The sequence below is a fragment of the Solanum dulcamara genome, chromosome 10 (genome assembly GCF_947179165.1).
Source record: "Solanum dulcamara chromosome 10, daSolDulc1.2, whole genome shotgun sequence".
Lineage (NCBI taxonomy): Eukaryota > Viridiplantae > Streptophyta > Magnoliopsida > Solanales > Solanaceae > Solanum > Solanum dulcamara.
Window position 1 is genome coordinate 22,392,615 of NC_077246.1, and position 72,089 is coordinate 22,464,703.

General features: G+C 36.0%; 2 protein-coding genes across 6 annotated transcripts; one reads left to right on the forward strand and one right to left on the reverse strand.

The window, feature by feature from the left end:
* The first annotated feature begins 5,029 nt into the window (after window positions 1-5,029).
* LOC129871196 (phosphatidylinositol 4-phosphate 5-kinase 4-like) lies at window positions 5,030-7,810 on the forward strand. Of its 3 annotated transcripts, none has more exons than XM_055946078.1 (7): window positions 5,030-6,171; window positions 6,261-6,594; window positions 6,687-6,803; window positions 6,884-7,077; window positions 7,156-7,280; window positions 7,393-7,444; window positions 7,522-7,810. In XM_055946078.1, exons 1-7 carry the CDS (start codon window positions 5,030-5,032, stop codon window positions 7,808-7,810), a joined length of 2,253 nt encoding a protein of 750 aa, XP_055802053.1. The 3 variants fall into 3 exon arrangements, with proteins under 3 accessions (XP_055802053.1, XP_055802052.1, XP_055802054.1); XM_055946077.1 differs by having other exon boundaries at window positions 7,393-7,434; window positions 7,497-7,810; XM_055946079.1 differs by lacking the exon at window positions 7,393-7,444 and having other exon boundaries at window positions 7,156-7,293.
* A 2,103-nt stretch (window positions 7,811-9,913) lies between these two features.
* Window positions 9,914-47,204, reverse strand: LOC129870028 (general negative regulator of transcription subunit 3). Of its 3 annotated transcripts, none has more exons than XM_055944600.1 (17): window positions 46,892-47,204; window positions 46,684-46,815; window positions 44,469-44,606; window positions 42,532-42,582; window positions 37,613-37,702; window positions 37,382-37,528; window positions 37,034-37,144; window positions 32,183-32,251; window positions 25,854-26,022; window positions 25,285-25,757; window positions 24,524-24,694; window positions 23,145-23,253; window positions 20,456-20,601; window positions 16,161-16,439; window positions 15,950-16,084; window positions 15,686-15,864; window positions 9,914-10,242 (listed from the first exon to the last, which is right to left on the reverse strand). In XM_055944600.1, the coding sequence occupies exons 1-17, from the start codon at window positions 46,982-46,984 to the stop codon at window positions 10,176-10,178; spliced, it is 2,559 nt and encodes an 852-aa protein (XP_055800575.1). In that variant the 5' UTR covers window positions 46,985-47,204; the 3' UTR covers window positions 9,914-10,175. The 3 variants fall into 3 exon arrangements, with proteins under 3 accessions (XP_055800575.1, XP_055800574.1, XP_055800576.1); XM_055944599.1 differs by having other exon boundaries at window positions 16,161-16,445; XM_055944601.1 differs by lacking the exon at window positions 32,183-32,251 and having other exon boundaries at window positions 16,161-16,445.
* Window positions 47,205-72,089: the final 24,885 nt, after the last annotated feature.

Sequence of the window (72,089 nt, forward strand, 5' to 3'; positions counted from 1 at the left end):
GTCACCACCTTGCCGGATGTCATTTTCAGAAATACTCTCCCATATCCTTCAATCTTTGCAGTTGCAGAATTTCCCATATAGATCGTCGCATCAGGTGCTGCAGGGGAATAAGTAGAGAATGCTTCTCGGACTGCACACACATGCGAAGTAGCTCCTGAATCAAGCCACCATTCTTTGGGATTACCTACTAGGTTGCATTCTGATAGCATTGCACACAGATCATCAATAGCTTCTTTATTTTCCACCATATTGGCTTGTCCCTTTCTCTTGTCCTTTTTCGGAAGACGACAATCTGGAGCTTTGTGTCCAACTTTCCCACAATTATAACAATTGCCCTTGAACTTTTTCTTGTTCTGCTCCTGATTCTTTCCAAAAGGTTGCTTCCTTTTCTTATTCTTTGGAGCAGCATCTTCAACGATGTTCGCTCCCATAATTGCTGAATTTCCACGCAACTTCTTTTCTGCTGTTTTGTTATCTTCCTCAATCTTGAGACGAATCACAAGATCTTCCAACTTCATTTCCTTACGCTTGTGCTTTAGATAATTTTTGAAATCTCTCCACGAAGGAGACAACTTTTCTATCATCGCAGCCATTTGAAACGCTTCATTAACTACCATGCCTTCAGCAATAAGGTCATGAAAAATAAGTTGCAGTTCTTGAACCTGGGTTCCAACAGTCCTGCTATCTATCATTTTATAGTCTAGGAACTTAGCAACCACAAACTTTTTCAAGCATGCGTCTTCAGTCTTGTACTTCTTCTCAAGTGCATCCCACAATTCTTTAGAAGTTTTTATAGCACTGTAGACATTATACAAATCATCATCCAAAGCACTTAGGATATAACCCTTGCATAGAAAATCTGCCTGTGTCCATGCCTCAGTAATCATAAACTTTTCATTGGCCGGCATATCAGCAGCGGGCACAGGAGGGTCTTCATTAGTGAACTTCTGCATACCAAGAGTGGTAAGCCAAAAGAACACCCTTTGTTGCCATCCTTTGAAGTTGGCTCCAGAAAATTTTCCTGGTTTTTCTGCCGGTGGCACAGAAGTGCGGTTTGTTGCAGCAACAGTCGCAGAAGTATTAGCAGTATCACTTGTCATTTTTTTTCACTGTCAAAATAGACAAACTGTCTTAATATTTCAGAATATCAGACCTTTTACAAAAACAACGACGAAGTTTTTATACTCTTCAAATCGTTGTACAAGTATGAACTTTAATATTCCAATAAAGTTTTTATACTCTTCAAATCAGAATATTTATTTCATACGGAGTAGAAAACCACACAGGTTTTAGTCTCCAAAGACAGAATACAGTTTGGTTAGAAAACAATAATAATGTAATTTCCTTAAGATTGTTAATAAACTGTATTGGAAAATATTAAACAGTAACAGAAACTTCTGAAAATAATAAAAACAGAATCTGAAAATATTAATGCAGAAACAGAATCGAGCCCACTGAGTGCACAGTGTGTCCTTAAGGAAATTATTCCCCTCAAAGTACCCGAGGTTTTTGGAATCTTTCCTCCCAGGATAGAACGATTACTCACCAAAGTAGAGGTACTGCAAATCTTTGATGACAGCGAACCACTTGAAGGATGTATATCACACGATTTTAGGAAGTGCAGAAAGAAGAAGAAGAAGATGGTATGTTCAGAATTTCGTATGGAACATTCTGAAGATTTTACAGATATATATAGACTGTTGATACCTTTTCAGAAAAGGCACCTGTTGGGAAAAGGTTTGCCTGTTGAGAAGGTTTGCAACTTTTCGGACAAGGTTGCAACCATTCAAAAATCCGTTGGAAAAAACGGAGGGAAATCCGAATCCGAATCCGAATCCGTAGCCGTAGCCGTAGCCGTAGCCGTAGCCGTAGCCGTAGCCGTAGCCGTAGCCGTAGCCGTAGCCGAGCGAGCGACGACGACGACGGCGCGAGGGGAGACCCTCTTCTTGACCCTTTAGCAACATGAAGGAGTGCTTCTATTTTTAAATAGGAGACTTTTCATTTCCACCACCTATGTGGGACCAAAGCTTATTTAATAAAATAAGAGAGAACATATCATTTCCTCTCCACTTCTTTTTCCCTCAATTTCCCATTCAACCTATCAATTAAACCCAACACTTTATACATTAGGGACAAGGTGGATACTTAGATCTTCTATTTCTCCCTTTGTTGTTATATTGCTCTTTCTTCTTCTTACAATGTCTTTTATTTAATTGTCTTTTTGATTCGCCATCAGATTGAGCTTTAGACCTTTGAATAATCAATAGAGAAATTTCTCTTGAATTCTCTTCATCTCTAAAAGTGTTCCTTTTCTCCAAAGTTAGAAAAGCGTTGGATAGTTCATTCAATGTAACACGAGACATATTCAAGTATCTTTGTTAAGGAGATTTTTACTTCAAAATTTTCATGAAGTGTCACCATCACCTTCTCAACAATCCTATGCTCTTCTACTTTTTCTCCAACAAGCTGATCAGATTAATAATTTTCATGATTCTATCAATATAATTTTTCAGCTTTTCGGTCTCTTTCATTCTTAACATCTCAAATTCTTTTCTTAGATTCAATATTTGTATTTGCCTCAGCCTATCACTCTCTTTAATTCTTGCTTTAGCATATCCCAAACCTTTTTGGCAGATTCACAATAAATGACCCTTGTAAAAATTGACTTTAAGATGGCTACGTGAATGAAAAACAAGGCTTTTGGACTTTTTGCAATCTCTTCTTCGTGATTTCTGATCTGCTGAAGAGTTGGATTTGCTTTCATAGATTCTAGAGCGTTATCTTCCTCAACATATTTCCATAATCCAAGACTCTTTAAGTATATTTTCATATTCACTATCCAAACTTGATAGTTCTCGCCTTAAATAGAGGAGTGGGGTGAATGAGGAGAGATGATAGAAGCCATATGAAAAAAATTGGATCGAAAAAGACTTGGACTAGTTAAACTTGGTGGGGATCTTTATTGTGTTTCTCCCCTCACCCTTCCCTAAAAACTAATCCCTCAAATATCAATTATGCTTTGATATTAATTGAACGAGAGAAAGAGAAAACAAACATGAGAAAAGAAAGATAATCTGGAGAAAGTGAATCTAATCTTCTACCTATAACAAAAGTTTATTCTATATAGAGATACATAAAGTGGTGTAACATTTTTTAAATTCTGAAAATTGACTTCTTATAGAGATACATAAAGTGGTGTGACATTTCTTAAATTCTGAAAATTGACTTCTTACATTGTGCTTAAATAAAGTTCCACCGCACATTATAACTAGCTTCTAAATTCTAAAACTTTACAGTAAAATAATTCAAAAGTTACGACAAAATATCAAGACAGAAATGCTAGGTTGACAACACTTAGCATTACATACAAAGTCAGCACCCTTCATTTCCCTATTGAGTTCTTAATGATGGTAAAGAAAGTTGTGAACTTTTATGTTAATCCTTGATAATTCTTTTGGCTAAATAACTAAAATTAATGTAACTATGATTGTGTTCTTACCTTGGATGGATTGGTGAGGTCCTATGTCGTTTTTCTCCTTCAAAAGCTCCCTAAAACCTGTAGAAGCATATGGGTTTCTCTCTCCATGAAATTATTTTCATAGTCAATATAAATATAGGGCTAAGGACACCTTGTGTGTAGCCCAGACATCGTGTAGGACAAACTTGGAATTTTCGCAGACAGAACCACAACATGAAAATTATTTTGTATTATTCCATGCAATGTATGACTCATATTCTGGTCCTGAAACGTTTTATTTATTCATTTTGAGTATTTTAAGCTTTCTATAGCTCCAACTAAATCTCCGATCATATCGTACGTTTGTTAATATATTTTAAATACTTTATTGCCCTCAAATGAGTCTCAACTAGTTGCATCATATAATTAAAATTGAAAAGGTGCAGAATTGAATTATCATTTTATTCCTATATTAAATTAAATATCTAATTAATTAAATATTAAATAATATCATATATAGTATATATTATAATACTAAAGTGTGAAGGTGTTAAAACAAAAGTTGAATCAACTTTTAGATGCAATTAAATGAAAAAGACATTAAGAAAGATGGAAATGAAAAGATCTTGATTTCAAGACCCTTCATTTCTAAAAATTAAATTTTAAATGTTTTATCTTTTCATTTTCTCATATTGAATGAAGGAAAAAGTTGGTCTTGCAAACTATAAATTAAACCTCTTCAATTCATCTATGTATTACTATATTTAATTGTATTTATGTTAGTCATTTTTTTTCCTCTCTAAATTTTGGTGGCATCATAATCTCCAACCAAGACTTAACTATAGTTATATTTGATAAGTTCGATGATTCATTATACTTGTTTGGTAAAAATATTTTATTTCTTTACAACAAATTTTTATATTGCATAATATATATTAATTTCTGAACTTTTAAAATTTGTTGATTGTGTGAAAAATGTGATGATACATTATTATTTGGAATAAATGCACAACACACATACCCAAAACTTATTACAAAATACTATGGAGCTTACAAAACATGATATGTAATGAATCTCAAAAAAACATCCTTTTTAAGAGCACCCTACCCCAACTTCAATCCCACATATGTGCAGAAAAAGAAAAAAAATTCTAAATTTGAGAATAATGGAATATAATGTCACTAGATTTATTTGAAAAGAATCTTATATGTAAATATTGGCAAATTAGATAACCCCAAATACGCCTATCCTTACAAGTGTCACAACAAAGCCTTAGATGTAATAGAAGGTGAATAAGTCCACTCAAAAAAAATATACGGTATGTAGTAGTACTTAATCGTGATTAAAATATTTTCTAATCTTAGGATCTTAATAACACGTAAGAAGGGGGGAGAGAGAGAAAAAGAGAAAGAGAAAGCGAGCAAGCCGGAGCTGATAGAGAGAGAATGAAAGAAAGAGAAGATATTGATTTTGTATCTCATCATCTGCATGTCTTTGCATGGCTGATCTGTTTGATGCATTTCTTTATCCAGGACCAAATTTATCAAAATCTATCAGATTAAAATATTATCATGAAGGCTTGGGAGGCAACCGTGAGGAAAACACAAGCAGTAGCGAGGAAACGAGCCAATACAATATTTGGTACGTATGGTCCATCTCACGTTGAGGAAGAGATAATTGATCAAGTAGATGTAGAAGAGGAGAATGAAGGTCACGCGAATGGGGAGGTTTACCATTCGGAGAGGTTCCTCCCCAATGGAGATTACTATAGTGGCTATTGGGTTGATAGTTTCCCCCATGGACATGGCAAATATTGGTGGACTGATGGCTGCATGTATGTAGGTGATTGGTTTAGAGGGAAAAAGATGGGGAAAGGAACATTTAGTTGGCCCTCTGGTGCTATGTATGAGGGGAATTTCAAGAGTGGATACATGGATGGTGAAGGCACATTTATGGGGCCTAATGGTGACTCGTTTAAAGGTTCTTGGGTGATGAATTTGAAACATGGACATGGGGTCAAAGAATACTCCAATGGAGATGTTTATGATGGAGAGTGGAGTCGCGGATTACAACAAGGAAATGGAAAGTATGCATGGAAGAATGGGAATTGTTATGTTGGTGAATGGAAGAATGGTGGGATATGTGGAAAAGGAAAGATGAGTTGGAAAAATGGGAATGTGTATGAAGGGTTTTGGGAAGATGGAGTGCCAAAGGGAAATGGGACATTGAAATGGGAGGATGGCAGCTTTTATGTTGGAAATTGGAATAAAGATCAAAATGAACAAAATGGGACTTTTTATCCATCTGCATCATTGTTAGAAGGTGGAAATCTTGATTGGGATCCTCAACAGGTTTACAATAATGATTTGATGGAATGTAGCATTTGTCCAAATGAGAAGGTTTCAATAATGCCTTCTCAGAAAAAGCTGGCAGTTTGGAGGTCTGCCAAGGCGACAGAAAACAACATTAGGCCAAGGAGGATGTCAGTAGATGGGCGAATAGATGCAGCCCCTGTAGATAGGGAATTTGGTAGAATGCGCTTATCAGACTGTGCAGGAACACCTCCAAGAATTTCTTGTATAGATGATGCCATGGATGGATATATTAGAGGGAGCCCTATTAGACATCCCAAGGCAGAAAAAAGGCAAGGAGAGACTATATCCAAAGGGCATAAGAATTATGACCTTATGCTCAATTTGCAGTTGGGAATCAGGTATACTTTTTTTTTTTATTCAGAAATATTTGTTTGTGTTGGTCATCTCAAGATAATACTTGTTATATTTGCTTCTGATGCGAAATTAGGCATTCAGTAGGAAGGCCAGGACCAGTTCCATCCCTAGATCTCAAGCCTTCAGCATTTGATCCGAAAGAGAAGTACTGGACAAGATTCCCACCTGAAGGATCCAAAAGCACACCTCCCCATCCATCTTGTGAATTCAGATGGAAAGACTATTGCCCAAAAGTTTTCAGGGCTTTAAGGATGTTATTCAAAGTGGATGCAGCTGATTATATGTTGTCTATTTGTGGCAATGACGCCCTCCGCGAGCTATGTTCCCCAGGAAAAAGTGGAAGCTTCTTCTACTTGACAAATGATGATAGATACATGATTAAGACAATGAAGAAGGCAGAAGTCAAAGTGAGATTTAATTTCTCTCTATATATATGTATGCTTAGTACTGAAATTGCCCTGGCATTTTCTAACTTTTCTTGTCCATGGATGGTGCTTAGGTGCTTCTAAGGATGCTCCATGCCTATTTCAGTCATGTTCGCACTTTTGAGAACACCCTAGTGACCAAGTATTTTGGCTTGCATTGTGTTAAGCTAACCGGACCAGCACAGAAAAAGGTAATGTCATGACGCCCTACAAACATTAATGCTAAATGATTATCACTACAACAATATAATTTGTTATATATATATTGTAGGTACGATTTGTTATCATGGGGAATCTCTTCTGCACTGATTATACAATTCATAGACGATTCGACTTGAAAGGATCAACATTTGGCCGGATGACAGATAAGCCAGAATCAGAGATTGATGCAACCACTACTCTAAAAGACCTTGATCTCAACTTTATATTCAGGTTACCAAAGACATGGTTCCAAGAATTCCGAAGGTAAAATCCTTCTCCTTGATTTCCAATATGTAGTGCTAGTTTTTGGTGGAAGAATATTAACAAGTGTTCAAATTTTAGGCAAGTTGATAGGGATTGTGAGCTACTGGAACAAGAGAGAGTGATGGACTACAGCCTTTTAGTTGGTCTTCATTTTAGGGATGCAACAGGAGACCAAACTCCTCCTGGTTGTAGAACACCTACTGGTTGGTGCAAATTGTATCTTTATATAGTTCTTAGAATAGTATGAATAAGTCGTTTGGCAAAGTCAGATCTTTCAATCATTTTAACTGCCTACCCTGCTTGCAGATAATGAAGGATTGGAAGATAGATCAGTTCCTCGTCTTTCTCGGGCTCTTGATCCTTCTGGGTACACTTTTTATCTTCATACAAGTGTGTGTTTTTCTATCTATAAAACTAACATCAATGCATTCATGAAAATGGCAGGTTGGGTGGCGGAAGCTTGGGCTTAAACATGTCAGCACGGGTTGAAAGGACAGAGAGGAAAAATGACTTAGACTTTCAGTTAGTAGGAGAACCAACAGGGGAGTTCTATGATGTAATATTATTTTTTGGAATCATAGACATACTTCAAGACTATGACATTACCAAGAAGCTTGAACATGCATATAAATCTATCCAATGTGATCCCAATTCTATCTCAGCTGTCGATCCAAAGGCATACTCAAGGCGTTTTCGGGATTACATATTCAAAGTTTTTACAGAAGACACCTGATTCTATCAAAATGGCCAAGATGGGTCTTGTTTTGTTATTACATGGTGACAAGCTATATATATACCGATTTGAATGTTTGTTGCAGCTAAACACTAGTACACTTACACTTCGTTTCATTTTATTTTTTATCCTTATGATTTTTTAAGTCTTCTCCTCATAGATACAGATACCATTTGAGATGATAATTGTATAGAAACAGTTGTAAGAGAAATGTAACTGTGTGAGATATGTTATTTTAAGAGTGAATGGGGTTCCCTTTATATTGATACTATAGGTTGAAAGTGCGTGTGGTATAACATTATCTGCAAGTGTGGCGTTTAGCATTTCAATTACTAAAGTAACTAGTTTTTCATCAACATCTCGCCATCCTTTTACCATGCGTTCGAGTTTATACAGGATTAGATGTGTCAAATTAGCACATTGAGCTGACTTTTGGCGGTTAAAATAAACTGACGATTGAGCTAAAATGTAGTCATAAACCTACCCACCTATTCTTACTAATTTTTAATTACTCTTTATATAATTTTTAGTACGTAATTGTAGACATATAAATTTTATTGGATTTAATTCATGTTCATTTGGGTATATCAACCTGTCCATTGATAGTTGGGAGTAACTCCTTGTGTAATTATGCTTTAGCTTCTCCCAATATACGGAGAAGGGGAAGAAAATCAACCTTCTACCAGTGATATTACGGTTAGCGATAGCTTGGCTCATATTTTCTATTATTGATCAGCGGTTGTTCCACATTTTTATACATCATGTGTATATGTTTTTGCTCTCTAAGTGTCTTTTCTGGATAAGCATTTGGCTCTATAAGTTATTTATCCCGGAGAATGAAACACAAGATGAACGACGGAACGTTAAATCAACTCTATCCATAGTTTTTTCGACATTGGTCGTATTAAGAATTGGAACAACGCCTACAGACCATTTCTTTTTCTGCACTTTGGGAATAGCACATGAATAACAAACATTCCTAAAGTCTTAAAAATTGAACAGGGTGAACTATAATCCACTTTTTAATCCAAACCATTTTCAATCCAACCAAACCCGCCTATTTGACTCCCCTACCTAACCATTTCACACCCTATTCATGACTACAAATGTTTTAAAAGCGGATTTCCGACACTGTTGAAATTTCACTTGTAAGAATTTGAAATTCCAATACACTATGCTAGAGATTTTTGTGTTTACCTACAAGTTGACCAATTAAAACACGGCTAAACGTTGAATAACATTAAAATAATGGTTAAATATTCATTAGTGATCCGAAAATGAAGTTTAATTATCAAAAACAATATCAAGAATACTGTAAAGTACAAAAAATTCATTATTGCAACAAATGATGTAACGAGAGAATAAAGATTAGTTCCATCAAACCATATTAATTGTTGTATTACAAGCAACACGGAATCACATTTTAACCACATACTTTCTTAAAACAAATGATCACTATCTTAAAAAATCATCCTTGCAAATAGTCACAAATTTCACGTCCATAAGTTCTTCATTCTCCATTATTTTTCGACAAAAACCGTGCTTATGTAACACGACGAGTTTGTCCAAAACTTCATGCCCATGCATTTGCAAATTTCTATGGTTTTTAAACCACTGATAAAAAATGTAACTAACAATCAATATCCATCATTACTTTTCTATTGCTAAAGGTTCAAGTGACGACAAGATCATGCTTCTGCATGTTTCCCCTTTATCTTTTCCCCTCAGTAATTATCCACTTGTTGACAAAATACTCGTCCAAACTTCCACTTTCAACCATTCAACACTGATGTTTAAAAATGTTTATAGACTAATTACAGAACCTATAATTTGAACAATCATCTGCTCACGCGCAGAGTAAATGTGTATTAGACACATTGAGACTGACAGTGGCATAATGTTCATATGCAAAAACTTCCTATATTTGCAATAATCCAACTTTCAACTTTCTATTTTACCCCGGCACACTTTTATAGCTATGGAAATCTCATTGCATCGTCAAAACAAAAAGTTCCTAAAGTTTTACTTCTTAATCAAACGCCACCACATGAATTGAAAGGGATGGGGTGCATTTCTGAACCAAAATATGCAAACAAGAGAATGTCACGGGCTCTGTTGACAGAATGTTTATTTTTTCTCCAACGAAATTATAACAGCATGAAGAGAGGTATGTAGTCTGATACTAACTGAAATTTGGATCCTGACATCTCTACTGGTTTTTTAACTGAAGGCGTCTAAAGAATCAAACTAAACACACCTTGGAAATATATAAACTACAGTATAAAGCCAAGTAATTTAGACAGGCAAAAAGGTAAGAAAGAAAATAGGGCACATAGACAATAAATGTTATAGGTATAAACAAATTCTATACAATGAGCTCATCTTCAAGATAATTGTACTCAAATGTGAACTCCTGCTTGATCCGCTGGCACCTGAGCAAAAGTACAAAGATGATCACAAAGTCGTGAAATCAGTTGAAACCACATTCACGTATGCATTTACCATAAATAGAGGAGATACCAAATAAACCAAATCGCCCGGTCCCGTACACAGCATTCGAATACTACATATCTAAAAAGGGACACTAGCCAGGCAAGGTACACTTGAGCTGGGAGATGCATAGCATTTCTCTCCAGGAATATATGGACATTTTTGGGGGGAATAAAGATATTACCTTAGTCTCTCCTTATCCTTTTTCTCCTCAACAGATTAATGAAAAAGGGAAAAGGCATAAATTCCCTCCCGAAGTTGTACCGAAAAGTCAGTTACACACTTAAACTATCATGGCGGCCTATTACATATCTAAACTATCTAAAAGTGAATTTATTACCCCCCCCCCCCTTCAACTGACGTGGCAAAAAAATAAAAAATAAAAAGAAGAGCGCGTCAGAAAAGTAAAAAAAAAAATTAAAAAACAAAATCACCCCACCCTCACATCCTTTCTTCTTCACACCCACCTACCATCTTCTTCTTCACGCCCACCTCCATTTACTCCCCATTTTGAATCTTGATTTTTTTCTTTCAAAACCCATTAAAGTAAAAAAAAAAGATTAAAAAAACAAAACCACCCCACCCCACCCCACGTCCTTTCTTCACACCCACCTACCCTCTTCTTCTTCACACCCACCTCCATTTACTCCCCATTTTGAATCTTGATTTTTTTTCTTTCAAAACTCATTAAGAAGAAGAGGAATTCGTCTCCCTATTTTGGTGGAGAAGACGATTGGGGTTGGGGTTAGGGTTGGGAGGTGGGGTGTCGGATTAGTGGTTAACAATTAATTAGTATAAAATATAGTTAATAAAAGACAAGTTAATTAATAAAGAAAAGAAAAGAAAAAGAATATAAAAAATCGGATGGGTGGTTAATAATTAATTAGGAGTTAATTAGTCTAATTTATAGTTAATAAAAGAAAAGAAAAAAATATAAAAAATCGGATGGGTGGTTAATAATTAATTAGGGGTTAATTAGTATAAAATATAAATAATAAAAAAAAAGTTAATTAATAAAAAAAAGAAAAAATATAAAAAATCGGATGGATGGTTAATAATTAATTAGTATAAAATATAGTTAATAAAAGAAAAGTTAATTAATAAATAAATATATATATATATATAAAAGAAATTATAATTTCTGACATGTCAGCGCCACAGGGCAGCGAGTGTAATACACCACATACTATGAGAGTGGTGTTATACGTTTCAGGGGGGGTAATAAATTCACTTTTAGGTAGTTTAGGTATGTAATAGGTGGTCATGATAGTTTAATTGTGTAACTGACTTTTCCGCACAACTTCAAAGAGAAATTTATGTCTTAAGCAAAACATTATATTTATGTGTCCTTTCCCCCCCCCCTTCCATTCAACCGAAAAGATTTTAAAGTAGTTCGGCAATAGTAGTCATGCATAGAAAAAGACGGACAAATGTTATTTTAGGCACGGGGGAGAAAGTATCACTGTAATCAAGCCCAAATATCCAAGTCTGCCCATTAGCAACAAAGGGAGCCTTAAGCCGATCAATTTGATTGTCCGAACCAACTTTGACGGAATAAACCCAACGATAGCCAACAATATATTTACCTAAAGAAAGAGGAACAAGCTCCCAACAAGTAGCACTCGCATTTAAAGCATACATCTCATCAACATAGTTTGTCGCCTCGCATCCTAGATATGAGAAAGTGCTTCACTTGTACACTTAGGGGTTGTTTGGTTGGGAACAAGTTATCCCAGGATTAATTATCCTGGGATTAGCTATCATGGGATAAGTTATCCCACCATATATATGGGATAACTTATCCCATCACTATGGTTTAAATGGTGGGATAAGTTATCCCAAACTTGGCAACCAAACAAGACACCAAAATTTTATCTCAGGACTATTTATGTTTATCCCTCACATCAAACGACTGCTTAAGGATAGAAACATAGGATAGAGATGATACAAAGGCATAATAGGATGATTATAGATGGTGATAACTCAAAAGGTATAAAGGGGGTTAGTATTACGAGTAGATTGTATGTCTTTTCGAAGTGCAATCGGTTGACTAGGAGGAGACAAGTCCGCAATAGTTGCAGGGTCCAATGAGGACATGAATCATTTGGATTTGATATTGGACGTGGGAGACAACGATAAGCCAGGAGTGATGGCACTGTGGCAAGAGATGTGGGAGTAACTGTAGATTCCTCATAGTATAGGTAAGACCTTAGAGATATCAAGATAGCCAGAAGATGTAAAGTAAGGTTGACACTCAAAAATGTGAAATCGCTGCACAAGGTTCAGACAGATTAGGTGACTAGCAACGATACCCCTTTTAAACTCAAGAATAACAAAGAAAGACACATTTGAGAGAATGGGGGTTAATTTATCTTTCCCAAGAAGTTATGAACAAAACATGTGCTCCCAAGGACTCGAGGAGGCTGAGAGTATAGAGGTGACTGAGGAAACAATATTGATTAAGAAATACGATTTTGAATGGAAGATGACGGCATCCAAATAACTATATACCAAGACGTGAGAACTGCATCACGGAAGAAAAAAAACAGAACATGGGACTGAATGAGAAGAGTGTGAGCAGTCTCAATGTGGTGCCTATTATTCCTCTCTGCTACCCCCATTCACCCATTCTAGTGAATAATTCTGTGGTCAATCATAAATTATTGAACGGGGGAGGATAAGTATGAAAAGTACGAAAAGAAAAATCAAATTGATTTTGTATTTCAGCACATAAGCTCTTGAATATAGAAAACAACTCAAAACGATCCTAAGGTTAAACTAAGCTCTTGAATATAGAAAACAACTCAAAAAACAATCCTAAGGTTAAACTAACTCTACTAGGTCCCCAAATAATAGAATAAACAAATGAAAATTAGATTCTACACGACTCTCAGAACTTTGTAGAAAGGTAGTGCGAGTGTGTTTTCCATGTTGACACGACTCACAATCTAATGTTGACAGACTAGACAAACTAGGCATCATCTTTTGTAGCTAAAATAAACTTGGATGTCCTAAAATTGTGAAATAAGTTCGGAGGATCTGTAACTGCACATGAAGCGGAATTTAGAAGAGGTAATATAGTAGAGGCCTTGTGATTCAAGTCTTATGCTCGTCATCTGTCCTCTACTACGATCCTACATAACAAAAGAATCATCAAGAAATATTATGGCACAAATTTAGGACATGAGTCAAATGACTAACAGACGCAAGATTAAAAGGACAATCAGGGACATAAAATATAGAGTTTAGAGTGACATATGATAGGGGATTAGCTTGTCCAACTTCTTTTGTGTTTGTTTGAATCCATTGGCTAGAGTAACAGAGGGAAGAGACTGAAAAAACAATATTTGACGAAATTGATATATCGCCAGAAATATGATTAAAAACATCCCAGTCCACAACCCACGGTCCAAGGGTATTAGACTATAGAAGACAAGCCAAAGAATCACCAGAAACAGAAGTATCAGGCTGAGCAAGGAAACTTGTAGAGACGTTTTCTTACTTGCTTGATACAAAGGAACACATTATATTCCCTTTCGCACAAATATACCAGTTGATTACCTTTAGTGTTAGTCTGAGCAACATGACCGTTCTTGGGTGGTCGATCATGTAGAGAATACCATACTTCACGAGCGTGTCCAAACCTATTACAATAACTACACTTGGCCGAGATCTTCCAATGACCTCCTATCGACTCTCTATAGATTGGGATATTCGATTTTCTGATCCTTTCGTTAAGGATTCTGAAGATATTGTAAGATTTGAATTTTCAACTCCCATATTTTTGGAGGCAAAACTATCAAACCCATAAAACATAATCACAAACTACAATGGAGAAGATCTGAAATTTGTCTTGAAAGTTGCCTGAAATCTGACTAAATGGTCTGAATCTGACAACAAAACAAAAGAATCGAGAAATAAGATCAGATCAATAAATCTGGTTGTTGAAACTATTAGAAATTGGCTGGGCTTAGGCCGGAATCACCACACAAGTACAAAGAACCAAAAGGCAGAGACTGAAGTTGCTGGAAAACTCGCCGAAAAAGGTGATAGGAAATTGTAAAAAACTATGGATGGGGTCAAAATCACTGGATGTCTACTGTAGAAGAAGAATCCAGCTTGAAAACACATCTAAAAACACAGACCTCTCCGTAACAGTCACCGAAATCTGTAAATAATCGTCGGAATGTGGTGGAATCTGGATGGGTACCCTCGGAATCAAATAGCAAACACCACTGGAAAGGAAAATTTGTCGAAAACTGGCCGGACCTGGAAAGGAAAATTTGTCCAAAGTTGGCCGGAATACCTCGCACCGGTGTATGAACTCACGCATCTGCCAGAACCCTACTGTCTGCCGTCGCATGAGGTGTCTGCTGCCGGATAACTTGACTAGAGTTTGGTCGCCGGAGCTGGCTGAATCCAATGGTATAGTTGATTTTTGCACAATACTCACCGAAAGAGGCATGACGCAAATCAGCTATGATACCATGTGAGAAATAAAGACTCGGAAAACATTATTACGATGCATTGACTACATTATTACACTAAGATCTATTTATAGACACTACATTACAATCCTTTTCCACATAGGAGGCTATAAACAATCCTATTCCTATTCTTAATCTAAGAAGGATAAAAGAAGTGATCATTTCTAGAACAGTTGATGGATGCAAGTGACAAGGAGCAGAAAAGAATAATGGTTGACCAAAAAGGAGAAAAACTATAAGCCTTAATAGAACTCCATGAATCAGGAATGTCTTTACAATGGGAGTTCCAAAAAATGATCTTATTATAAAGATAAAATGATCTTATTATAAAGATACAGCCTTGTTTTAGAATGGTGTCCCCAAAAATAAAATAAAAGAATGCATCAAAGATGCAAGAAACCAAACACCAGAAACTTATATAAACTTCCTGGATAAAAGATCATCTGGATTGTTGCAACTAAGAAGAGGGAGGACCCAAATATATGGGGAAAAACGTGTAGAAGAAGAAACTGGAGATCAACTATCAGGCAGGGAACTAAGGATCAGGCTTGAGAAAGAGGTGGAATAAAACAGCACTTTTAAGTCTAAGATGGCAAAATGTATCCATGCTTGAAAGTCTCCCAAGTTCATTTTATTTCAATCTATTCCCCTTCAAGAATCAAACGAGCAAAAGACCGTCTGTTCCAATTTAAGCTTTCTTCCCTCCATTTCTTTTACTTAGTAATCAAATGGATAATTTAACATCATCTTACATCCGTTTAAACAACCAAACCAAATATAGACGGTAGCATAGGCTTGTCATTTTTAATTCCCATAAAAGTCAGTCGTTTGAATATCAAAACAGAAGCATTTTGGAATACAGTAATCAAATCGAACAAAGAATTAAATAGTAGCATACCATCCATGTTGTTCATCATTGGCGATGTGGAAATCAAAGTAGACATATGTTCCCTGTTCAAAGTCATCAGTGGCAACAGTTGGCTCCTCATGCCGCTGAAACCATGTGTTATACTTTCTGTGATATCTCCACGACTGTTTCTTCAACTCCTTAGCAGCCAGATACTGCTGATAAGTATTCTGCAGAAGGTAATAAAAGAACAAGATAAATATGATCTTTAAGATTGAAAAAGGTCATCAAAACCACCGGCAATTAAAGTTGCACCTGTTGGTAGTAAAATGCAAAGAACAGAGTGTCAGTGCCATAGTTATCAGCTCCAAGTCTTTCCCAGAAGGCAGGATTATTGACAATGGGAGCCTGTACTTGGGGATAACTTGGAGGGGTAACTGCAGGGTGCCTCTGTAGCAATGGCAAAAGATAAGTTCATATTAATTTAATTATCCAGTAGCACAGTGGATGAAGTATTGAAGTTTACCGGTGTATAGCTCTTTGCACGTTCAGAATCTTTGGGTAGAGGAAGTTTGTAAAAGGCAGATTCAAGCATCTGCAAGTTGTATAATTGGTCATGCATTCCTGCAGAATTTGCAGTGGACGCACTCAGGCTATCACCAATTGCTCCAAGGTCAGCAACACTCCTTCGACCAATAACCCCAAGACTTCCAGATGACTGACTGGATTGCAATGGTTGCCCAGGAGATAGATCTGTATCCCTTGGCCTAGGGGATGCTTCAGCAACAGAGCCAGTGACTCCTCCCTGCATCTAAGAATCTTTTACAAGTGACTAACAGACTACTAATTTGGCCTACAGAAAGAAGAAAAGAGTTTTTTTTTAAAAAGACGGAAATGGGTGCATCAATGTAATAATTTAAATAAAAATCAGTTGAGTCAGTGCTCATTAAAACAACCTCATTAGCATCAAATCCGAGACATACTTCATCCTAGCAATCCTAATTGCTTATCAATCTCAAGTCATTAACCATATCCTTTACCATGCCCACATTGCTTGTTTAATATCAAGCCAAACGCATTGAGGAGAAAAAGGAGAGAGCGAGAGATCAGAATCCTCAACTTCCTATCAATCACTTGAACTACCTATTCTAAATCCTCAATCATATTCCTCCTTTCATTCCCTCAGCCACCCTGAGGAAAGAAGCTTATCTGTTAGGGAACACTCAACCACCTAAATTATACTTTCGGCTTCTAATAATGACCTTCGCAGGATGAAATATCCCTTCACAACCATTCAATTAAAAGATGATGGACCCATGTAGCCAAACCAATTCTACTAAATGTCAATTGGGAGTTCTTGTTGAAAATCCTCAAAGACGTGGGATTTGGTAACAAATGGGTAAACTGGATAAGATTTTGCATTTCTAATGTAAAATTCTCAGTATTGATTAATCTCCAAGGGGGCTTAGACAAGGTTATCCTTTGTCACCTTTTCTATTCTTGATAATCATGGAAGGACTTAATCATATGATTAAGGTCACACAGTTGAATAGTTGGATCAAAGGCTTTGGATCTCAACAAAATGCCATTGAAGGAATGGAAATATCTGATCTTTTGTATGCCAATGACTCTCAAGTATTTTGTGAAGCTGATGAGGTACAGATCAGATATCTCAGAGCCATCCTAACTATTTTTGAAGCTTTATCAGGTTTACATGTTAACTGGCAAAAAAGCTTTCTTCATCCGGTCAATGATGTTCCAAATTTGTAATATCTAGCAGGTAACCTTGGCTGTCAGGTGGGAGCTCTTCCTACAATTTATTTGGAGATGCCTTTGGGGGCTAAAAATTATTCTATAGAAATCTGGAATGAGGTTATAGAGAGGTGTGACAAAAATTGTCAAGGTGGAAATCCCAATATCTTTCCCAAGGTGGAGATTGACTCTCATTAATTCAGTTTTAGATGCTCTTCCTACTTGCATACTGTCTATCTTTCCATTACTCAAAAGGAGTCAAAAAAATTGACAGATTGAGAAGAGACTTTCTTTGGCAAGGCTACAAAGAGAAGAAAAGCAGTAATCTAGTTAAATGGGAGGCTATAACCTTGAGCAAGAAATATGGCGGTTTGGGGATAAAGAACCTGACTCTGCATAATAGAAGTCTGCTACAAAATGGCATTGGAGGTTCAATAATGAGGACAGTGCACTTTGGAGGAAATTCATATCACAGAAATATGGAAATGTTGAACCAGTGGACCACAAATGATGTTAATAGTCCCTATGGTAGCAGTGTGTGGAGAACTATCAAAAACCAATGGCAAGACTACTGGGAAAACGTGGAGATTATTGTGGGAGATGGAAGAAAACTGATTTTTGGCTGATTCCTAGATTGGGCAGAGCAATCTGAAGTCTATGTTTCTAATTCTTTATTTTAATGTCTCCACAAACATGACATGATCAACCAAAGGTGGAGTCAACAAGGGTGGAATCTAATCTTTAGAAGAGCTATTAATGACTAGGAAGTAGAGAGTTTCGTCACACTGCTTCAAATATTGGGAACTTTAGGTGGATGCACTGAATCTACAGACAGACTCAGATGGAAACTAAACAGTAAAGGGGCCTTCTCAGTAAAGTCAGTGTATTGGCAGTTGAATCAAAGAGGTCCTGTAGAGGAGAATTGACCTTACAAACAAGTCTGGAAAGTCAATATTCCTATAAAGGTGTCATTCTCTTTCTGGTTCGTGATTAGGAAAGCTTGCCTAATTCAAGATAAGCTACAAAGAACTGGTCTTCAGATTTGTTCAAAATGTCTTTTGTATGACCAAGAGGGTGAAAACAATGAACAACTTTTTTTTTTGAGAATGGTAACTTGATTACTAAAGAAAAGCCACTAGGATAGTGCCAAAACCATAAACACAGAGAGAAAGGACAGCAGATCCAACTATGAAATCCTAACGGTTACAGAGCACCCATCAGATCTACTTAGGATACTGCCTCCTCTACAAAACATTCTCTACACCAAAAATGAAAAAGAAGAAAGCACCTCATCTTAAAATTCTGTAAAGAGCTACTTCTTCCTTCAAAAATTCTTAAATTTCTTTCTTTCCCAACTGTCTACCATATACAAGCAGGAACCAATCTCCACCATTTCTTCTATCTGACAACACCCCCATTGCAATTCCAACTCTTTAACAGGTCACTAATGTTGGAAGGCATATACCATTGGAGGCCCACAATGTTAAGAAAAAGTTGCCACAGAAGACTAGTAACAGAACAATGAAGAAACAGATGGCTATTAGTTTCTAAACCACAAAAAGGACATCTAGAGCATAATTGGAATCCCCTTCTCCTTAGATTCTCTTGATACAGGAAGCTTCTCTTGCTACTAACCAAGAAAAGCACAACTTTTGTATGAACAATTATTCCTACATTGCAGGACAACTAGCATCTGTGGCACATGTTCTTTTGTATTTTGGAAATAACTTTGAGTAATACCTAGTTCTACTTTGGCACTGCTGAACAATTGGAGTATTGGGAATAGAGGTGGGAAGGAGGACTGGTGGAAGATCATTCCTTCTTGAATTCGGTGGACAGTGTGGAAAGAAAAGAATGGTAGACATTTTGAAGTCACTAGCAGTTCTATCCAGAAAATTAGGATGAATTGTCTTTAGCTTGTTCTTTTTTTGGTTTGAACGGAATAGTAGGAGAGCTAGTAGATTGAATTGGCAATATATAATTGTATAGGGTTCTGGGCAGGGGTTTAAGCACCCTTTCGATGCTTGTAAAGTTTCCAACTTAGCATCTTTTTTCTGGGGTGGTTAAGATTTTACTAAATACAATCTTTACTTTTCATCTTCTTTTTCTCTTTTCATTACCCAAAGCTTCAAAACTTGTTCTTTCATGGTAAATTTCATTTTCTTCTTCAATTTTTTGAACTTGTCATCAATAAATAGAAATACAATCCCCTTAGATGAATATCATCCTTTAGTAGGTTATATGAGGTCTTCTGTTGTGGCACCCCCCACCCCCTTTATTCCGAACATGTTCAATTTATGTGTACATATACCTTTCTTGTAGGCCAATTAATTTAATTTATTATGTAGGTTCTTTGGATGTGGCTCAGTTTTATATTTTTGTGTTTGCAAATTGTTTTCTTATGACAAGCTGCAAGCAGCTGATAGCTACGGTTTCTGTTATATTTCTGATTTTTTGTTCATTTATTAGTGCTTGAATGTAAATGCTGCCAATCTTTAAGGAAAACAAAATGAAATCCATCACGAAAGAACAAACTTTGAAGCTTTGGGTATTGAAACGAGAGGAAGAAGATGAAAAGAAAAGAAAATAGGCCGGGTAGGGTTAAACTGGTGGGTTTCTAAAAAAAATGATATATAAAATTGAGGACGGGTCATTTGATTCTGAGCTTAACAGTGTCCCACCATTAAAATTAAGGGCAAATTTGTGTCAAAGTATAATGAGAGGGGTATAGAACTGAAAGTATGACGGGAGGGGTAATTCAACCAAAAGTATGAGGAGGGGTATATTTGAACTATTTCTAATAGCATAGGGGTATATTTGACCCTTTTCCAATTAATATATCAGACAACCACATTTTCTCATGTAAAGCGAATAATAAGCCTCTAAGATATGTTATTGTGAATCACTGATAACAAATTATTTGAAGCGACAATAAAAATACAGTAAGTTGGGAATAAACATGTCATCAACTAATATTAAATATCCATCTTCACTCTATCAACAATCACATGAGATAAAGGTCATCAATTTAACATTGGAAGCCAGATCACTTAAAGATATTCAACTCACTGCGGTATCTAATCCATATGAAGCCTTCATATCATCCTCATTCAAAAGATTTTTCCCAAGCCCAGCGTTTGCAGAAGAATCTGCAGAAGAATCCTCAAGCAAAATCTGTTGTTGCTGCAATTCATCAGCTTTTGAGTGGCCTACATCTGCGACCATTTTATTTATAAAAGCATTTTAAGCATTCATGTATCAAAGAACGTTATACAACTATCTTTTGCTTCAAATTCTAGAGAAGATACAACTTTTTCTTTGATTCTTTTCAGTTGTCCATTAGGTACAGAAGATCGTCATTACAAGTCGAGCTATTTCCCCTTATTAGTAACGTCACTCCAACTACAATTATCAAGAAAATAGACCACTTCGATCATCTCCTCCCTCCACACAGTCCCATTCCTAGGACTCTGCAAATGTTAATCAGTCAATTGATAGTGAAGAAAATACAATCGGCCTCTCCTACTTCATCCAAACTTAACAATGATTCTATTCTCCTAATTGGCAAAGCAAAAGAATTGGACAATGGTGACAAATCAAATACTCCCTCCTATTCAAGTTGTTTGGCCTATTTTGACTTGGCAAGGAGTATAAGAAAATAAAGAAGACTTGGAATCTTGTGGTCTTAAATTAAAGATAGGTCAAATGTACCAAAATGTCCTTTAATCTTATGGTCTTAAACATGTAATGTGGAAAGTTAAAATTAAAAAGCTGCTAAAAAGGGGCAGAGTCATCTTTTCTAAACGGACTAACAAAGGAAGTATGTCAAACAAATTGAAACGGAGGGAGTAGTTAAAGACAAAAGAAGAGAATAGCCTACGAAAAAAATTATGATCTTAATTCATTAACCATCACAAGCAACTAACATTATCTTATTAAAAATAACAATCACAAGTAACTAGCAAATGCAAACCCCAGCATCCCCATCTTCCAAGAAAGGTTCAAGGGTAGTAAACTTTTTAGGTGTTGTTCTACTAAAGTAATCGATCTAACCATCGATTCCCATAATCAAGTTTTGTTTATCACTCCTTATGGACTTCATTTTTATCCATACTTTTTTTACTTTATTTGTCTGCACATGCAAGACAGCCAAGCAAATCCTTTGGAATGTCCATTAAAGGTGATTCAGGGAGAGGATTTCCAACATTAACCATCAAAAAGAGGCACCGAAAACACTCAGCTATAGGATGGCAATCCTTCACTCCAGAGAGGTAGGTTCCATACTAACAAAACCTCTTCTCTCAGAATCCACTCATCTCACTCCAGAAGGGTAGGTTTCATTTATTTACGATGTGAAAGATGGTCATAAATTCTTCCATTATTATCCCTCAACCAATGTGGGATACTTAACACCACGCCAAAGCTGAGGAATGAACATTTAGACCGTGAACAACATAACATGGTGTCCCAGCATTGGATAAACTAAGAATTGAGTTGAGTCTCGCACAGATACTATACCATGATCAAAAAATGGGTCATGGGCCTAACTCAACTCCAAAAGCCAACTAGCTAGCTCATGAGGTGAGAATTTCCCTAAACCACATAAGGAAAGATAACAACCTCATTCTCTCAAATAAGGACACTTTAACAACTTACTGATATCTTTGAAGTTTATATCAGTATCCCGCCTAAAAGACATTTCATTCACTTTAAATTAAATTTCAGCAATTTATTCAACGTGAACATTGGTTTTTTAACATACAAATATGCAAATGCATCGACTTTGACAGATTTTCTAGTATTGATAATACGTAATGATACAACTATTAATATTAATATATCCACTCTTGGAAATTGACAATATAATGAAAATCCAAAGACACTTGTCAAGTCTCTATAAATAAGAACCTTCAGGAAAATCAGATTAGAAGCAATCTTCAAATGTATTCTCCACATTACTATCATCAGCTTACTTCCCTTTCTCCGAGGAACATAATTAAGAGGTTTAAACAAAGAAATATGGTTACTTGATAAACTAATACTAGTGTGTTTCTTATTATCAAGAAGGTAGGGAAAGATAACAGCAAATATCAAATTGGAAGAAAAAAAGAACAAAATAAAGAATTCAAGATGGAAGGCAAATAAAAGAAACAGTAGGTACAAAGATGAACTTTCTGCATGATTTTCATCATCCGAGACAAACCAAAACAACTACTCCCTCCATTTCAAAATAAGTGAATTGTTGAGGCAATGCACACCCATTAAGAAAAAGTTTCGAACATAAATTGAACACCACTTTCCACTATTGCCCTTTTAGTTATTCTCAAACTATTCTTGAAAATATAAATAATTCAAAGTAAAATCATAAATATGAACTATTAACTCTCTTGAAATTATCACCTAAAAATGTAAATGAGGGGCAAAAATGGAAGAAATTCCCAACAACCCTCTTGAATTTTGAACAATTTACTTATTATGAACTATGAAAAAAGGCCTCACAATTCATTTATTTTGAAATGGAGGGAGTACAAGACAAAAGATTACTTATTTAAAACAAAATTTTAAAAAAGATCAATTTCAATTTTATAAATAAGAAAAGGAAATCCTCTTGTTTTTTATACAGAAGCAGGAAACGAATGAAACCAATCGGACATGCCTCGCAAATTAAATTTTGTTTCAACTCAGCCCAGCCCAAACAGGCTCAAAACAGAAGGCAATCATATAACAGAAATTGACGCCAAAAGTTGTGCATTAAAACCTGATTGCTGCTGCAAAGACGCAGATGAGGCAATGTTGTTAATACCAACTGCTTGGACCCCAACTCCCAGTCCAAGTTGAGGAGAGACAGAGGAGCTTTGAGAATTGAACTGAAACAATAGAATCAGGTAAGAGCACATAATCAAACCAAGTGTCCAGCATACAAGTATGGAGGAAACCAATGCAACATGAAATAAAGTGTGATAAGCCCAAAGGCAGAAGCAGATTTTTGAGTTTGTATCGCAAATCACTATATTCCCTTTAAATTCTCAAAAAAAATCATTATATTTCATCTTTTTGCTTAAATGGATTGTTTCCTCCTCTTACGGTACCAGACTAGAAAATTCTTACAGTATTGAAACAATGCAATAACATTGATATTTTCAACTAATGTAGAACCTATGGGATGAAATCTAGAAGAATCCTTATTCTTGTATACAAGGGGTTTGACAGTAACAGTACTTCTGTTTTCAACATTAAAGATTTTGTCATATATAAACAAGTCCACTGAATCTAAAAGCAATACTTACGCCCCAATTGTTTTCACATAATGAAGGTCTGAATCAAAAACCATTAAGTGCATTTGTTTTATTTAGATTTATAGGGGTCTCAATGTATCTGAATCATTCAAATTCTAAACGTAGTCTTTAATATTATTAAAAAGCTATTTAAAGAACTTTAACAAAGACAATCTATCCACAACCACCCTCAGTCACCACATCACAGTATAACTGACATAATCAGCCACAACCACTGCCAACCAGCTACCAGTACCAACCACTTCCACCATCACTGCCAAACACCGCCACCGCGTACCACAACTGACCACTACCATACCAACCACCTCCAGTGCAACCACCAATATCATTGTGAACCACCACAGCCAACCATCTCCCCCACCACTCAACCAGACAAGTATCACCTAACAACAACAACATCATACCCAGTGACAGACAACTATCACCTTACGAGATGATAAATTAATAATTTTAGATATAATATATAAATTATTTTATTTGATTTTATACTTATTATTGTTTTGATAACAATAAACTATAAACATTTAGTTATTGAGAAAACAAACAGTCCTAGTCATTCTGCATTCAAATCCAAACACAGAATCTTACTAATAATATGCATTCAGATACAGCCGTCATTATCTTTAATTAAAACTAACAGCCCTTTAACAAAGAAAAAGTTCACCAAAAGATAATAAGACAAGGGAGTCGACGTCAACAGAAAAGGAGCACAGTGAAAAGGGGTGTGCTAAAAGTTAAGGAAAATATATTATTGAAGTGACAAAATTATGTAATGAAGGTAAACAAGGTAATCCAACTAACTCAAAAGAAACAAATATCATGCACAAACATTAAACAACACCTGTGGCAAAAGTGGATTCTGTTGCTGGGACGAGAACTGCTTAAGGTTTCCACCACTAAATGGAGGTACACCAAGAAGATTACTCTGACCTTGCTGCTGTACTTGCTGAAATCGTTGCAAAAACTTCTCCCTCTGGTCAGGTGCAATTTCAGTTCTACCACGGAATTGGCCCTGAAAGTCCAAGAAACACATTAAAATGGAACGATACCTGTTGAAGCAGTTGAATACATAATAGTCTAGGAAAAAAAGGTAGAAACCTAAGGAAAAGATAAATCGCAGTAACTGCACACACCTGAAAGTGTGTTATCAAAACAAAAAAGGAAACAAAAACTTTAAACACACTTGAGATCATGCCATGACATATTCTTAGAATTCTTAAAGCAGTCCATATATTCAGACAGATTGTCTTCGTGACAGCACCCCACATCAATTTAGGCAAAAAGAATTCTATTTCAACATGGATGAGGTGCTCATAGTTTTAAAATATAACACTCTCCAATTGCATAAGAATAAAGATAGAGAATTAAAGCATTTTTCAACTAGTAAAGCAGATAGCAAGGTAAAGAATAGTTTTAAGGATATGCCAGCATTTAATGACATATTTTTTTGAAATTGAAAAAAAAAAATATGTCATTAAATGCTTATTACTTGAGAGGCTAATTACTTTTATTTTAAACTTGCAGCATGTGATAAGTAAATAAACAGGTACAAATTTAAGTGGTGATCACAGAGCTCGCATAAATGATAAAATGGAAACATACCGCTTCATTTTGATTCTGAAAGGAACTACCAGGCCTCCATTGCATACCAGGACCAACAGAAGGAGAGAAAACTCTACCAGTCATGACTGTAGCATCACCGAGATTTGCCCCATCAGTAACACCAATTCCATCTGTAGCCTTAGCTGTTTGTGACATCATCATTCTGTTAGCCAGAGGGGATACCAAAGGCTGTCCCATGCTGCTACTTCCAAGCCTCTCCTCTGAAACTAAGATATTTCTCTTTGTAACTTCAGAAGCAGGAATAGCTCCTAGACCTCCATTGCCAGTAACTGAACCAGCAGAACCAAGTGCAATACTAGCCACGGGTTGGTTAGATAGAGCACCTCTACTAACACCCCTTAAAGTAGTTTCACTAAGGACAGGGGAAGACTTTCGACCTGGGAAACTTGTCAAATCGTCTTCTTTTACTGCATTTGACATGCTAGTTGGAGATAAAGCAGCAGCAGCAGCACCTGCATGTCCCAAGAAACCACATACAGAAGTTCAGCCAACAAATAAACAAATTAGTTGATGTATCAGAAGCTTTCGAGTTGAAGCATGGTTATTACCCGGGGTTGCATGACTCCCAGCAGGCGTTGTGGGAGCAGAAGTAACAACTGCACTACTTTTAGGAGGTGGGGTCCTAACAACTGTTTCAGAGCTACTGTCCTGTGATGCTGCTTCATCAGCCTGATCCTGAACACTAACAGCTTGCTGTGCTGAAGATGTTACAGCCACCTGGAAAGCAGACCATCAATTAGGTTTCTACATCAGGAAGCAAAGGAACCATGTAAACTTGGAAAGAATGGGCCTTGAACAACTGCCTGCTAATGAAACAAGAAATAAATTGTTTGCGTTAACATCAGAAATGTTGGAAAAGGTGAATATTAGCGCTTTCAAGGACAAGTCAACAGTTGCGTCAAAGAGCTATGGTGAGCAAGGAAAGAGGGCAAGAGATCCTAGAGGAAAATATTTGTGTTGGGGGTTTTAGATGGTCAGTTTGAGAAATTGGCATCATAAGAATAAATATACACATGCTAAACCTCCTCGCAAAACTTTGAGAAGTAGAAGACTGAGTTGCTAACACTCTTCACTTTTGGTGCCGCACCCCCATCAACACGACGTGTGTGTATGGGATCAGAACCAGATCTGGTCAACCGATTTCTGGGTAATTTGACCAAAATCGACAGAAAAAATTAGGACAAAAGCTAAAGGTGAAATGGAAGAAAATGGAACACCTAGCATATGGAAATATCTACCTCAGTCCTTTTCCTTATCTCCTTCTGGAATTCTCCTCTTGATGAAATATATTCTCCTCAGAATACCTTGTGAGTTATCAAAGATAGGGTAAGGACTAAGGTCTGTGTACATCCTACCCTCCTCAGATCCCTGGGTATGTTGTTGTTGTGTAATACTTTGTTAGTTTTCCACATAGTGTCTCATAATAATTTAAATATAAAGCTCTATCTTTAGCTATTTGAATTACTTTTAGCCGAATCTCCACACCCATATCCGTACCTAGATCCATACCCCGAATCTTAAATTTAGATCATGAAGAATTCAACCTCTAAATCCGCACCCTTATAAGACACCCATCCCCGAGTCCGAGCAACTTAGGTAGAAGATGTTATAAACACCAGGAAAGCAAAAAAATAAATTAGTTCTCTATATCGGTAAGGCAAGGTAAGCAAAGGAACCCTACAAACTTGGAAAGAATGGGACTCGAACTTTACTACCAAACCAAGAAAATAATGTGTATTGCGTTAACATGAGAAAGGTGGATAATGGTGTCTTCAAAGATAATTTACCAGTTGTGTAAAGAGCTATGGTGAGAAAGGGAAAGAGGGCTAGAGATCCCAGAGGTAAAGTATTTGTGTATTGGGGGTTTGAATGGTCAGTGAGGAATTGTATTTACCAGTTTCAAAAAAAGAAAATAGTCAATTTGAGGAATTGGCATCATAAGAACCAATATACACATGCAAAACCTCCTCACAAAACTTTTAAAAGTTGACGTTCCTCCCTGCAGGGAAATTGTCTCTTAATACATTACGATACTTAAAACATATCAATTTTTTCATCTGTACTAACCTTGGTGGACAGTTACCTAGTACTTGTTGTTGGTAGAAGGTGTCAGGTATACCGTGGTATTAGTCGAGGTGCACGCAAACTGACCCAAACATCACAGTTATCAAATATATATATACTCTCTCCGTCACATTTTATGTCACAACGGTATTTAAGAAAAAGAGAAGACTTTTGAAACTTGTGATCTAAAACAATCCTTAGATATTTGTATAGTTGTAAATCATTTCATTAAGGGTAATAGGAGAATTCTAAAGTTAGATTGTTTCTAATTATAGTGCGGTGAAATTCTTTTTGGGACAGACTAAAAAGGAAAGGGTGCCACATAAAATGGGACAGAGGGAGTATATATATATTTATCAATTTTCCAAAAAACATGCACTTTTTACTTTAGGTTTCAGTGTCTTCAGCAATGAATTGTAGGACACAGATCTTCATAATATAAAAAGATGACAAAGGCATTATATTTCCTTGAAACGTTTGCATGTTCTCAGACGTATAAAAGGGAGAAACATTTGTTGTTAGACTAGAGAGTCATTTCAACCATAATTAGTAAGATGTAGGATGCATATCGTTCTCTTTTACAAGGTAGTAGGACGAATATCATTAACTGCAATAGTATAAAACAAAGATAAGAAAGCAAAAATCTTCTGTATCTACGCGAGAATATTTGTCTTTAGGCTTCAGTTTATCTTCAACCATGAATGGTTGGAAGGATGTCATCACAATATTAGAAGGACGACAAAGGAGTCACTTCTTTGAAAATGTTTGCGACCCTTCTCATAGTACAAAAGCAATAATATTTAAATCACATAATTTAGGAATCATGAGTTTTTATGATAAGCTAGAAAAGAAATTGAAACTAAAGAACAACCCAACTGAAGGGGATGAAGATCATGTGGAGACGCTAGAGAGAAGACATCGACCATTTCACACTGCATTGTCAAGATGCTACCTAGTTGTGTAAAGTTCTGAGCTGATTAGGCATACAGTGTGCACAATGTGAATGTCAGGAACATAGAAGAACATGCTAAACAGATGGGCCACTAGGAGGAGGAGAGGAAATGCAGGAAATGGAATGTAGATATATTAGCTCTCATATGGGATCTTTGGAAGGAGAGGAACAGGACCTTTTTGGTAAGGAATAGAAAAGCTTTTGAAGGGGTGGAAAATATTTCATACACTTGAGGAATAACTTTCTATTTTTTGCTAATTTAATACCTAAGTTGCTCAGACTCGGGTGTCTTGATACATGTGTGGGTCATGCTGAGCTAGTGTCGGATCCTTCATGATTTGAATTATAACATTCGGGCGTACAGATCTAAATATGGATTAGGCTAAAACTAGAGTTGTAAAATATGCCAAATTTTGATGGGCTATTTGAAAGTCAAAAAATGCACGAATCTTTGAGAGCATGACTGAATATGTAATTATTATTAAGTTCAAATGCATCTCCTATTATTTTTTGGTGTAACATGGCTATGGAAAATGATATAGAGAGGTCGTGATAGACTTCTTGAGTTCATTGCACATTCAGCAATGATGTTCCTGTAAATATCCTTAAAGCACCTTCTAGTTGCATACTTTTTTGTACAAATATCTTTTAACGATAGAAAAACATGTCTAAATTATGATTTAAGCCTAGCTTTTGTTTTGATTTTAGGAATCATTGTATTTTTCTCGAACTTCTCAATCAATTTTGGTCCAAGTATCCAAAGTTGAATGACCATATCCGGTATGGATCCCACATCCATGTCATGTCGACACGGGTGTAGCACCGAAAGTTAATAGTTCGTGCAACTTAGTTTTATACTACTTGTACATGGTATTCTAATCAACAAAATTATTACTTTCTCAAAACGATCCTCCCTTTAGATGAAAGAGATCAAACTTCTAAAAACTTAATATAAAATCTTTGAACAAGAAAGAAAACCCTATAAGAGAAGGTACATCAATTGTTGAGCTTCTGAAAAGTTCAATGCATTAACTAAGATTTGTCCGTCCAAAACACGCTACAAGTTGTACGAATTGATACATCTAACACATTGTAAGTAACTAGTTTTCCAGTAGATAATCGGTGGACCTAGATGATGCAAGAAACTTTCATGAAAAAAACGGACAACATATCTTTTCACAATGGGAAGTGGTTAAGCTGCTTTTCTTTCATGTTGTGTTAGCCTGAAATAAGTTCTTTAACAGATGCATCACTTTCTTTCCAACCCATTCTCATGACAAATAAAATGATTCATCATATTTTGATTAAATGGACAGAAACAGATATAATATGAATTATTTCTGAAAAATCTGTTCTCCGCTTAAGATTCAAAGATTAATAGAAGAATTTATTTATTTTTGAAAATTTCAAAGACTAATAGAAGAACTGCACTCATAATCCCCCAATTATATTGGAAAATTTTCCAAAGGACATCCATTGCCCTAAGCATCTAACGAAATAAAACTTCCAAGAAGTGAACGACAAAATTGGAACAAATGCAGAAGAGGAAAATCAATTCAAAAATGCATATAAAAACAAAACAAAGAGTACCAAGTAAACATTACCAGTTTCACAAAAAAAAAAAGCCTATGTAAGCTGGACATAGAGAAAGCCTATGATCACTTACACAGGGGGCTTCATCTGGAAAACTATGGAGAATATGGACTTTGGTGAGAAGTGAATAAACTGGATCAAATTCTGCACTACTAATGTGAAATTATCAGTGTTGATCAATGGATCACCCTTTGGTTTCTTCAATTCAGAGAGAGGCTTGAGACAAGGGGACCCCTTATCCCCTTTCCTTTTTATACTGGCAATGGAGGGACTTAATGATATGTTAAGGACAGCTCAAACAAACAGTTGGATAAGGGGTTTTAATGCTAATATGGACGACAGACAAGGTCTGGCAATTATTCAACTTCAATATGCAGATGACACTTCAATTTTCTGTGATGCAGACAATAATCAACTGAAATATTTAAGAGTCATCTTGATTTTGTTTGAAGCAACCTCCGTCATTCACATTAATTGGAGTAAAATCTTCATTTACCCAGTAAATGAGGTACCTAGGATAGAATGTTTGGTAGACATTTTGAGAGGGAAAATTAGAGAATTACCTACTGTATATCTTGGCATGCCATTGGGGGACAAGAGCAAATCAAAGGGAATATGGAACAATGTGTTGGAGAAATGTGAGAAGAAGCTTGTTAGCTGGAAAAGTCAATATTTGTCCTTGGGTGGTAGAGCTACTCTCATAAACAGTGTCCTAGATGCTTTACCTACCTATATGATGTCCTTATTCCCTATGCCAGCTAGTGTGTGAGACAGATTGGACACCATTAGAAGAAATTTCCTGTGGCAAGGTAAATGTGACCAAAACAACCACAAGATCCATTTGGTTAAATGGGATGAAGTCATAGCTAGCAAGAAAGAAGGGAGATTGGGAACAAGGAATCTGAAGGTTCAGAATAGCAACCTACTAATGAAATGGTTGTGGAGGTTTGCTTCTCAAGAACAATCCCTGTGGAAGGAGACAATCAGGACAAGATATGGCATGGAAAACTGGTGGATCAGCAAAGCCACTTCACAACCATATGGTACTGCTCTGTGGAGATCAATAAGGAATTTGTGGCCAAAATTGATACATGATTGTAAGATAAAGGTGGGTAATGGAAGGAAGACCTTGTTCTGGGAGGAAAGCTGGGTGGGACAAGAATCTCTAAAAAACAGTTTCCCTGATCTTTTTCTTTTGAGTCTCCAGGAAAAGGTCACTGTCAAAGAGATGAGAGATGACCAGGGGTGGAACTTTAGATTCAGAAGACCATTGAATGATTGGGAGGTGAGTAAAATGGATGGATTCCTAAACACTTTTGAGCAATGCAAGGATCTCAACAACGGTGAGGATCAACTAGTCTGGATTCCAGACAAACAAGGGAGATTTTCAGTTGGATCAGCTTACAGGAAGTTTCAGACATCAGGCCTACAGAAAAGAGGTTGGCCATGGAAGATGATATGGAAAGTCCAGGTTCCATTCAAGATAGCCTGTTTCTCCTGGCTTCTGGCCAAGCAGGCTGCACTAACTCATGATAACCTCATGAAAAGAGGCTTACAATTGTGCTCTAGATACTCTTTTTGTGAATGTGAGGCAGAGACAATAAATCATCTCTTTCCACACTGTAGAGAGACTAAGAAACTTTGGCAGGTCTTCATCAATCTTAGTGGCATTAGCTGGACTATGCCAAGGAATATAAAGGAAGCTTTAGCCTGTTAGAACAGGGATGGAAATCAGTCTGGGCACAGAGAGATATGGAAGATTGTCCCAGTTTGCATTTGGTGGACTATTTGGCTAGAAGGGAACCACAGATGTTTTGAAAACAAGAGCTGCTCTATTGAGAAAATGAAGATGAATAGTATGGTTCTTTTCTATTTTTGGTGCAAGCATGAATATCCTCAAGATGAAGATATTCCTAGTATTTTTGATTACTGACGAGATTATAGGAGGCTAGTTTTACACTTCTGTGATCCTTGTTTTGTACGTATTACTGGACAACTCCTGGAGTATTCCTCTGTTGATAATACAAGTTACCTTTCTCAAAAAAAAAATGAGTACCAAGTAAACTACTGTACGTGAAAAAAATTATTGTATCAAGCTTTAAGGAAATAGCAACAAATCAGAACTGTATTTCTAGCCTTCCATTTAAACACCGCCAGCCTTAGAAGCATTGGAAAGAAAGATGTGTAACAGACTACGGTCAAATCTTCCCATCTAAAAGCCCACGTGGCCAAAGGGAGAAAAGAAAAGGAAAGAGAAGTGAACCATACCGATGCTTGAGCAGGTGGAGAGGCCAGAGAAGTTTTCACACTCAAAACCGCACTGGAAACAGTGACACCCTGGAAAACCAAAAAGAAGTTACAGCTACTGCAAAGGCTGTATGGCCCATCCCTACATACATGGGCAAAGAGTTTCTTTCCTCTACTTGAATTCCAAAAGATACTAGAAAAAGAAACTGCTACTTTCATAAACCACAATTACGTCTCTAGCCAAATAACTCATGGCTGCCAAGGTGAATCACCTATATCTAGTTCACTCTATTCGGTCTCAACTCAAACCAATAGTGGTAAAATATTTGTGTTTTAAGGACTTAAAGTTTCTCTATAACTGAAGGTTATCCGAATCTCACACTTATCTATACTCAGACCTAATAACAACAACTAAGCCAAAATCCCAGGTAGTCGGAATAGCTTATATAGTTATATAGAACCTTTGCTTATATTGTGTAATGATCTTAGTTAAATTCCTATTTATTTCAAGAGATTTAAGGAGACAACTTCCATCAATGTAATTTAGGCTTACCTCGTCTCTTCCCTCTTTTTTAATAAAGGTAAAGTGTCTGAAGAACCTAGTCTCTTCCCTTTCCAATAATAGCTAAGGCAAGCTTTAGGGATTTACAGCTCTAACTTAGTCAAAGAGTTTTGATCTATGTTGCCAGATCCTTCGAAATTTCTCTGAACTCGTGTCATCCAACACAATTTGGGTGTGGTGTGGGATCTGCACTAGATTTAGTCAACCTATCTTGGGTGCTTTTGACTAATCCTATTCCCAAGAAATATAGAATAATTGTGTATTTGGTTTGATTTTTGGTTTATCTCATATATAGTCACATAAAGTACTAGAACACTTTGCGTTTGTACAAGATAACTTATAAATGAAATATTTAAGTGTTTACAACGAATTTAAATTGTACCACAAATACTTGATCCTTTAGAGCTCTAGTTAGTAAAGACACAATTATTTCTGCCACAAATACTTTTTGCTTTTGAGTTATTAACAAAGTTCAAGAAGCATAAATAGAGAATGATAACCAATTTTTTAAAAAAAAAAATAATTATTTTTCTCTGTTTAAACTGTTCTGTATTATATTATATTAGCAATTTGCAATTACGTAGACATTTTTCATTTAACTTAATTAATATTAATGGATTTAAAACACCTTTTAATCGGAAAAAAAGTTTTTTTTCAACAATTTTAAATAATTAATAGCCATATATATTATTCTTAAATATTTATTAATAGTATCCTAGCACCGGTATCCACACTCGGATCCATATCCTTGAATCTTAAAATTCACGCGATGGAGCTTCTAAACTTTTGTTCTACACTTGTATCGGATACAAAACTTTGGTGTTTTGTGATGTTGATGGGATCCAGCTTGGACAAGTGTTAACTTGGTTCCAGGTGGTTTCAGGGTTTAAAATTAACCTCAATAAATATGAGATCATACTTGCTGGTGCAATGGATAATATGGACATGCTTTCCCAAGTTTTGTCGTGCAGGGGACTCTCCCTACTACCTACATAGGATTACCATTGGACGCATGGAACAAGGATCTCACCATTTGGAATCCGGTCATTCAGAGAGGTAGAGAAGGGGTAGAGTAGGGGTTGGCAGGTTGGCAAAAAAGATACTTGTCCAAAGGCAAAGAAATATTTATCAAGAGCATGCTATCGAGTATCCCTACACATCACGTGTCCCTGTTCAACGCACCTTCCCAGGGTATAGATAATGGAGAGGTTGCAAAGAGATTTTCTTTGGGATGTGGCGGACCGAGCAAAGAAGTTTTACTTAGTTCGACGGGAGTCTGTGACACCTCCTAAACGATGGGGAAGACTTGGGGTTAAAGAGCTGAAAACTTTCAACAAAACTCTTTTGGGCAAATGGTTGTGAAGATTTGGGGTGGAGGTAGAAGCTTTATGGAGAGGGGTGATAGCGGGAAAATGGAAGGGGATGGAGAAAAAAAGTGATCACTATGCCTTTCGAGTGTGGTGTAGGGAAGGAATATAATGAAGGGGTGGGATGTTTTAGGGTTGAGGAGGGGGCAGAGTTAGTTTCTGGGAGCAAAGGTGGTATGGAAGTTTGGTGCTTAAGAATGAATTCCTAGTAATGTATCAAAGGGAATTATATGTTAAGCAAGTTAGGGGGACATAAGGGGATGGAACTTTTTGGGATTTGAGGTTTTCTCTGGGACCAGGAGGTGACTGCCTTCAGAGATTGCTAGATTTACTCCAAACGCATGTGAACCGGTCGACAGACTCGATGCTTTGAGTTGGGAGTTGGGAAAATAACACTGTGTTTTTTGTCAAGTCTTTCTATGAGAAGGTTTTGGTGAGGCTGGAGGATATTTTTCCATATGGTGCAGTATGGATACCAAAGGTGTCGAGGAAAGTGTGCTTCCGCACGTGGTTAGCTACTCGAGAGGTGATTTTGACAACAGAGAACCTTAGGAAGCGAAAGGTTGTCTACATGAGCTGGTGTTTCCTATGTAAGGAGACTGGTGAGGACGAGGATCATATTCTGTTATATTGCAAAACAGCCACGAGGTTATAGGAGGAATATGTTTACATGGTTTGGCATCACCTGGGTAATGCCAAGATCCGTGAAAGAGTTGACGTTCAGATGGAAGAGTGGAGCTAGGAGAAGGTGGCACAACACGTGGAATGTTATTCCTCTAGCTCTAATGTGGATCTTTTTCCCGATTGAGAATTAGACTCCGATCCCATATTTTCTTTTATCCCCAAAACAACATGTTTTACTAGATATGCATATACTAAATTAGTAATGAGGAGTTTATGTTTTGAAGTAAATATTGTACCAGTTATGTTTCATATCATCCCTTACTGTTAGACCCATCTAACTTCTTATATTCTTTATAATCATTCTTTATTCTAACCTTTTAAATTTGCTAGATTGAACAAAGCACTCCATCACAACCAGCAGCTACATATAATGTTGCATAGACATCAATTATCAAACAGCGAAATGAGCATCGTCTTTCTTTTTTCTTTTTTTATAGGCCAGCCACCATCAACATGCATTGTATCTCACTTAAAACCTATTCAAGTATGAAGCTCTTGGACCTACACCCCAATTCTAAATATCTTGTCAAGTATATTACCCCCATCATGCTTTCCACTACCCATAACAAATAGACAACGCCATCCCCCCGATTTAATGGACAAAGTGGAATGTTATTTAGCATGATGAGCACTCCAAAGTAAAACGTACATTATTTACTCGAATGTGATTTTTCTGATCCAGAACAACAGAAGACTATCCTGGACCAAAAGGTGAGGATTTATAGGTTTAATCTCTTTTAATAAGTTGATTTATAGGTTTAATCTCTTGTGATAAGTTGATTTATAGGTTAAAGAGAAAAAATCAAAATGGTCCCTAACATATAAGGGTACGAATATTTTGGTCCTTGATGTATACCATGAACACAAACGGTCTTGTAATATTTATAAAAAGTGGACAATTTAAGTCCAAATCTACAAATATGACAGAAAATGTTGAAGTCTTGTTATGTTCGACCAATTGATCACGTGAGAAATAAAAAGCATGATAGCTCTGGTGAAATCCTCAACTTGCAATCAACCACAAAACCTCAGCCCGTCAAGATCTACAAATCACAAACAAAAACCCTAATCTGCAAAATCTTCACTTGAGCCCGTAGAAATTCCTAATATACGTCCAAAACTGACTTGTCGATTGTCGAAGGTAATAGAAACAAATAGTAATTTACATACACAAAAAGGACATTGGGATTTGGGCCTCCTAGTGACCAACATAAAGGGTGGTAATTGGGCGGGTTGGGTTAAATTTAGGCAGGTCGTAATGGGTCAAGGCAATAAACGGGTCAAGATCCGACCCAACCCAACCTAAATTTGTTTGGGTCATAAACGGGTCAAGACCCAACCCAATTTTTACCAAGTTTTAATTGTTTTATTTGTTCTTTTAAAATATTTTAGTACCTAATAAAAAAATCTTTATTATGGCTATATAAAACATATCAAATTAAAAATATTTTGATAAGATTTCTCATGAGTCCATTTGGTTTACATATCAACCCATTAAAAATGGGTTGAAATGGGTTGAGCTAATAAATGTGTAGGTCAACAACCCACCCAAACTTAAACGGGTGGGGTTTGATTTTGCCATCCCTAGACAACCAATGCCTAATTCAATTGGGAACTGCCAATTAATAAGCCAGCAAAATCTTCAGGTTAACAGATTCAAAGCAACTCACTGAGTAAGGAATCACATCATATCCACTTCTTATACCTATCAATTAACATTCCATGTTTCCCAGAATTTAGCAGATTGAAGATCTCGTGCTCACCCTAGAAGTAAACACCCGATCTTTGAAACCAAAATCCAGCACATCAAGAAAACCCACACGAATAGTAAATGCACAGCTGACCAACGTCTTTGATAACCAAGCACAACAATGGCAAATCACCAGACTTTGGACTGATTTAGGGGCTAAAATGCTAGCAGATGATACAGACTTCTCTGTTTCTCACTTCTCTCTATCAGGCTAATTTGAGCGCTTCCTACATTTGTTTTGGTTTTTTCACCATAACAACGTCTTCTGTGCTTTCCTTTATTTTTAGGGTTCTGGCTTAAACATTAAGAAGAATTGTGTTCAGGAATGGCATGCATTAAAGATCAAAATGATCCTACACCCATACATTAGAATTAAGAAAATGACCACAAATTATTTTGGTATAGCAAAACAGACAAATATATCAGTCAAAACATAAACAATGAACGATAAATAAATAAGTTAAGTAGAAAAAGAAATTAGAAGAAATGATGATTTGGATGTATATTACCTTGACAAGAGCAGGTGGACCGATGGTAACCAGATCTTCAAGAGACTCCACCTTATCCAGTGGTAAAGTGCTATAGAGCTCATCAACATCACTGAATTCATCAAAATCCTCCTGCAAAAATACAGTCCAAGCAAATGGTAACATTACATGCCAAAAAGATGACATTACTTCAAGAGCAATCCTAAGAACACATCAGAAGTGAATAGACAGAAAAAAGTGAAGAGAAAGAGAAAGCACAGCACTCCAGAATTCCATTTAATTTAAGAGGTTAAAGTGATAATTATAATTGATTTCTTCAAAATAACCTACACCAGACACATGAGGAATAAATTGTAAAGAATAGTATACCTGATTTCGTTCCACATAATCGTCGAGGAAATCCTTGACATCGTTGACTTGCTCAGGACTCAATTCATCATTATCCAGTAATCTTAAAATTAACTCCAACTTCATTATATGAGCCTTGTGCCGAACAATGGATGTTTCCAAATGTACCTAGAGAAAACATAAAAGAAGTGACCTTTAATCAATCACGATAAACCATATGCATGATACACACTTAATTTTACATCCTCTTACCAATCTTGGGGGCCTCTGCTTCCCTTTTTTAACTGAAAGTCCTTCCAATTCAGCCTCGAAATTGTCAATTTGACTTTCGAGCTCCCCAACCTGCCCCAAAAAAAAATTGAAAGTTATTATACCACCAAGACAAAACTATCAGAATTCGAAGAAACTGGGATTTCGAGAAAAAAGCTAGGGGAAAGTTCAAGGTTAGTTGATGGAGACCATTGTGGAATTCCAAGAAATTAGGAGTTCGAGAAAAGTCATAATGCCTCTTTTATTACCGTTGTACCAAAGGAAGGAAGGAGCGACTAGTATAAAGAATTTTAGACCTAATAGTCTGGTGGGAAACATTTTTCAAGATTATCTCTAACAACAACAACCCAGTGAAATCCCACAACGTGGGGTCTGGGGAGGGTAAAGTGTACGCAGACCTGACTCCTACCAAGGTAGAACGGCTGTTTCCGAAAGACCCTCGACTCAATAAAAGCATAAAAGCATAAAAGAGGTTAGATAAGGCATATATGAGAAAGCAAATAACGAGAACAACATGGATAAAATAGAGTAATCAAAGTACAGAAAGTAATAGATAATAACAGAAATCAGAGCACAAGAAATTATAGCGTACTAATGCGCCTACTAATGAGGAATAACGAGACTATGTACTAGCCTTCTACCCTAATGTGGGTCCTCCACACCCTCCTATCTAGGGTCATGTCCTCGATCAGCTGCAGCTGCGCCATGTCCTGTCTAATCACCTCTCCCCAATATTTCTTCGACCTACCCCTACCTCTCCTGAAACCATCCATGGTCAACCTCTCACACCTCCGCACTAGGGCATCTGTGTCTCTCCTCTTCACATGCCCAAACCATCTCAGTCGCATTTTCCGCATCTTGTCTTCCACCGAGGCCACTCCTACCTTGTCCCGAATAGCCTCGTTTCTAATCCTGTCGCTCCTGGTATGCCCACACATCCATCTCAACATTCTCATATCGGCAACTTTCATCTTTTGAATGTGAGAGACCTTAACCGGCTAACACTCCGCCCCATATAACATAGCCGATCTAACCACCACTTTGTAGAACTTGCCCTTAAGTTGTGGTGGCACCTTCTTATCACATAGCACACCGGAAGCAAGCCTCCATTTCAAAGATTATCTCTAAGGCATTTTATAATAGACTAAAGAAGGTTCTGGACTGGATGATGTCCATTTTCAGAATGCTTTTGTTGAAGGAAGACAAAAACGGAATGTTGCTCTGGTGGCTAATGAAGTGGTTGATTCCAGAAAGAAAAAGGTGAGTTGGGGATTTTATGTAAGTTGGACCTTGAGAAAGCTTATGATCACGTGAATTGAGAATTCTTGGATTTCAATATGACGAAGATGGGTTTTCGGGACAAGTGGAGATGGATTTTGTTTTGCATTTCTACTGCAAGATGTTTTGTATTGATGAACAAGAGTTCTTGCAGTTTCTTAAGGAGTTTGAGGGGCTTGAGACAATGAGCTCCGTTATCTCCTATGTTATTCATTTTGGTAATGAAAGCTTTGAAGAAAATGATGGGCAGGGCGGTTAGTGGAGATTTTTTGAAGGGTTTCAATCCTTCTTTCAGAGGGCACAACAACGTGACAATTACATATCTTTTATTCGCAAATGACACATTGGTCTTTGGTGATCAAGAGGTGTCCCAGCTAGATTATTTGTCCTATTTGAGACAAATTCTTATATGGTTCCAAGTTTTGTCAGGCCTTGAGATCAATTTCAGAAAATGTGAGATCACTACAGCGAGAGTAGGTAATAACATTGAAGAGATGGTACAGGTGTTGAATTGCAAGGTGGGTGTTTTACCTATTACTTATCCGGGAACACCTTTGGGTACTTCAAGCAAAGATCTTGCAGTGTGGAATCCAGTGATACAAATAGTGTAGAAGGGACTAGTGGATGGCAAAACCGGTACTTGTCACGGGGGGGAGGGGGGGAGTGTTGATCAAAAGCATTTTGTCTAGCATTACTACATATTTCATTTCACTTTTCATTTAGGTTTCCTAAGGAGCCTAATGAGTACAGAGATAAATCGAGGAAGTGGATAAAATTGTATACCCACAATAAAATTCTTTATCTTGATACATGAGAAGCCAATTGAATTTTTTCTTTCTCATAAGGGTCTAAGGAAAGCAATCCCCTATGTCTCGTATTATTTATCTTAGTCGTGGAATGTCTTAATAGGATGGTTCAGACTTCGCAACTGGATTGGGTAAAGGGCTTTAATACAGAAATTAGAGGACAAGGAGCAATGATGATCTATCTCTTGCTTTATGCAATGACACTCTCACTATGGGTGTAAGCATTGGACAAATACAACAATTGAAGACAATCTTATTGCTCTTTGAGGCAATATCAAGTCTAAACATAAATTATGTGAGAGTTAGATTTTTTCTGCGAACAAGGTGTACAACATTCAATAGTTGTCAGATTCACTAGGATGAAATGTAGGCCAATCGTCAACTAAATATTCACATTTGATGTCTATCACGACGAACACAGTATTTGGGAAAGAGTAATAGATATGTGTGGAAAGGAACGGGCAAATTGGAAACTACTTGCCTTTAGGAGGAAGGTAGGTTCTAAACAATATGTTGCGTCTACATTATGTATCTGTTTCCTATACCAAACATAGGGGTCTAACCAAGGATGGTTCATTCACTTTAGGAGAAATCTCAATGATTGTGAAATCGGAGATATCTTGAGCCTGATGGATCTTCTTAAATCTTAACTATCTATCGCCATTGAACTCTCTTCAAGATTCCCTATCTTGGAAACCCAAAAATAGTGGAATCTTTTGTGTGAAAAGTTATTCTACAATCCTGACAAACAGTACTCCCTCTCTTATCTCTTGGCCATGGAAGTCTATTTGGAAGAATAAAGCTCCTTACAAAGTTAAATGTTTTTCCTGGATAGTGGCACATAGAAAATGCCTCCCTGGATAATCTTAAAAAGAGAGGCATTACTCTTTGCAACAGATGTGTTATATGTGAAGAGGGGGTGGAAGATTATAACCATATATTTCTCCACTGCAGCTTCTCTCAACAGATTTGGCATTTCTGTTTTAATGTTCTGGGAATCTGATGGTGTATGCCTAAACATACAGTGGAAATTTTATTTTATTTTTGACAATTGGTAAGTAAGATACAGTGGAACTTTTGTTATCGCGGCATAGATTGGACCTTACAAAATCTTCCAAAGATGTCTGGAAAACCATTCCTAGGGTGGTAATGGTGGGTCATATGGAGAGAAAGAAATGTGAAGAGTTTTTGAAGACAACAAGGACAATATTATTAATCCAAAGCTCAAGTGTATAGTTTGTCTAGTCTCTGGTGCAACAATACTACAGCATATGTTTTAGAGCGGGAAGATATTGTTGACTTTCTTAGTTCTTTACACAATAAGTTCTCCTTGGGATGTACTTTTGCCCCAGCATTTCCTTAATGCTGGCTTGTTTCACATCAATAATAATTCTTTATTACTCATCAAAAGAAAAAAAAAGGAGAAGAGAACTGATAAACTAAGGAGGAATTTTTTGTAAGTTGTAACAAGGAACAACGATAAGGTCGTTCAAACTGGTTAAGAGGGAAATGGTGATTAACGGTAAGAAGGAAGATGGATTGGAAGTCTGAAATCTAAGGGCACATGGCACCAGTTTCCTTATGAAGTATTATGCAGATTTTGCAAGGAGAAGGCACTACGAAGGCAAGTGATTGAGAGATGTACAGATAGAAGGCATTCCTGTTTTTTAAGTAGCAACCCAAGGCAGCCTGTACAGAGCTGACAATTGGAAATGTATCAGAAACTTGTGGATTATGTTAGTAGAACACATTTACATAAAAATAGGTGATAGAAAAACTTTATTTTTTGAAATAAAGATGATTAGTGCATAGACCCCTTAAAGATCAGTTCCATACCCTTTTCATGATGCCTCCGTGAAAGATAATGATGGGGAATGGAGGAAATGAGGAGCTTTCTGCAGATGATAGATAGCTTCCAAAGATACCAATTAGAACCAAATAGGATAGTACGGAACGTACGTAAGGATGGTTTTGTCCCGGTAAGTATGAGTATCAAGTTTTGTCTCAAAGTAGACAACATGAACAAATATGGCCATGAAAATTGATATGGAGAAACAAAGCACCTTATAAAGTAGAAGTGTTTTTCATGGCTAGTGGGCAGGGCTTGCTTGACCCATCACAGTTTATAAAGAAGAGGTATGACTTTTTGCAACAGATGCGTAATGTGTGAAGATTATGAAGACGTGAAGCATTTTTTATCCACTGCAGAATTCAACCCAGATCTGGTACACTTTTTATTTTGCTTGAAGTCAAATAGTGCATGCCAGAATCTCCTATAGGCCTATTACAATGTTGGAATAGAAGAGGACTACAAAAAGGTGACAAAATGTTGTTGAACACTATACAAGAGGCTATATGGTTGACTGTGTGGAAGAAAGAAATCAGAGATACTAGAGATAGTGAGATACTTAGAAGGCGGGAAGGAAAATTATTGGTACCTTACAGCATAGATGGTTAACTCTCCTAGCCAGTTAGCCTTTTGGTATCAAATGAAAATGTACCGGAAGTAGATAGGAAGGTCAATTCCCTCGATTCTTTTGACGTGTAGCTACTATACAAAGACGCATATTGTTGGGGTTGTACTCACTACTAATCATCCATTGCACCCTCTGGGTGCTATTTTTTAATAAAAAATTCTCTTACTTGAAAATTAAATTATGAGTCTTTACCCTTGGAAGACAGACAGATGGAAAGAGAAGTTGTTCTAGGTCTACCCTTGGAAGATAAACACATGGAAAGAGACCCAATTAGGTGTAAATATCTCACAATGATATGTAAGGGAAATTTTTGAACCTATAAAACATTTGAAAATCATACCACATTATTCAACCAATCTCTTGTCTCTGACTTAGCCTTCTCCTTTGGGTCCTGATAAGTATGGAACAACAAAATGAAACAAAAAGTCAGAAGTAATACATTTACAACCAAAATGGTACAACGCCATCAATGCGAAGTTGATAGTGGACCCATACATGGACTAAAATATAATGGAACAAAGCAAATGGTAGAACTAAAATTACAAGAAGAAGCATCAGTTTGACCTCCCTTTCACTAAGCTTCATAAACGGATCATAAAAGGCATCATTGATGTTAGATGAAAAACAATTGATGTACTGTTCTCGAGAATACTAGAAAATTTGATTAACTATTGTGAGAATAGTACAAACTAGTCTATAATTGGAGATACCACTCTTTCAGGTACATAAGTTCCTATAAAAAGGGGAAATGCCCTACCTTTGAGTGCAGTTTGAACTATTGATTTACGTAATTTGTTATTAGAAAAGCAACTATTTTAGGTGGAAGTATTATTACTTTTTTGACAATAGCATTGTTTATGTTAGGTGGAAGTATTAGGCCTCATTTGTTTTTAATTAACATTAAAACGTTTGAATCTGAATACACATCTGAATATCAAAGATGTGCATTAAGATTTATATTTTTGAATCTGAGTACACATCTGAAAATTAAGATTTTTGAACACTAAATAATTAAGATTATTTTTTTCTCAATATCTGAATATATAGAACTTGTCTTTATTTGAAAATTCAAAAAATATAACATTCAAACAAATTACTAAATTAATCTAATACTATATCAATAAAATATTTATAAAAAAAATTATATGGCAGTTGGAGGTGGTTATGGTTGTGGGTGTTGATTGGGGATTGTGTTGGGTGATGGTGATGGTTGTGGGTAGTAGCTAGTGGTGATGGTGGCTAACATTAGTGATTAACTATGGTAGTTGGAGTGGCAACTAAGAATTAAAGTGAATGATAGTGATAGCTAATGGTGGTGGTGAATGATGACGGTGGTTGACGACACATAGTGGTTGTTGATGGTGATGACTCTTGGTAGTGATTGGTGATTGTAATGGTGGTTAATTGTGATGATTTTAAACGGTGGCTAATGGTAGTGAAGGACGACCATGGTAATTGGTGGCAGTGATGGTTGAGGCTAAGGATGGTAGTAGTGGGTGGTTGGAGGTGGTAGTTGATAATGGAGGTTCAGCAGCGACGGTTAGTTGTGGAAGTGAATGGAGTTGAACTGTCATCTTTGTAGAAATTCTTGAATAAACACCTTCATGATATTAAGACTTTATTATAGATCTTAATCATTTGGATCTTCAGACCGATTAGTGGTTGTATATTTGTTAAAAAAACACTTAAGTGATTAAGAGCCTGTTTGGATTGACTTAAAAGTTGGTCAAATCAACTTTTATTTATTAACTTTTGAAAGTGTTTGGCAAATCAAAAAAAGTGCTCAAAATAAGTTAAATTTTACAAACAAAAGTCAAAAGTTAAAAGTTAGTCCCCCCTACTTTTTTCTTTTTGACCTAAAAGTCATTTTTGGCCTAAAAGTCATTTTTTTGAAGCCAATCCAAACGGGCTCTAAGATTTAGACCTAAAAAAGAACCAGACATATCAACTGAGGCCTAAATGATTAACATTAAGACTTTCATTAAGTTCAAACAAATGAGGCCTTAGTCCTTAAATTTCCTCTTTAATGCTTAATCCTTTCTCTAAGAAAATATCATTTCTATAAATCTTTCTCTAAGAAAACATTAGTATTAAGCTTTTAAATGTGCATATTTGGAATTAGGAATGTGGACAATACTCGAAATAGTTAGTCACTTCTTAAGAATTTCTTTCAGATGGTACCTATTGACTTCTAGCATGGAAATGAAAAAACACAAAGCAAAATAAAATATCCAGACCTAGAAACTGGTGACCTCAAAATTGCAGAGCAACGCTTACCGTCTTAGGCTGTTGGCCCAAGCCTTCTTTTGAAAATGCTTTGGTCTTAGTTTCTTTCTCACAGATTTTGAATCGCTCCATTTCACGCTCAATAAGCTTACGAGCATCCATCAACGCTTGCTCATATGATGCACTTACCTATGTAAATAAGTAAAACCAGAAGAGGTAAAATAAATTTCCGTGGTTTTGTTGATGTAAAAAAAGTATTTATGATCACACAGAAGGCAAATGAATGCATTGATGTGAAAAGGGCAGCCATCAACTCAAAAGTCAGAACTAAGAAATTTCAACCACTTTCTATTGTCTGGCAGAAAGCCATTACTTTTTTCAAACTAATGCCAATAAGCCATTACTAACCTACAAAAAGAAAAAGAATAGAAGGCATAGCTATATACTATAAAAGAGTGTATCAGTAGAAGTTCATATCATCAAATAAAAATTTGTTCACAATATGAATCCATCTTCATCATATATAACTTCAACTCTAATCTTAAGAACCATGCTCAATCAAATAAGGCATCTAATATGGAGAAGAAGAAGAAGTACAACTTGAAAAATAAACACCCAGCTAAAACCTCTCTAAGAGTCATTCACAAACTAATTATGCCAACATGTACTAGAAAATTAGTAACAGTTCCATTTCAATTACCTATACAGAACAGCTTCACTTTTGGGAAAAAAATAAAGAGAGAAATCTACCAGGGCTTGTGGCCCGCGATTCAGAACTCGGCAGATGATAAGGCTGCCCTCTACGTTTCTCCCCTTAAGTACCATGCTTTTGTCTGCACCAAGAACGGAACATTTTCACTTTCTTGCTTTCTCCCAAGTCTAACTAGTTCCCTTCAGTGGTAGCATTTTATTCTATGTTAGCATTTTCTCTTCTTGTCCTTCCCCTTTCTCCATCAATTCTCACTACTACACACCTCTTGCAACTTCCTTCCCATGCAGACAACTGCACCACTTCCCCTCTCCTTCTAAAGAGGCGGCATAATAAGTAGATTTATTTTGCCCATGAAATTTGATTAAACAAATGCCTGCAGAACAATCAACAACTACATGGGACGTGCTCTCTCTAAAACCATCTCTATCACCAACATAAAAAACTCACGTCTCACTCAAGTATGGTAATAAAACAGAAATAAACACAAAGTCTAACAGGGGCCTCAATTAAATGAGCATTTCCAGATGGTAGGAAAGAGTAGTGGGCCAGAAGTTCCCATGCCAAGGTAGAAACTAAAGGTTGACCCTGTGATGCAGTCCTTGAAATTTTCAACTAAAAACAAGTCTAAAGATCACCTAAACTTGGAAACTAAAAAAAGGATCACTCAAACTTCAGAGGCTGACAAATAGGATCGTAATCGTCACTATTTCTAGAACTGACATGATATAAAGTTATAGACTATGACCCAAGCATTTCATACAGGCCAGCCCGTGGACAGTATCTTCTCACATACAGTCAGGCCTTATTCTTTCAAAGTTAAAGATCAAGAACAGCAAAACTGAATGATCACAACAGTCTAGGTTTCTCAAGTAGCTTATACTTGCTGAACATTTTAGCTTTAACTTGGTTCTCCGGGACTTTTTGTAATCTTATCTGGAGACTTCTATACATTTTTTCTTTCATTGTAGTTCGTGTAACTTTTTTTTCCTTAGAAAAATAATTAAGTCCGTATCATTCTATTATTTTGATGTCAATCAACTTAAATTGAGGAATTTGTGAAATTCAGCATTCTTTTAGACAAGACACTTGCAGATCTCAATTGGTTGTGACTAAGTAATCATTTTTCTATAACCGTGGAGCGTGACTAGCTTGTGCCCACCTCGACTAATTCAATGAGGTACCTCGCTAGCAAAGTTAGAGGGTAATTCTCTCCGCCAAAACTTGGACATGTGAATATTTTTGCTCTGTTCTAGGATTTGAACCTAAAGACCTCAGGGTTCTCAACTTACTTCAGTCACCACTAGGCACACCCTTGGATGTTTTATTACTAAGTACTCTTATCAATGACGGGTTAAATGCTTGACACTGCACATGCAGAAAATGGGTCTTTAATGAATGAAAGTGATTCAAGCATTTCCAGAAGAAATACTTTGTTGGTCTGAAACTGCACACGTAATAATGCCATGCTATGTGAAAATTGAAAGAACATGAATCTAGCTAACAAGGAATAATTGAATTGTCTGCTTACAGAAAGAAAACAGGTGAAATTTTTACCTTTTTATCTTTGATTTCGCTTGATTGAATCCATGTTTTAATTTGGTCTCTATACCTCTGAAGCTTTTTTATCTCCTTTTTTAAATCCGCTTCAAATTTTTCCTTCTGGTTGGCATTATCCGTGTCATAAACCTGAAGAAAAAGGGAAAAGAATGGTGAATAAAAGAAAGTTTGATCAAATGTGGGCTACTGAAACGGAAAAAAGAACCTTGTTCCATATGCTATCGAAGACATCAACGCCTTCTTGCACTTTCTTCAGAACTCGATCAATTTCACCCTGTAGCTTTCGACTCGCTCCCATTGCAACTCAGCAAACAAGACACCTATGATTGATCACCCAAAACCCAGTAGGGTTTTCGTTTTATCAACACTAGAGATGAGTAAAGTGATTCGATTACTTCTATCTCGTTTTTGGTTTTAGGGCTTTAGATTTGGGGGTCCATGCTCATACGCCGTTTTCCTTTCCCTAGTTTACCGTATCAGAAATAAAGTTCTCTTCTTTTCTTTTCTTTTTTTTTTTGGTGGGGGAGGGTTAATTACGACTAGTACTAGTTATAGGTTATTTTTTTCACTTTCAAGGCATGCGACACAATTACGATTTGAAGAATCATCAAAAAAATATATATATATGATTTTTAAATATTTAAAATCCCAATTTATGTGGCGTAGGTAGAATTTCAAAAATCAATCAATTTTTATATATTTTTAAAATATTGCGAGTTGATAATTATTGTGATTTATATTATTTTTTTAAGTCATTTTCATTACTATATGTTATTTCTTTTGTCTCAATTTATGTGACATAAATAAAATTTTAAGAGCTAATTTAAAATTATTATATCGTTATTTGTAGGATTATTTACACAGTATTTAATTATTCAAAAAGATAAATTAATTAAAATAAAAAATACAAAAAATACATAAATACTCTTGGCTATAAGGTGTGCTTTTATCCTTCTTATATAAATAAGATAAATAAGCTAAAAAAAATAATTACATAAATGGTCTCGGCTAAAAGCAGACTCATCGATCATGAGGTGTCTGCTTCTAGCCTTCTCTATATAGTAGTAGCTAGTTTAGCGTACAATTTTTTCATTTATGTTTTTTCATGCTTTTAAATAGATAATTTCTTGATATATGCGTTGGACGTGTATCAAAATTATATACATGTGATATATTTACAATCAATCAATAGTGTCGCTAAAATGCTCATTCACAATCCTTCAATGTGAAAAAATGACTCTTTTAATAGAATATGGATAAATAATAAATATAAATGTATAAGTTATATTAAATTAGGTGTTTTTAGTTGAGGTATTATCATAATTTAACATTCAAGTTAGTGAGTGTTTTTAGTTAAGATATTATAATAATTTAATATTCAAGTTAAAAAGTTTCTTCTTTTAAGGTAGTATGTTTTATAAATGAGAGAAAATCATTTTATTTATAGGAAAAAATTATGCGAATTTGCAAACATTACTAGTGTATTATTTAATACAACTATAATTTCACATAACTACGAATCGCGGCTATAGTTTAATGAAATTTGTTATTATACAAATTCGGGGGGCTCATTACAAATCTAGAAGGGAATTTAGGGGTTCATATACAAATTTCAAAAGCAAATTTGTATTATTATTTTTTGTATTTGTATATTTCGGGGCTCATATAAAAATATGTGGCGGCTCATATACAAATATCTAAAGGTTTGTATTTGAATACAAAGCGAATTTAGGGATTCATATACAAATCTTTAAAGAAAATTTGTATTTATATATACAGTCTTTTTAAAAATTCAATTTGTATAATGTAGCGAGATATACAAATAGAAAAGCTCAAATTGTATAATGCAACAAGATATACAAACAAAAATTGACATAGCAACTCAAACTATAGCTATGAAACGTAATTAGGCAAACTGTAACTAAGAAGCCTAGTTATGTTTCAAGTCTTTGCTATTTTTGAAAAATTCTTTTATTTATAGTCAACAAAGGATAATATGAATATGTGTTTATTGTTTCTTATTAGAAAAGTTATAACCCTTCGAAAAAATCACAATTCTTCAATGTGAAAAGGTGTTTGATTTTAATACAATAATAGATAAATAAATATAAAAGGTATACTCAATTGAATGTGTTTAAATAGTAGTATTTTAGTAATTACGTAACTTAAATGTTAAATTACTAAATTATCCCTTTTAAAAAATAATTATTATATTTATTAAAATAATACATCAAATCCCCCTGAACTTGGCAACATAATTTACTTTAGCACTTCAACTTTACGCGAGTTTATTTACCCCCTTGATCTCATGTCATATGAATTTAATATCACCCCAACGTATGACGTGGCAAAAAAAAATTAAAAAATCTGAAGGCGCGTAAAATTATTATTTTTAATAAAAAAAATGATCTCACTAATATATATATTATATAATAAAAATAAAAAATAAACATACCCCCATCCACCATCAACACTGCCCCCACCCACCTCCTTCTTCTTCAACCCCCCTCCCTACGCCTTTGCTCTTTCTTCAAAACCTCACCACCAATCTACCTGCCTATCTCTCCTTCCTCAAGCTCCCCAACCCCACCCTACCCCCACCCCATCCCCTTTCTCTTTCTTCAAACCACACACCACACATAACGTACACTTTCTCATTAAACAACGCAAAAATAGAAATTCACATAAACTTCAAGATCCACACAATGTTCTTTACTCTTTATTTTGAAAATTTGATTTTTTACAAATGCTTTGATATTTTTTAAAAATAAAGACTTCTCATGAGGTTTTGCCAAACGATCTTCAGTGTTACAGAATTGATGATTGGTAATGGCGGCGCAAGTGATGAGTAGAAAAAAAGATTATTTTTTTTGTGAAATTCATATAAATAAATTTGTGTTTTTCTTGAATTAGTTATGAATTAGAACTTAATTAGTATATAAATATATAAGAATTGGAAGAAAAATTCACAGTTAATGACCTAATTTTTCTTAAACTAATTAGGAATTAATTAGTGTTTAAAAATATTAGGAAAAGAAAAAATCATGAAAAAAGGAAGGAAGAAATGAATTACAAAATAAAAAATTAAAATTTAAATAATTTTCAATGTTGCTCTGACGTGGTGCTTATGTGGTTCTAACGTGGCAATGATGTGGCGCGTGTGTAATACACTTGTCACTGTGAGACTGATGATGTATTCTTAGGGCGGTATATTTATTCACTTCAAACTAGATAGGGAGGTAAATAAACGCTAGTAAAGTTAAAGTGTTAAAGTAAGTTTTGCTGCCAAATTCAAGAGTGATTTGATGTATCACCTCTATTTATTATTTTTAAAATGCACATAAAAAACTCTGGTTGAATGGAAAAAATTTCTTCTTAAAATTAAATTTGAAAATATTTTTTTATAATAGTTACAATCATAATCCTTTTAAAAGGGAGTTGTTATTTTTGTTTCTGCAAGAATTATTTTGCAAGTTGTCCTTCTCTTCTCTTACAATATGCAATACACAAGAATTTTATTTTCTATAAAGTTGTTAAGTTTTCAAATACCATGTGATATGTAAAAGTTCATATATTGTCATAATCTAGTTAATTGAAGGTTGATTATAAGATTTTTATAGTATATTATTTGAAAAGTAGTAATATTAGTTATTTCATGTTAAGCATTTTTGATTCACATTTATCAATAGATTCAATTATGTTTGTTGATATATACAAAAGTGACTATAGATCTTTTTTTCTTCAAAAAAGAGACACCTACAAATTTCAATAGTCACAAGTTGCAATATTAAAGTCAAAACTGATGGTCTTTTACTGGTGATGTCAATTATTCAAATAAAGATCCACCATATATGTCAATAAGAAAATCACCAACAAGGATCCATCTTCCTCCAAAAAATTTGGGGTGCAGTATCATCAATTTTTCTTTTCTTAGCGATTTTTTTGTTGTTATTCTTCTTTTTGTTGAAAATCTTGTTGTACGATCACGAAAATAATAAAATATTTTCAAAAGCTTGAGGCGTATAGTCACTGTCATATTTTCAAAAGTTTGAGGCGTATAGTCATTGTCATATTTTCAAAAGCTTGAGGCATATAGTCACTGTCCTTAAGAATATTTCACTGATAAGGTGTATCCCCCTAGATTCAACAAGTCTTCTAGTATAAATTAGGAGCAGAAACAACAAAAAAATTATAACAATAAAACCCAACCAAAAAAGAAGAGAAGATAAAGAAATTGTGATTTTGGTTTCTCACTTTACTGCCTCCAATAAGAGAGGGGCATATATAGCAAAGGAAAAGAAAATGTCAAATCTTCCATCTAGTAACGTTCCAAAAAAAAAGTATGGATAATAACGCCATAAAGGCAATAAATAATAGGAGCGTTGGACAACAATGATATTTTGACCAAAAAATAGTGCATTTTTTTGAGATAAGTTTCTAATTGTAATTGTTTTTCCTAACAATTCCCTACTTATCTAAAAAAAAAAGATTAAAAAAAATTTTAAAAATATGTTGGGTTTCCACAATGAGAATAAAATATAGATTCTGATGTCTTTAGACTATGAATCAAATCTAGATAAAATAAGATTACACTTGCAGAATTATTGGTGAAGTTTAGAACTTCTATGAATCAAAAATTCTTTTGTAAATTCAGCGTCTTATATATCACATTATGCCTTCACCCATTTTGTTGTTTGTTGCGATTTTGAGCTACTAGGCTATGCACGTGCCTGCTATTCATGAGTGCTCTAAAAATTTATCACAATTTATAAAAATGGTCCCACTCCACACTCATTTAGGTTCATTCATTAAGTGTATTCTATAGAGCAATACAACATCTATAAAGGATATGAATTGGATTAAGATGTCAATCAACTTCACTTTACCTTGCAGTACTGTTGCACTATGTTCACACACTATAGAAAAGAACATGTTTATAGTGCACCTCTTAATCAACTACCGATTTGTTATTATCCATATGAACCTAATTAATGGGATCTCCAATCACATAGGTTGGATTACCATCATTGACGATTTTCCCAAATTAACAAAGTTCATTCCCCTTAATGTTTCAGATATCACTCTCCTTTGTAAAGATTTAATTAGAGGATCGGCCAAATTCATTTCTGACTTCACATAATTGATGAAAATTATTTCATCTCTCAGCATATGCTTTATCACGTTATGTCTCAAACGTATATGTCTATTTTTTTATTAAAAGATTTAACTTTCACTATAGTTATCGCTGCTTGACAATCACAATGTATCAATACAGAAGGTGTTGATTTTATTTCAATTGAAATACGCGCTAAGAAGTTTCTCAACCATTCAGTTCATTAACAATTACCTTTAATGCAACAAATTCAAATTTCATAGTTGATCTAGTAATTATGATTAGTTTGGTTGATTTTCATATTATGACACCACCACCAAGGATAAACACATAACCACAAGTGAATTTTGTCTCATTTGAATCAAAAATTCAGTTAGCATCATTGTAACCTTCTAATACAAAGAAAAATTCACTATATTTAATATCATAGTTCATGGTACCTCTCAAATATTTTAAAATCTTATCAATGTATTTCAATGATCATTACTAAGATTACGAGTATATCTACTCAATCAACATGCACCATAGATTATATCAGGTCTAGTAAAATTCATCTAATGCATTAGACCATCAATTATATAAGCATATTTATTCTGAGAAATAGTTTCTCCAAGATTCTTTTGTCAATTGGCTATTAGCATCAAAAGGAGTGCTCACAGATACACAAAAAAAATTAGAATTTTTCTCTCATAATCAGCTTGACTTAAAATCAAATCATCATGGCTTATTTCATATCCAAAGTGACATTTGCTTTTTCCATGTGTTTTATGTCAAAATTAGAAAACAAAAAAAAATTGGTTATAAGTATGACATCAAGATTAGAACTAAAAATAGGCATGTCATCCATATAAAGGTATAATTACACAACGATCATCAACAAGTTTTGTATAAACATATTTATCTATTTCAATAGATGTAAAATCATTATTTAACAAAAATTGATTAAATTTAACCTTTTATTATTTGGGAGCTTGTTTTAGATCATATAAGAACTTAGTTAATTTACAAAATATATTTTCTTGACCTGCTATTACACAACTTTGAAGTTGCTCCATATAAATTTTCTCCTCTAAATCACCATTTAAAAATAAAGTTTTAGCATCCATTTAGTGAATAAATGTCAAAGCAAATTCTACTCATTGAAGCATAAGTATCAAAATATTCAATATTTTTTCCCCAGTAAATCCTTTAGCAATAAGCTGTCACGGTCCAAGCTAGGCCCTAGGCGTGACACGTCGATTAAAATTTTGAAGGACTCCAACCAAGCCTTTTAGCATATCATACATGAGCATTCATAAGGTAAATAAAACATCAATGAAACCATAAGCGGAAGATAAGTCTCAAAGTAGAATCTCGCATAAGGAAGAAATTTAATAATATGTTCGAATAGTCGGAGCTACATGCTCATGATAGTCTAATCACGCCTTTACTAGTCTAGATGGGGGCATAAGACAAGCCCTAGCTCACTCAAAGAAAAGAAAGATAACGTCATAATGAAGGAAAGTAAATTAATGTTGGTTGCACCCTAGAAACATGAGGACTCACCAATCAAGTAGTAATAGCAATAAACCAACTTTACCCAAGAGCGGGAGGGTTAGCGCGATGAGTATCGGACCTTACATTATGATATAATGCAGGCAAAAAGTATGTGTTAGTACATGAAATGTACTAAGTATAAGAAAAATATGCTTAATGTAGACATGATAGCATGATAAGCATAATGTGATGCAAGACCAAGAATCAATTAAAGAATGAAATTTGAAATCATATGTCATAACATGTAGTCAATGCATCATTGAACTTATCATAAGGGATCATAAAGAGAAAACATAGATCTTTTGTGGGGTATAACCTTTAACCGATATATAAGACCATGCGAGCTATAATATGAAATTCGGGGTTACTCCCACACCAAAAGGAGAGACTACTTGCCAGGTAGACTCTGTGAGAATATCTTAAACATCATGAGCTATATGTAGATTCACTAGCTAGGCCATAAAGGCAAATCTATGGGGAAAACATAGTTTGGGACTAGAGGTTGCTACTAGGACTCCCTTGGGTCACTTCTTAAGCTTCGGGACTGAACCCCACCTCAAAGTCCTTTAGGTGCTTAGTCAGTATCCCAACGTAATTCATAAATTATAGTCATTAACATCAGTAGGAAAGGCAATAATAAGTACCATTCCTCATCATAAAATAATTATAAGAGTAGCTCATTAACATGATGATTCATACAAGAATGAGAAAACTTTTCATCTTTATGAATCCGTGAGTAGGTGAGAAAATATTTCACCTTATACATGGGTGTGTGAGAAATCCTTTCACAACCTTAGATACTTGCTTGAACATCATTGAAAACATCATTCATTACTTTCATGAGTCATTCATTATTACTTAATCATTCATAAAGCATTGATAATCATTCGTAATTTATAGATAAAATTCTTTGTCATTCATGATCATAATTCCATAAAATTTATACTTGAAAATAGCATAAGGCATGGGTCCATAGAAATCAATTGAAAACATGTAACTGAAACTTGAATCATGCATAATTAGATCAATGATATTGAAATAAACCATAGTTGAATAGACTCAATGCACTTTCATAAGAATTAGGGCTAGAAGAAAATTCATAAAAGAGAATTGAAGAAGAACCTTATGACTCCATAGATGAAAGGGTCCATGGATGAATTCCCTTATACCTTGGTCAATTAAATCCCTAAATACTCTTTGAATTTGAAGACTTGAACTTGGAGTTCCTTAAAACCTTGCTTGAGGAAGATGAATTTGAGAGATTTGCGTTTTGGGTTAATGAAAGAGAATGAGGGATTTATGAGGGTTTGGATTAGTTAATAGATTGAGAATTTACCCCCAAAACCGTTCAAGTCACAATTAAAAGAAAAAACCAAAACACCCATTAAAAATAACTGAACGGGCACCCTTCACGAATGTCCTTGACCGGCCATACACTATACCCATGGACCGTACAAGGATCTATGATGGGGATGGGATTTGGATTCTTAAAGAGTGACCCATACAAAGGCCACTACGGGTCATACAACATGCGAAGGACCATACAGGGATCCATAGGAATAGAGGTGATATGGGCTTCCTGAGGGGTGACTTATATGGGCACAATGACGGGTCTTATAGGTCACCATAAGTCATGAACTGGCTCGTGGAAAGTACTCCCCAAGTCTTTCCTGAAGCCCTTCTTGCACGTGCATTTATACGACCCATAGAGCCTAGCACGGACTGTACAAGGGTCCGTGAACACAGACCCTCAAATTTCCATTTCTTGAGCCCTTTCACGAATGGTCTCCACGGGCCGTGAAGCCCTACACGATCTGTATAGGACCTCGTAGATATTACCACTGCAGCTTTTTCAGAGAATTTCATTTCAACTTTTTTTCCAATATTTCAAATTTTAGGGCCTTACAATATCTCTCCTTTGGTAACATTCGTCCTCGAATGAGACCAACTAGCATGAATAGAGTGCGAAAAGAAATATAGCAGCCCAACATGAATGCAAAACATATCGAAAATGCATAAAACATGGAATATTCAATCCCAAGCTAAAAAATGACATTAAAACTCATTTCATGAACATGCATACATATGAAAACATCAGAATGACTGAACACATAAATTTGAAGGAGTGAATCATGAATGAACTCAATACATCAACAAGGAATGGAAGGAAAGAGATGAGGATATTATGTCATCATATCAGCCTCAACCTCCCATGTAGCACCCTCAACCTCTTGGTTTCTCCATAACACCTTAATGGAAGCTACTTCCTTGTTCCTTAACCTTCAAACTTGTCAATCTAGAATCTCAACCTGAACCTCCTCAAAGGATAAGCTCTTCTTCACACCCATGTTGTACAAAGGCATAATAGAGCTAGGATCACCCACAGACTTCTTCAATAATAAAACATGAAACACCAGATGCACCGTTGCCAATTTCAAAGGTAAATCCAACCCATATGCCACCTTGCCAACCGCCTCAAAATCTAGTATGGGACTACATATCGGGGACAAAACTTCTCCTTCTTGCCAAAACACATCACACCCTTTATGGGTGAGATTTCCAAATAAAAATAACCATTGATCTCAAACTCAAATTCTCTTCTTTTCACATCTAAATAGGATTTTTATCGGCTCTGGGCTGTCTTTAATCTTTCTTTAATGAGTCTAACCTCATCCATGGCCTCATGCACCAACTCGGATCCTATCAAATCAACTTCACCAACTTTAAACCAACCAATAAGAGACCTACACCTCCTACCAGATGAGGCCTTAAATGCAACCATCTGGATACTGGAATGATAATTATTATTATAAAAAAACTCAATCAATGATAAATGATCATCCCAATTACCCTTTAAGTCAATCACACACACTCTTAAAATATCTTCTAAAGTCTGAACGGTATGCTCGACTTGACTATCTGTCTGAGGGTGAAAAGTTGTGTTAAGCTTAACTTAAGTACCAAGACCCTTTTGGAAAAACCTCTAAAACTGGAATGTGAATTGAGTACCTCGATATGAAATGATAGATAACTGAACAACATGAAGCTTAACAAACTCACGAATATACAGTCTAGCATTGTCATCGACTGAATAGGAAGTTTTAACATGAAGAAAATGCATCGACTTAGTTATTCGGTCAACAACCATCCAAATCAAATCATGTTGCCTATGAGTACGAGGCAAACCCGTAATAAAGTTCATATTCATATCTTCCCACTTCCAATTAGGAATTTTAGTATCTTGAGCTAAACCTCCCATTTTTTTATGCTCAACCTTCATTTTTTGACAATTAGGATATTTGGCCACAAACTCTGCAATATTCCTCTTCATGCTATTAGATCAATACACTTTCCTCAAATATCTATACATCTTTGTGGAATCCAGATGAATAGAATACCATGAAGTATGAGATTCGAATAATATCATTTCTCTTAAGCCATTAATATCAGGAACACACAATCGACCTTGATATCTAAGCACATCATCTCCACTTTGGGAGAAAGCCTCAATGGCTTTTTCGACAATCAATTTCTTCAACTCAACTAAAATTAGATCATTGTCTTGCTTTTCCTTAACATCCGCCATAATAGACTATTTGGAACCATTTTTCACAACAACACCCCCATCCTCCGAATCAACCAAGCGAATACTCAAACGGGATAGCCTATGAACATTACGAACTAACTTTTTTCATCCTCAATGTAGGCAACACTATTTATGGATAATCTACTAATAGCATCGGCAATCACGTTCAGTTTACCTGAATAGTACAACACACTTATATCATAATCCTTCAACAACTCAAGCCACCTCCGTTGTCGAAGGTTCAAATCCATTTGGTTGAACACATATTACAAACTCTTATGGTTAGTGAACACATCAACATGGACATCATAGAGATAGTGTCTCTATATCTTCAAAGCAAACACAACCACCACTAACTCCAATTTATGAGTTAGATAGTTCTTCTCATTCACCTTGAGTTGCCTAGAAGTATAGGCTATCGCATTACCATTTTGCATCAAAATATAACCAAGACCAACCCTTGAATCATCACAATACACAACAAACCCATCAGTCTCTTCTAGCAAAGTCAACACTGGAGCGGAAGTAAGCCTATCTTTCAACTCTTGAAAAATTTTCTAACATGCCTTGGACCATTGAAATTTCATATTCTTTTGAGTCAAAGTAGTCAAGGGTGATGCAATGTAAGAGAATCTTTCTACAAACTGTCTAGAATAATCGGCTAAGCCCAAGAAACTTTGAATATCAGAAAGAGACAAAGGTCTAGGCCAATTCTTAACCACTTCAATTTTCTTAAAATCTACCATAATACCTTCATCAGAAATAATATGGCTAAGAAAAACAACCGACCTCAATCAAAACTCACACTTACTAATCTTGGAAAATAATTGAAGATCCTTGAGAATTGACAAGACAATCCTCGAATGATTGGCGTGCTCTTTCTTACTCTGAGAATAGATCAATATATTATCAATGAACACAATAACGAACATATCTAGATACTACTTGAGCACCCTGTTCAGCAAATCCATAAAAGCTGTAGGAGCATTCGTTAGTCCAAAAGACATAACCAAGAATTCATAGTGATCATATCGAGTTCTAAAAGCCGTCTTCGGATTGTCACATTCCCTTATTCGGAGTTGATGATAAACCGATTGAAGATCAATCTTTAAAAAATAACTTATACCTTGAATTTGATCAAACAAGTCATAAATCCTTGAAATGAGATACGTATTCTTAATCATGACTTTGTTCAATAGCTGAAAATTAATACACATACGAAGAGAACCATTCTACTTCCTAACAAAGAGAATCATATCACCCCATAGAGAGATACTTAGCCTAATAAAACCCTTATCCAACAAGTCTTCCAACTGATCCTCTAATTCTTTAAGTTCCATTGAGGCCATTCAGTAAGAAAAAATAGAGATAGGTTAGGTCTCGGAAAGAAGATCAATGCCAAAGTTCATTTCCTTTTTGGGAGGGATACTAAAGAGACTATCAAAAATGACTTTTGGCAACTCATTAACAACTGAAACTGACTTAAGAGTAGGAGCTTTAGAATTCATATCCCTAACTTGCACTAGGTGATAAATGCAACATTTGGAAATAATTTTTTGAGCTTTATGGCAAGAGATGAATTGATCCTTAAACATAGAATTACTATGTTTCTATTCTAGGAATAGGTTATTAGGAAATTGAAACTTAACCACACGGGTTCTACAACATATAGAAGCATAACATGCATAAAACTAATCCATATCAAGGATAACATGAAAATCGTTCATATTAAGCTCTACCATATCAATTAAGGTGACTTTATGAAAAATTGAGACTGGGCAATTTCTATAGACTCTTTTAGCCATAACTGAATAATTGACAAGAGTATAGACCGAGAAAGGCTCTAACAAGATCTCTAAACTAACAACAAATTTCATAGCAAGATAAGAAGTAACAAATAAGAAGGGGAGCCTTGGAGTAACTGGTAAAGTTACTGCCATGTGACCAGGAGGTCACGGGTTCAAGCCTGGAAACAGCCTCTGGCAGAAATGCAAGGTAAGGCTGCGTACAATAGACCCTTGTGGTCGGGCCCTTCTTCGGACCCTGCGCATAGCGGGAGCTTTAGTGTACCGGGCTGCCCTTTTATAAGAAGTAACAAATAATAGAGTAGCACCCGAATCTAAAAATGCATAAACATCAAACTCAAAGACTTTCAACATACTAGTCACAATATCTAGGGACTCCTCCAAATTCTACCTATTTTGGAAAGCATAAAATTGATTTTGGCGTTGACTGCCACCGGACCTTGTTGTAGCATCGACCTGTAGCCTGTGTCTGAGCCTGGGGTCGAGCACCACCTCTACAATCCTTCATATGATGACTCACCTTACCACTCATATAACATGCACTTGATCCTGCCAAGCATTCTCTTCTATGGTTTCTTCCATACTTCTTGCACGAAAGAATGACTTGGCCACTCGAAATTCCTCCTTGAACCTTAGGGTTGGACACCCTATTCTTGTTGAACTTTGGAGCCAGAGTATTAGAAATTTTTTGATCGGAGTACTTTTGACAAAATTGTGGACGACCACCACTTCCGCACTTGCAATATGAAAACTCATCACCATTGGTTCAAGCCTTCTTAGACTCTCTTCTAGACCTCTCCTTCATCTTCTCCTCCTCAATTTGTTTGGTATGTGTCTTGAGCCTAGATATGTCCATTTGCTTGATTAGTATGGTAGTTCTATACTTCTTGACTACCAAGTCTGACACGCCTGAAACGAACTTGCTCATACAAGCTCTTAGATTGGCAACTATGAATAGAGTATATTTTGACAATTTTGTAAATTTAAGAGCATACTCCCATACACTCATATTACCTTACCTCAAATTGATGAACTCGTGCACTTTATCTTCCCTCAACTCCAATGGAAAAAGACGATCTAGGATAGCACCCTTGAACTCTTTCCAATTAATGAGGCCCATGCTTAAAGCTCTTTTACCTTTTCATTGATCAAACCATACTTGTGTCAGTCCTTAAGTTGATACGCCGTCAAGTCCGCCTTCTCCACTTGGCCAATGCCTATGATATCCATAATTCTACCAATACCCTCAATGAACTCTTATAGATCCTCATCCACCTTAGAACCATAAAACTGGAAAATGGTTCATACAGGTGAAGTCACAAACTCGGCTAGCTGCCCTACCCATATTTGGGTTCACGGGAGCTACCACTTCCCTATTAGCTTGAGCGGCTATGGCTCGGGAAACTTGATGCGCGACTCAAAAATTTGCATGAGAGACTTGCTCATTTTGTTGCGACCCAAAGACTCTAGGTGTGACATGGCGATTAGAACCCAAAGGACCTAACTAAGCCTCTTAGTATATCATACATGAGCATACATAAGGTAATAAAATCAATAAGACTTAGACATAAATCTAAAAATAAAGTCTTAACAAAAATAGTCTCAAACTTGAAATAAAACAACAACATAGACTCCATGACATCCAACACACCTCTACTAGACTAGATGGGGGCATAGGAAAAGCTCATAACTCATGCAACATAAACAATAAAAAGTCATAAGAACATAAGAAAAAGTAAACTGTGGCGTCCTTGGAAAATAGTAATAAGCTTTAGCCATGAATGAAAGGATAAGCGTGATCGTCGAGGCCTATATTATGATATAATATAGGTAAAAGTATGCGTTAACACCTGAAATACACTAAGTATGTGAGAAGTGAGCATAAATATTGAAAATAGGACATAATCAATTTGATAATGGGATGTATGACCAATATCTTAAAACATGAGTAAAACCTTGAAAATATTAAAACATCATAATCATGTGGTCAATACATTAAAACATCATAATCATGTGGTCAATTAAGGTCTCCCACATGCAAAAGATGAAGGTTGCCGAGATGAGAATGTTGAGATGGATGTGTGGGCATACCAAGAGCGATAAGATTAGAAATGAGGCTATTCGAGAAAAGGTAGGAGTGGCCTCGGTGGAAGACAAGATGCGGGAAACGCGACTAAGATGGTTTGGACATGTGAAGAGGAGAGTCCCAAATGCACCAGTGCGAAGATGTGAGAGGTTGACCATGGATGGTTTCAGAAGAGGTAGGAGTAGGCCGAAGAAATATTGGGGAGAGGTGATCAGACAGGACATGGTGTATTTACGACTTACTGAGGATATGACCTTAAATAGGAGGGTGTGGAGGACACACATTAGGGTAGAAGGCTAGTACATAGTGGTTTTATTCTATCTTATTCGTAGGCGTGTTAACGCACTATGATTTCTTATACTCTGATTTATGCTATTTATGATATTTATGGTATTTATGTTATTATCTAATAATATATACTATTCTTTGTGTGCTTTGATTATACTATTGTTTGGTCCATTTTCGTCATCTACTTATTTACTCTAATATTCTTGTCTGACCTTTTTCTATGCTTATATTGAGCTGAGGGTCTTTCGGAAACAGCCGTCCTACATTGATAAGAGTTAGGTCTGCGTACACTCTACCCTCCCTAGACCCCACGATGTGGGATTTCACTGGGTCGTTGTTGTTGTTGTTGTTGTAATCATGTGGTCAATGTATTAAAACATCATCATAAGAACCTTATACCTTTTCATATACTTTGGTGTAGGATAGGACCTTTAACCGACATATAAGACCATGCGAGCTATAGCATATAATTCGATATAACTCCTACATTGAGAAGGGAGAGGCTAATTTTCCAAGGTAGATTCCATAAGTACATCATAATCAGCTATATGTGGATCCACTAGGTAGGCCATATTGTCATCATAAACCTATGCGGACAACGTAGTTAGGGATTAAAGATTGCTACTAGGATTTTCTTGGGTACCTACTTTGGCTATTGGATCAAATCCCACCTTAAAGTTCTCTCGATGCTTAATCATTATCTCAACAGAATTCATGTAAACATAGTCATTAACATCATTAGGAAAGATAATAAAAGATATCAATCCTCATCATAAAATATTCATAAGAGTAGTTCATTAACATGCTTGATTCATAAGAATTCATCGGTTGGTGAGAATGTCTTTTCATCTCTTTTAACATGAGTGTGTGAGAATTAACTTTCACACTATAGATACTTGCTTGAAACATCATTCATAACTTTTCATTAGTCATTCATAAGCTTTGATAATTATTCATAAATATTTATTGAATCCCTTAAAATTTATGATCATAATTCATTGAAAACATACTTCAAAATATCATATGGCATGGGTCATTAAAATTTAACTTGAAATCATGCAATGTAATGTGAATTGTGCATAATTTAATCAATAATCATAAGATAAATCATAGTTAAGAAGACCCAATGCAAATTCAGGAAAACTAGGGCTTGAAAGAAGAATTCATACAAGAGAATTTGAGAATATATTGGGACTCCATGGATGAAAGAGATCATGGATGAATTCCCATATATCTTAGACTTTAGAAGCCCTAAATTGCAATGAATTGTAGTCTTGACCTTGATTTCTCTAGGAGTTTGCTTAAGAAAGAAGATGACCAGTGAAAGGGTACTTTAGAGAGAAGATTTTATGATTTTAGGTGTTAGGGTAAAAATGAGAGAGTTAGGAGGGAATAAGTTTATTAATAGGATAGGATAAACTCCTAAAAACCGTCCACATTCATTAATGAGTCAATAGGAAAAAGACCAAAATACCCCTAACTTAACTGAAATACTGGACAGGAAAGGAAAACAAACTGTCTAGCCTTTCAAGCCCTTCTAAGTAAAGGGGGATACGTTGTTGGCTGCTTTAACCCCACTTCATCCCGGGAGAAGGGAGTTAAGGTAACAAGATGCCGACATTAAATAGTTAAAGAATTCTTCTTCGCTTCAAGACTGCCAGCCAAATTTGGCTATGCTAATGGAAGAGAAAAAGTTATGAGATGGACCCCCAAGAGATGAGCGAGAACCCCCAATTTCTTAGGGGTCGCACTCTGTCCTGCTTTGTGGACAAAAGGACACCTACATGGAAGGACCACCATGGCCCGTGAACCTCACTACGGCCTATGGTAGTGGTCGTGATCCTGAGGGTGAACTCTGACTTGGGGGAGGTTGCCACCACAGAGGGCACCACGGACCGTGGACACTATAGTGGTTCTCATTATTGTTCAGGGATCTTAGGGATCGACTCCACAAAAGGGTCTACATTCATTGGTACTAACCACGACCTGTAGTCCCTCTCGTAGTCCTCTCCCCTATTTCCCAAGTTTCTAAGGCTTCACCACGAAGCCCATTATGGGCCGTGGGTTCACACCTTGTGGATTGGTCCTATTAAGGGCATCTGGTGCACAAAATTTGTGATTTTTTGGGAAACTCCTTTAAACTCCATTATTCGACTTTTCCAACTTCTGAGGTCTTGCACATTCAAAGGGTCATTTGGAGCTTGTTGCTCCTTCTCAATATTTCTTCTTATGGTAATTCTTTGTGGAGGCATAATTCTATAATCGCAAAGATAAAGAGTTAGACGGAAAAATATTATAGTTCAACTATATCGCATGACATACAAATGATGAAAGAAGTAAAGTTTCCTAAATGCCTCAAAACCTTCTATTCATAGATATGACATGTTTCACACAAATGAACAAGACTCTACTTAACGCAACATATTAGACTCCTTAGGACACGTTGAACATTGTACTTTGATACCAAATTTATTACGACCCAATCTGAGCGCTAGGCATGACACGACGATTAAAATCTTGACGGACTCAAACCAAACCTCTTAGCATATCATACGTGAACATTCATAAGGTAAATAAAACATCAATAAAACCATAAGCGGAAGATAAGTCTTAGAGTAGAAGCTCGCATAAGGATGAAACTCAATAATATATCCGAATAGTCAGAGCTACATACTCATGATAGTCTAACCATGCCTCTACTAGTCTAGACGGGGCATAAGAGATTTTTTCAATTTTCTTGTATGGAATTCTCTTTTGTAAATGACAAGCTGACTAAATAGCTTTACCCCAAATAATATTAGGTGCACATGAACTAACAAGCACAGTTCTTCATTTCTTTTAAAGTCCAGTTTTTCTTTTCACCTACTCCGTTCGATTCAGGTGAGTATAGAGGAGTAATTTAATGAATAACTTCTTTTTTTTGCAAAAATTATTAAACAAAATATACTTGCCACCTCTATCAAATCTTACTCTTGTGATCTTCCTATTCGACTATTTTTCTACTTCTAATTTATATAATAAAAAATATTTCAAATGCCTTATCTTTTGTTTCTCAATCAATATACTGTCATATATCTAGAAAAGTCATCGATAAATATGGCATATTTTTTTACTACCTCTAGTGATAGTCTGTTTCAAGTCTCTTAAATCAATATGTTCTAAAATCAATAAATTAGTTTCTCTAAAAACAGAAGCATAAACTGTGTAAATTGTTTAGCTTTACCATAAATTTCACATTTATCAATGTTTGAAACATTAACATTTGCAACAAGGTCTTCAAAATATATTTTCTTAATGTAAGATAAATTAACATGTCTGGAATAAGTCAAAAGAATCAATCAAATAAGCAAAAGTACTAATATTTTCATTCATAACATTTAGTACAAATATATCACGATCCAAGGTAGGCCCTAGGTGACACGATGATAGGGATCTCGAAGAACTCCAACCTTTCTTCTTAGCATTCTATACGTTAGCATATATAACGTAAAGAAAACAATAATGCTAAAACATAGATGTGGAAGGGAAATCTCAACATGAATAGTATTAATAAAAGAGAGTAAACCTCAAATGGGAAAACAACCTAAACTCCATGAACATCTAGCATGCCTCTACTAGTCTAGATAGGGCATAAGGCAAGCTCCTAGCTTGCCCAAAACTAAAAGATAAAGTCACAAGGAACAATATAAAGGTAAATGTCTCATCCTCAAATAATAAAGATTCATTAACAATAAGAGAATAAAGCTCAACTCTAGCCGCGAGCGTGAGGTGCGTGATGATCGTCAGACCTTACACTATGATATAATATAGGCAAAAGTATGTGTTAATACATGAAATGCACTAAGTATATGAGAAGAGTGCATGAACAATAATAGTAGGACATAAGTAATATAAACATGGGATGCATGAAAAATATCTTAAAAATATGAGTAAAACTTGAAAATATTTGAATATCATAATCATGTGGTCAATGCATCATAAACATCAAGAGAACTTAAACCATATCATAAACCTTTGTGTGTGACAGGACCTGCAACTGACATATAAGATCATGCAAGTTATAACATGAAATCCGATGTAACTCCCATATTGATAAGAGAGAGAATACTTTGCCAAGGTATACTCCGTGAGAACCTTCTTTAACATTGAGCTATTTGTGGATCCACTAGTTAGTCCATATTGACAAACCTACGCGGACAATATAGTTAGGGACTAAAGATCGCTACCAGGATTCTATTGGGTTGTTACTTGAGCTTCCAGACCGATCCCCACCTTAAAGTCCTCTCAATGCTTAGTCTTTATCATAACAAAATTCATGAAAACATAGTCAACATCATTAGGAAATGCTATAATAGATACCAATCCAATATTATAAAATAATCATAAAAGTATCTTATTAACATGATTGATTTATTTGGCAATCGGTACGAGTTTGAGGCCGTTTGGTATTTTAGCCTTTAAGATTTATCCTAAGGTTGAATTTAGTAAATATTCTTGGTAAAATTACTCAGATTGAAATTTTGTTAGTGCGGTTAGCTCCAGAATGTCGAGTTTGGTCTAGAATGACCTTTCATTCGTGTCTCGAGGCTTTCGGTCTCATTTTGAGACTCTTTGTAGAATTGGCAAAATTTATGCTTGGGTGTGGACCCATATTTTGTCGAGATGACCTCAGATGGAAATTTTGACTGCTCCATTGAGTTTGAAATATTATTTTTGGTGGGGTGCCATAGTCTGTACGCATGGGATTCTGAATGAATCCCGAGCACCATATCGAAGCTTGCTCAAAGCTTAAGTTTGAGCTGGTATAGCACCTGCTGGTGCAAGCATCATTGCTCACCGCTTTCACGAGGCATGTGGTGGCAATCGCGATGCGCAGGCTCAGTAGTCTTCATGATCGCGAGGCCAAAAGCCACGATTACGATGCACAAGCTTAGTGACCTTTGCGATCACGTGGCAAAAGGTCGCGATTGCGATGCTTTGTTGTCTAGTCTTTTAATTAAAGACCAGAGGCAAACCAACCCCAACTCCCATTTTCATTCTTTGATTTTGGGAGCTAGAGAGCTCTATTTTTGGCGATTTCAAGTTTGGTGGGTTTGTGTTGATCGTGGATACATGTTGGCATATTTGAGGAAGTGTGAGTATCGTTGGATTGGGGTAAGTTCTTGCCCAAATGGGTTGCCAAAGCTTAGTTAGGACTTTAATGGAGTTTCTAAATATTGGGCTGATTTAGGTTATTTTGAGCTTTAATTAGTGACCCATTTTGGGGTACAAGCTCAATAATGCGTGTAACATATTTTTACGTAATCATTTTTTAGGATTTCCATTTCCCACAATCTCATTTTAGACCAATTTTGGATTCATCTCCAAAAAATACATTTTAGTGTAAAAATATTCGTATTGATGAGGTGATCAATATTTTTGATAGCGTGGAGGCATTTAGAGTCGTGTTTGGAACGAAAACCCACTGAAGAGTGGACTTGAAGCGTGCAATTCGACTTCGAGGTAGGCTACCTTATCTGATTCTTCTATTTAGCTTCTAGAGGTATTGTTAAGTATAATTTACTTGTGGTTTGGATTGTATGTGACGGGTTAGACTTAACTCCTGAATTATTATCTCCTTATTTCGATATGAGCCTTAGGCTTGTTTGCCTTTATGAGATTTCTGGTCTAGTTGGTAAGCTTATTTATTATGCCTTAGTTTGGCCTTGTTTAGCCTAATTTAGGTGACTTGGTTAATGTTATGGTGGTTGGCGGAATTGTTTTCCTTAGAATTGATTTTTGGGATGAAACTTAGTTGATGTAGCCTTTATTGGCTGAAAGTTATGAGTCTTAGTATCCTTCACTATTATAACACCTATTTTGAAGCCGGTGTAGTTGTTCTCACCCAGTTAGGTTTGTGAATTATATTTGGATCCCATTTCTAGATTTAGAGCTAGAATCCTCTATGCTTTCTTGTTTCCATTTGGCGGGGCTACTTGTGGTTATGAATCTCGAGGTGTATTTCTCAGATGGATCTGGAGGTATTGATTGACTAGTTGACCACCTGTTTCCTCATTTCCTCCTTCTTGTTACCCAGTTAGGGTTGAGTTTCCTTTTGGGCCTTGTGATTGAGTTAGAGGCGTAGAAAGGATCTTTAGGCCTTGATTTGAGGTCGGTTGCATTTGTTAGTCCTATTTTTATGCTCTAGAGTGTAAGGTGCTTGTGGAGTCATTATTGTATGTGATTGTGCATGTTGTTTGGGTGCTCGTGATGGCATATATTGCATTAGATCATTATTTTTTTTGGATATAGTCGATCCCGGTGCATGCATTGGTTTTTGGCATTGATTTGAGAAAGCTTATTTGTAACCCAAACTCTTTTATACTAATTTTTGAATGGGGGTCGTACTACGTTTCTTACAATAATTTTTTCAATGGAGTTGAGGCATCGAGGATGCACTCATTTTATTATATTGATCGAGGTATTGAGGATGCGCTTATTTTATGATATTGGCTCGGTCGTAGAGATTTCCTACCTTTTTTTATACTAATTTGACTATTTACCTCCGATCATCACGACAGAGTGGATTTTATGATTAGACATAGATTGATATAAGATCTTGATCGAGACTAGGCGGTATATAGGGGCGTTTCTAAGCCCAAATGGCGAGCCCATAGAGGCGCATAGGTCATACTTTCTGGTCGGGACTGGAAGTAGGTGTATATATCTTGGTATGAGGTACTTGGTACAGATGGTATTACTGGGTTTATTGCATGGCTTTTATTCATATATGCATTGCATATCACCAGCATAGTTATTGGTACTTATTGGTAGTATGGGATGCCATGCGGGCTTACCTATTTGTGAGTGAACTTCTTGTATACACAGGGGCTAGGAAGGTATTGTCTTTCTATTTTTGAACTTATGGCTGTATAAAGGGTGGTCTCTTGTTTGAAGGTAGTTACTGCCCTTGTTCTTATTTATCTATCATTTTTGCAGGGATTTGGTGATACGGTCCTTTGGGCCTTTATGTGATATCTATGTTTAGTTTTATTAGTAGGTTATCACTTAGTTGTCCTTCTTCGTAGTGAGTTGTCGTGTTTAGGTCATGGGCTGGCGTCACTAGGTACGTCCTCATTTTCCTTCTTTATTTCCTATCTTCTCTCTTTCTTATTACAGATTTCCATATTATTCTTGTTAGTTACTTGTGATATATACTTCTTGCTTACATGTTATTTATACTTTCTTTATCTTTGGAGCTCAATTGGCCTATGTTTACTGAGTGGCACTTATTGTTACTCATACTAAACTTCTACACTCTGTAGATTATGGTATGGGTCTTCTTTGTTGATTTGGATATCGTACGGAGTAGCTCTTGTTTTTTGAACAATTAGGTGAGCTCTTGGCATTCAGGGTTGCTTATCTCCCTCTATGTTGGCTTGAAATAGTCTTTATTTTGTATTTGGAGACAGTTTATATTACCATTATTGTTATTGTATCTATATAAGCCTTGTATTTCCTTATATTAGTTTAGTAGCTCAACTACCGACTGATACCAGGTCTTTGGGGTTATCTTGTTATATTTTTCCTATTCATTATTTCTTATTCTTATTATCATCATTATTCTCTGCTTTTTTTCTTTTGCTTTTGATGATCCGTTGCCTACGATTTCAGAATGTGGGTTTAGTCTTACCTACTAATGGGTTAATAGTAGGTGTCATCATAATTTGAAAAATCGGATCATGATAAAGTGGTATTAGAGCTTAGTTTCATTGGTATCATCGGTATAAGAGCACGTGCCTAGAAGAGTCCTGTAGATCGGTGCGAAGACGTCCGTATCTTATCTTCGGGAGGCTATAGAGCGTTTTAGGGAAACTCCATTCTTGATTTCTGATCGTGTGAAATTCCTTTGAGCAAATTCTAAATATTTTTTGGAATTCATTCCTCCTTAGATGGATAGCATGAGTTTTTCGATGGGCATGGCTGGAGAACCAACCCATACTACCCAAGCTTTGGCAGTATATATGAACATTTCGGCTCCTTTGGATCCAGCATTGGAGATTCTGCATCTAGATGAGCATACACCACAGGCAGGAGTAGTTTTGGGTGTATCGAGTGGTTCTCATCCTAGAGTTGAATCCTTTTGTCCTAAACAAGGCTTTTCGCCAATTTCTAAGTATATGATTGAGTTTGTCTAGTGGACCGGACAGACTCCCCCCTTGTTTCCTATTGAGCAAAAGTGCATTCAGGGGTTTATTAATGGATTGAATTTGCCCCTCCGCCTAATATCATAACACTTGATAGTAGTGGGGTCTACTTTTCCCCGGGCAATCAGTTATATGATGTCTATCGAGCATGCATATATGGGGACTTACAGAGGTGGAGATAGGAAATCTCTCTGTCGGCGTAATAGAGGTAAAACCCCGCTCTGACGTAGGCATTATTCTTATGAGGGTTAGCTTTACTCTAGACCTACCTAATCTATGGCTAGATCACCTCAGGTTCCAGGCAGTCCTGTGACAGGTTATAGTACCCATAGTGGACAGAGTTCACAACAGACTTCTCAGGGATTGCTATTCGGGCATTCAGGTTTTGGGGATCATACTAATTCAGTTGGTTCATCACAGTAGGCTGCATTTGGTGGAAAGTACTATATGTGTGGTAAGTTTAGGCATCTGGCTAGGGTGTGTCCTATAGTCACACATCGCAGGTGATGGGCTCGGCAGGATCGGGTTCGTAGTTCTCAGGGACAGTCAATTAGAGGTGGTTCCCCGAGTGTTGAGGTTAGTGGTTCAGGTATCCAGTTTGAGGCCAGACGCATTCCATCCCATGTTTCTGCAGGTCAGACAGAAGATGAGACTCTAGGTACCAATCAAAATTGCATAAATTTTATTTTTAGGACCTTTCGTGCTTGTAATGCTTGGGTGTTTTGGTCTTCGTACCCATCGGTGATTACTTGACTTATTAGATTCATCTTGTGATTCTGGTAACTTTTTACTTGGACTTATGTGAGCGTGCTTGTGTAGCTTGATTACTTGCCTAATATTTGTTATGACAACTTTATAAGTATGGTGATGTTTTACCTTGAAGTGTCATGTAAAGAAGGTTCCATTGGGTTCATGGAAATGGTGTTCTTCTTATGGTTGTAACCAACTAACAGTTAGCAGGAATGGAGGATTGTTGAGCAAGAACATTCATATTAATGTGTCTTGATTTATCAGAATTGCCTTGGTGTGCTCTTATGACTTTTGGACTTTTAGGTGGTTGCTTAATACGCCTTGAAAATTTTAGTCACAAGCTTGTTTTACCTTACAACCAAGACTACCTTCAATCTCGGTGATTTCGTGTTCTGCCTTTGTTTTGCTGGTAAACTACAACGGGTGTGTCTATGGTTCAAAGAGTCAGATTATTGAATTGGGTCTTCTGTTGTGGCGTGCTTTGACTAATTCAGACCTTTGCTTCCATGGACAAATGGAATTTCTTAAATGACTCTCTTCCAGGATAGAGTCAAAGTAATTCGTTGGATCATCTCTTGGTTTCTTATTCTGAGTGCAAGGTTTTGCACGTGTCAATGTAATTAGCTGGCAGCATTCTTATGGCATAACTTGCCATGGTTCAACTTTATTTGATTTACTTTTGGTGGGTTGATCTATTTACTCGCTACTTGTCAGCTTAACTTTTCTAGGAGTTTTGTTGGCAGTAGAGTGACATTGGAGTTGGTCTCAATGTTCTACCCGTGGATTTGGTTGCCCCTAGGAGTAGCCCTTTCAATTTTGAATGATAGATTTCAGACTAAAGTCATGGATTATGGGAGTCATTGGGTTAGAACTTTGGGCGTGTGCCCTTATCTATTCTTACTACAATACTTTATTTTAATTATATCGCACTATGTATCATTTGATAACCCTCAAAATCTTCCATCTTTGGTTCAAAGAGAATTTCAAATGGATGAAATCCACAGATATTTACAGCAGATAGCTCACAATAACACAACTCCCTATATCCACTTATCTTTCAAGAGTATATTTATGCACTTGCTCAGGATCATGGTTTAAATAGAAATAGGTCTATTTTGTTGGAAAATTCAGGTTATAACTATAAATTTAGTTTCCTAATTATGAAATATTTAGTTACTTGAATGTATCAACAGAGTTGTTTATTTTGAGTTTTTGTCGCTCATCGATGTTCCAGTGGTGCTTTTATTTCCTTCGTAGTTATCTAGTAATGTTCTGAAGATGTTGGGAGCTGTTACTATGGTTTAGGATGGGTAGGATACCGATGATGACTAAAGAGTGTTGAGTTGGGAGTATAAAGTAAATAATTCGATTTGGGAGTTATTTACCATCTTCTCTTATCTGTTGGTTGCCAAATTCTAAGATACCAATGTGAATTGGTTTATCTCGGGTTAGTCTGTTGCGCTTACTGAGTTTGTTCTTGTTGGGTGGAAGTCAGTATCAAAAGAGAGGAATTGAAAGTTGGATGAGTTATGAAGAAGAAAAGTGAAATTAAGAGTTTTCACCTTGGCTTGAGTTCTGGGTTATCTTTGCCCGACCCGAGGAGGTGCCTGTAGGTCTGGCGGAGGTTGCAGGCCTAACTTCTAATCTTTGCGTTCCCTTGGGTTCTTTTATGTCCTTTTTGACTTTCGAGAACAAAAGTCCTTTTAGTAGTGGATATTATAATGACCCTCAAGGTCATTTTTATCTTTTCTAATATTTTCAGTATTTAGAGACTTTTTGTAGCGTCTCCAAGTCATTTATGACTTACTGACACTGACAGTTCGGTTTCCTAGTCGTTTGTTTGGGTTTTATGGTCGTTTCCTTGTTTTGGTGCTCTTGGAGTTTGAATGGTTGACTTCGGTCAAAATTCTAGGAAAATGACCTCAAAATAGAATTTCAACGGCTTCGTCAGGTCCAAAATGGCCAAATTAGGCTACTAGAATGATCGGTACGAGTATCGAGGCAATTGGTATTTGTTTAAGGCCAATTGATGATTTAGCCTTTAAGCTTTAGC

Bases quoted from the DNA above. Each gene is read 5' to 3' on its own strand.
- LOC129871196 (XM_055946077.1), top strand. From the start codon at position 5,030: ATGAAGGCTTGGGAGGCAACCGTGAGGAAAACACAAGCAGTAGCGAGG. The intron at 6,172-6,260 runs GTATACTTTTTT...ATGCGAAATTAG, and splicing joins AATTTGCAGTTGGGAATCAG to GCATTCAGTAGGAAGGCCAG. The intron at 7,078-7,155 runs GTAAAATCCTTC...TTCAAATTTTAG, and splicing joins TGGTTCCAAGAATTCCGAAG to GCAAGTTGATAGGGATTGTG.
- LOC129870028 (XM_055944599.1), bottom strand. From the start codon at position 46,984: ATGGGAGCGAGTCGAAAGCTACAGGGTGAAATTGATCGAGTTCTGAAG. The intron at 32,252-37,033 runs GTAATATACATC...TTGGTTTTCCAG, and splicing joins GTCCACCTGCTCTTGTCAAG to GGTGTCACTGTTTCCAGTGC. The intron at 24,695-25,284 runs GTATGTTTCCAT...TTGGACTTTCAG, and splicing joins TTCAGAATCAAAATGAAGCG to GGCCAATTCCGTGGTAGAAC.